Genomic DNA, 60,664 nt, shown 5'->3' on the forward strand with positions numbered 1-60,664 from the left:
CTCACGGGTAAATTTTGTAAATATGAATCTAGTCAATCTGTCTCACATATATAAATCTGTTAGGTCATTTCACATTGAATTTAATCTAAAAAAATTGGGTATTATCTTAAATGGTGAAAATAAATAATATAAGAAACATAAAATTATATTTAATATTTTATTTTTCTATGTGTCACCATGGAGATGGGAGATCTTTATGGAGAGTAATTAAATAAAATTGGAAAAGCGTCGTTTGTTGCGTGGACTATTTGTCATTTCGGTATGATTATTAATTTTAATCCTAAGAAAACTTTTTCAACAATCAAATTATGTTGTATTAACCATGTAGTTTTGTTTATGTTTTAATTTATAGTTCTTTTCACAAGATGTTCTGTCGGATGTAATAATAGTTTTTTTTTTCGATAAATGTAAATTTCATAAATATAGACAACAGAATACTTTGCGCATACTCGAGCTATACAGCCAAAATATACAAAATATAAACAAAAACATAGCCTAGTCCAAAATAGATCGATCGGCTCACCCGAGTAGTACAAGCGAAGACATGTGTGAACAAAGACTTTAACCCTAGAGAATATCTCATCGATGTTGGGACACCGTACTCTATTCTGCTAAGATGATACACAATTAACTAACTAATAGTCCGCCAAATGCTATATTATAGGAGTTGGTCTCTTGTGAGACGGTCTCATGAATCTTTATCTGTGAGACGGGTGACGGGTCAACCCTACCGATATGCACAATAAAAAATAATATTCTTAGCATAAAAAGTAATACTTTTTTCATGGATGACCCAAATAAGAGATCCGTCTCACAAAATACGACCCATGAGACCGTCTCACACAAGTTTTTGCCACATTATAGACACATTGGGAAGGTAGGTGAACGTCAGTCATCTCAGTGGTTCTCACATAAGTGCACACAACGTCCGTATGATCAATTATGTGATAAATATGAGCAGTTTTGACATGTCTCACGATAAAAATCCGTGTCCGTGAAACCGTCTTACAAGAGACCTACTAATATATATATATAAATCTATTTAGTAGGTAGCGGAGGTTGGTTGTCGATGTAGACATCTCATGCAGCGACATCCTTTTGTCTTTGTGCTACGGCTTTCATAAGATTAATAAAAAGCCATTAATAAAGTTGCAAACAAAATATTAATTATAACTAATAATGGAGTGTTACTAGTCTACATTTTGGTAGATTCCAATATTTGTCCACTCTAATATGGTTTCTTTTCAAGCTTTCTATAATATATGATTATTATTATAAAATGATGATTCCTTTCATTGTTGAGCTTTGGTGGTGTTATCATAAGTAGAGTGCCAACTTATGATAAGAATATTGACATATTGACTCTTTGTTTAAAATGGGATATCTTGTAAGAATTTGGTTAAAGTTATGATCATTATTTAAAGGGTATATATTCTTTGATGGAATAGTTTTAACTATAATTTCAAGTAGAATCATTTGAAATAACTTGTGGATGTATCATGCATCTTTATTGTAGTGAAATTTTTCAAAAAAAGAAAAATCGACATTAATATTCATGACCTTTCGAGTTCTCTCAATCACATGTCACAAAATGATAATTAATCGTCTTTGCATGAAAAAATTATTTTGAATGTGGTACAATATGCTAGATTAATGGCGTCTCGTTATTATTGGATGTAACTTTTGGCAAAACGACGTACGTTCTCTCCTATAATTGATATTGGAACAACAAACATTACTTTTTGATTTTCACCACTTGCAAGGTAATGAAGTTAACTTGAAGGGGATTATTGGGAGCAAAACCTACTCCGGGTCGGAGAATAATCTAAACGTGTTAAAATATCTGAATTACAATATTACCGCAACTATATATTCTGGTAAAGTAGCAAGAACTCAACCTTATAGCTTAACATGATATGCATCTCTTGTGATATAGTATTGCATTATTTATGATTGCTTTAATCAATGACATCTAAAAACAGTTGTATTTTATCAAGGAAAAACCACATTCTTCTTCTTTACTTCACCAATTCATTCATAAAATATGGATCCAAATTCCAAACAAAGCTCTAAATGGTGGAGCATGACAAATTACAAGTACATCCGTATATCTAGATATATATGGAGGGCAAAGGCAAACAAAAAAAATTGTGGTGGAAATATTGAAAAAAAGACAATACATGAAATAAAATAAGATTGATAATCAAGAAGGCCACATGTGGATGATAAAGATTCATACCATTTTAGGTGGTCGCTAGCTGTAAAAGCTTGAATATGACATGTAGTTGAGTCCCAAAGGACATTGGATAAGGACTTCATTCAATGTGACATGTATTCTCAAGTGTTTGTAATAAATGGAACCACTTTGTGTCGTCACATAGCGTGGTATCTAATAATTTTTGGGTCTGAGTCGAACAACAAAACTGGACCACCGAACAATAACTTGTGTACATTTTCTTAACGAAAGATATGAGTGTGAGGAATGTGATACTCTTGTCCCACATCTTAAAAATTAAATATTTAAAATGAGTTTATAATGGGCTTACAATGGACTTCTATAGCAACCTGGGTTAATCATTTTCGTAAAGCGATGACGAATACGAAGTAGTTGCTATAGACGCCCATTGTGCAGTCACGCATGCGCGGACCTGGGCTCGGGGCGTGAAAAGGAAGGTCGGACCTGAGAATTTCCGACACTGGTCGAATGAACAAACCGGACCTTGAAAACAATAAGTGGAGTTTTTTTTTTTTTAATGAATGTTTTCAAAAAGAAAATTGTTATTTAATTTGCATTTCATCATTGTTGTTTACATTCTACTATTTCAACAAGTTTTACATATAAAACATAGTGTATGCGACATAAAGTGAAGTGTAAATAATTACCTAACTCTTATTTAAAATTTCGTAGATAATTAGAATTAAGAGAAGAAAATTCTGGTGAATCTCAGTTTCTTAGAATTTTATTCAAGCTTAAAAGGATTTTATATATTTTTTTAAAATAAAATTTCTTGATTAACTGAGATGGTTAAACTAAATTTAGAAGATTTTATTTTCTCTTTTATTTGTATGTTTTTTTAAATTTTATTTTTATAGCAATTACTGGTTTGAAAATATTTTCTGGGCTCCTTTTCAAGATTGGGTCTGACTCAACGGCTCCGGAAATGTTTTAATATATAATTCAACTATATATGATACAAAGTCGCATTAATTTTTATTTTTTTTATTACAACTCACGTAGGGAGGGGGATCGAACCTGGGAAACTGGCTAATCCGTCAGGAGGTGAGACCATTGAACTACAAGCACGGTCTCCAAAGTCACATTAATTTAACTCGAAATGTTTTAAAATATAGTTCAAAACAAGTATCATGTTTTGTTTGCTTATCAAATCATCTCGATTATTTTCTTCACTATTTCCATAACCCTAACTTTAAATCGAAGAAAACGGAAAATCTATACCTTTAGACGAGAATCGATGCTTGTGAGAGGTAAATTTCTTTTTCTTTTTTTTTTCTATTTTGATTCTCGCTTTTTTCCTGATGTTTATAAGTTTATGTACGAAAATGAATACAAAATACATAAGAAAAATTGCTCGATTTAATTGATTATGTTATGCGTAATTGGTAAGATGACATGAGTTAAGATTAAAACTTTGATAAAGAAATCAAAGTTAGTGGAATTTCTTGTAGAAGTTTGATGGATGTATATAAGTTCAGCTACCCATTTTTTCTCCAAAAAAAATTAGATTGGAGGATTTTAAAATTGTGAGACTCTTCCCAAAAAAAAAAAAAAAGGAATTACAATTAGATTGCTTATGAAATTTGCTGTACTTTTCTAGAGATAAAGGTTGTATCGTGTTTTCCACGTGGAATGCAAATGTATATTAAAAGTAAATATTTTTTGATGATTTTCTTGAAAACGGACGTTCTAAGGCCTAAGTCCTAACGGAAACATAAAATTTTGACTTAATCTAATTTTGGTATTTATCTTACATAATTTTTTTCGTATTTATCCCTAAGATAAATTATCTTATATTTGAATAGAATTTTATTCTTATTAAATTCTTCTTTTCATGTTTGTAGGATTGGTTTTATGCGAAGATAATTTGGTCAATATATGGAGAATTATATATATGAAATATTGAGAGAAGAGTTGAGCAAAGCTAGTGCAGTCTTTCTGAGCATACACATAAATCAGAGGTGAAGATTATCGTGTGAAGAATTTGATTGATTGATTCACATATTTACCATGTTGCTGATTAGTGTTGACGACACTCGAAGAACAACCTTGTACACTGCGTGAAGTGTTGGATGAATAGTGGTTTCGTTTGGTTTTAAGTAATACGTTTTTTTTTTTTTGTTTTATGCATCTGGTATTTGGTTTGAGTTTTTGATGCATTGTAATTCCTTGGAGTGTCAAGGAATTTATTTTTGTTAATCTAACTAGTATTTTTTTTAAAACGATTTACATATTTTTCTAGTGAATTTTTACTATAAAATATTGTACAAGTATTCGCATTTGTGCATGATTTAATCTGTCTTATTCTGGTTATTAAAGTTTATGTGTGTAAACTTTTAATTTTCGATGCATGTTGTGTGATGGTGTTGACAACACCCGAGCATAAAACTAACTTCTGATACACATATTTTAATTTATTTCTCGTTAGTTTATGATCAACAACACTATTTCACTAATATACAAAAACGTGTAGCTTCCAGATGAAAAAGCTAGTCTCGTACACTAACCAACCTCTTCTGTGATATTTTTTAATAGACTACTTTCTGTGATATTTTTTAATAGACTACTTTTACGACGGTTACCAAATCTCACTAATTTTTTGTGTGTTTAGTGATTGTTGGTTATTTAAAATGTGTGGATTAATCCAAAATTACTAATATATTTATTAGTATTTAAATTATATTTTATATTTATTTTGTTAGATTTGAATTGTGAATTATGATGGGTAAAAGAAAATTTGAATCTAGAAGTTCAAAGAGGAAAAAGAAAGAAAGAAAGACTGTGGGGATCCGGACGCTAATCATCTTCTTAATCGTCATTGGGACTAATTTAATCAATTAGAATAAACAGGGTCTAAATTTTTTTTTAAAATGCGGAAGGTAATGGAATCATTCTATTATAAAAACCAGTATAATAATACAAATCATGTACAACATGCATCTAGTTCGACACTAAGGTTCAACTACTACAATCAAGTAATGAAACCTATCTATATCCAAGTCCGGAATCACCACTCTAATCTCGATCTTTCTTCACCTCTGTGACCCTGAAACTGTCCCACCTGTTGCCATGCACACATACAAACACGACAACAGCCGGATAACTCCGGTGAGAATAAAATCCCAGTATAAACAATGTATCAATGCAATCATATAAAACATATATAAGAGCATAAACAAACATTAAAACATGTATCTGATCTGACCACATGACTCAATACAAATCTGTACCTAAATCAAGGACTCATTTCTAATCTAGGGATCCCGATCTAATTTAGACTTTGGCATGCTGCATCGAATGTCTACAATAGACGTCGATCTACATCTAAGCTCATCGATACACCGTAAGGCTAGAGTCTTAGCGGTTCTGTCAAAGACTCGGCGGTTCTGCCCTAGCCAGGCTGATCTGCCCTAGACTCGAACTTTTGTTCTGCTATAATTCAATAGACTAAACATATCAATCTGATAATTTGCAAATATCAATGCAATGAAATAAAGTATGTGATTTAGGAAAACTCAAGTCAAACCTAACTTGAGTTGTGCAATCCCGAATCAAACATTTATTTATACCTTTCTTTTTGTCGCTCTGATACAATCGAAGTCTCGACTCAAAGTCTGTCAATGTTCAATCTGGCAATGACAATATCAATATACTGTATCAATATTCTATTCAAATCAAGACATCTCTGTCTTATTAAATATGACGGTACAACAGTATAATTCTGCGATACCGGTGATACCACACCAGTATATACTAATTCCAATAACTTATAATCAACCACCGTACAAATCTGACATCACATCTCAGTCAATTTAACTCTGAAATTCATAACAATTCCATAATCAATCTGTTTCTTAATCTGACTTCGATTCTATGATGTCTACTATGTCAAGAACACTATATATGAATCGTATCTGATTCTGGACATATAATAATTTCAAATCTTAACAAAAAGTAACAAAAACTTACGTCCTGTAGTAGCTGTCGTTTCTAGGAACACGGTGTCCTACTCGCGCATATGCGCGGCATTACTAGCGCATATGCGCGAGACCTACTGGTCTCGGCCTTGGTAGCTCGCGCATATGCGCGAGGTCCTCTGGACTTCGCTTGCATAGGCTCGCGCATATGCGCGACATCTTCCACGCATATGCGCGAGGTCTTCTGCCTGTTTGGCGCATGTGCGTGCATCCGGTCGCGCATGTGCGCCGATGCTACTGTCCTCGCATATAAATTTTCACGCGCGATCTCATTTTGTGTCTCGGTTAGCCCTTTCATAATCGTCTCGATTAAAAATCAATAATCATAATTTAACACGATATAAAATCTCGGGCATTACATTTCTCCCCCCCTAAGATACGATTTTGTCCTCGAAATCACAAGCAATCAATCGTATCAATAAGGAGTATATATAAAAAATTGTATAAGAAATTGACATTATCGAAATAACTCTGGGAAATCTTGTCGCATATCTGATTCAGTCTCCCAGGTGGCTTCTTCAATGCCATGACGAGTCCATTGAACTTTCACAAGTGGAATGGTCTTTGTTCTGAGCTATTTTTCTTTTCGATCGATAATCTGAATCGGTTTTTCAACATAGCTCAACGTCTCATCCAGTTCGGCCTCGTCTGGCTGAATAGCATGTGAAGCATCAGGAAGATATTTCATGTATCCCGGATAATGAAGGCGGTAAAGCGAGTCGATAGGCACAATCTCCTATCTTCTCGAGAATCTCATAAGGCCCAATGTATCGTGGAGACAGTTTCCCTTTCTTGTCAAATCTGATAACTCCTCTGAAAGCTGAAATTTTTAAAAATACTCGGTCTCCTGCCTCAAATACCAACGGTCTGCGTCGAACATTGGCATATTTGGCGTATCTGTCTTGCGCTGCCTTCATTTTCTTTCGAATTAGCTTCACTTTTTCTGTCATATCTCTGATCATGTCAGGTCCAATCTCAGGAACTTCAGAGATATCATCCCAATAGAGAGGGGATCGACACTTCTTTCCGTACAACGCTTCAAATGGTGCCATTTCAATACTCGTCTGATAGCTGTTGTTGTACGAAAACTCACAAAGTGGCAATACATCTTGCCAATTACTGCTAAAATCAAGCACCACTGCTCTCAGCATATCCTCCAGTGTCTGGATAGTCCGCTCTGACTGTCCGTCGGTCTGTGGATGATATGCGGTACTCAGATGTAACTTTGTACCGAGAGCCTGCTGCAAACTCTGCCAGAAGTGCGAAGTAAATCGAGGATCACGGTCTGATACAATTGACTTTGGCACTCCATGCAATCTGACCACTTCTCTGACATAGATCTCTGCCATCTGGTCAAATCTGTACGTCATCTTGTACGGAATAAAACATGCGGATTTGGTCAATCTATCAATCACGACCCAAATCGCATCACAACCTCTGGAGGAACGCGGCAATTGTGTCACAAAATCCATGGAAATGTGATCCCATTTCCATTCAGGAATGGACAAACTCTGTAATAATCCTCCTGGTTTCTTTCTTTCTGCTTTCACCTAGTTGGCAATTTAGACATTTGGAAACAAATTCTGCAATATCAGTCTTCATCTGTTTCCACCAAAACTGTCTTTTTAGATCGTTGTACATTTTTCTGCCGCCAGGATGAATACTAAATCGACTGTTGTGCGCTTCTGACAATATCTGTCGTTTCAAATCTGAAACATTCGGCACAACCAGACGATTATTCACATACAAGACGTTATCACGTACCTGATACTCCGATCGATGCCCTGTTCTGACCATCACTATTGATCTCTGTACATTCTGATCAACTTTCTGAGCCGCTTTAATCCTCATAATCAGCTCTGGTTCTACTTGCACCGTATAAAGTCTCAACGGTCTATAATCTGTTTCAAATGCTAATCCAGACAAACAGCAGTCTTCTATCAAATTTGAAACACCGATCGTCGACAAGGATAAGGAACATATCTTTCGACTTAGTGCATCAGCTGCCTAATTAGACTTTCCCGGATAGTATTTGATTTCACAATCAAAATTCTTAAGCAAATCAAGCCATCTTCGTTGCCTCATATTCAATTCAGATTGTGAAAACAGATATTTCAAACTTTTATGATCAGAATATATCTCGAACTTCTCACCGTAAAGATAATGTCGCCATATCTTTAATGCAAAGACAATGGCTGCCAATTCCAGGTCATGAATTGGATAACGGGTCTCATGTGGTTTAAGCTCTCTTGAGGCATAAGCAATAACATGCCCTCGCTGCATCAGAACACATCCCAACCCTCTGTGAGAAGCGTCGCAATAAACCACAAAATCACCAGTACCGGACGGATAGTCAACACCGGGGCACTGGTCAACCTCTTCTTTAACTCCAGAAAACTGGTCTCGCATTCTTCAGACCAAACAAATGGAGCATTTTTCTGAGTCAGCTGAGTAATTGGTTTAGCAATACTTGAGAAATCTTTAATAAAACGACGGTAATATCCCGCTAAACCCATGAAACTGCGAATTTCAGGCACAGACGTCGGTCTCGGCCAAGAAATCACGGCCTCAACCTTGCTGGGATCAACTGATATCCCATCTCCGGATATAATATGTCCCAGAAATACTACCTGTCTTAACCAAAACTCGCATTTCGACAGTTTAGCATATAATTTCTCAGCCCTTAAAATTCGCAACACAGTTCTTAAATGCTCAGCATGCTCACTCATATTCTTTGAATAAATCAAAATATCATCGATGAAAATAATCACAAAATCATCGAGATATTTCTGGAAGACACGGTTCATTAATCCCATAAATACAGCTGGAGCATTAGTCAGACCAAACGGCATGACAATAAATTCATAGTGTCCATACCTGGTTCTGAATGCTGTCTTTGAGATATCAGAATCTCTGACTCTCAGCTGATGATATTCAGATCTCAAATCGATCTTGGAATATATAGAAGAACCCTGCAACTGGTCAAACAAATCATCAATACGAGGCAGATGATATTTATTCTTTATCGTTGCCTTGTTCAGTTGCCGATAGTCGATGCAGAGTCTCATCGAACCGTCCTTCTTTCTTACAAACAGTACTGGAGCACCCCAAGGAGAAACACTCGGTCTGATGTATCCCTTAGCCAGTAAGTCTTCCAGCTGATCCTTTAATTCTTTCAACTCAATTGGTGCCATTCTGTACGGGGCTCTAGAAATCGGAACTGTACCTGGCATCAATTCAATGCTGAAGTCTATCTCTCTAACTGGAGGTAATCCCGGGATCTCATCTGGGAAGACGTCAACAAACTCACGTACCACTGGCAGGTCTGCCAATGATGGACTCGACTTCAGTACATCTACTGAATAGACAAGGAATCCCTCTGCTCCTTTCTGTAATAATCGAGTCATAGATAATACGGATATTAAAGGAATTCTCGATCTAGAACCCTTACCGTAGAATTTCCACTCTTCAGCCATGTCAGGCCTGAATCTCACTATCTTGTGGAAACAATCAACTGTAGCTCTGTACTTGGTCAGCATATCAATACCGATAATACAGTCAAAATCAGACAACCCCAGTACAATACACTCTAACTCAATCTCATGCCCGTCATACTGTAGTATACAATGTTTTACAGAATTTACTGATATCAAACATGTCCCTAAAGGAGAAGAGACAGACACTACAGTAGCCAAAGACTCTACAGGCAATGCATGACTTAATGCAAATCGTTCAGAAATAAATGTATGTGAAGCACCGGTATCAATTAATACATAAGCAGGGTAACCACATAAAGAACAGTTACCTGCCACAACGTCATCTGGTGCTTCCTGGGCCTGCTCCTCTGTCAAAGCGAATACTCTGGCCTGCTGTTTAGAAGGCTGGATAACAGTCTGGCTACCTCCTGGCCTCTGCTGTGACTGAGCGGGCGCTGGTTGGAATGTGTGAACAGCAGCTGATCGTCTCTCAGTCTGTGCTGCTGATCCCGATGACTCGGCTCCCTGAGATCTTTGAGAACCTCTCTGTGGACACACTTTAGCAAAGTGTCCCGGCTGTTTACAGATGTTGCAACTACCAGTCACTCCCTGGCATTGCTCAGTAGCATGTCTTCCTCCGCAAGTCTTACAATAAACTCCAGTGTAACTCTGGCTTTGTCAAGAACCACCGGAGCTAGAAGAACTGCTGCCAGATTTCTTAAATTGCTTTCCTCTGGCTTTCAAAAATTCATTCTTCCCTCCACTGCTGCTGCCACCCTCAAATCTGGGAGGTGGTTGCTGTGGTTTCGGTGCCGGAGGTACAAATGAAGCCCCTTTCTGTCTCATCAGACCGGCTTCTGCTCCCTTAGCTCTGTTCAGAGCGTCAGTAAAGTTATTCGGTCGCCCTGTGTTCACCAATGTAAAAATCTCTGGGTTCAAGCCATTGATGAACTGATCAGCGGTAGCTTCCTCGGTGTCAGCAACATGTGGAGCAAATTTCAACAAGGTGGAGAACTTGGACACATACTCTTCTATGTTCATCTGTCCCTGCCTTAGATTGACAAACTCCGCCCCCTTGTCCTTTCTGTATGACACTGGAAAGAATCGTTGATAAAATTCACTTCTAAAAATATTCCAGGTGATAGTCGTACCTCTATGCTCCAAAGCCCTCTTTATTGTAATCCACTAGTTCTTTGCAACATCGTGTAACTGGTGTCCAATTAATCGAACTCGTCGCTCATCTGTATACTCCAATGAGTCAAACAGCATTTCAATATCATCAAGCCAACTCTCGCACTCCACAGCATTCTCTGTTCCCTTCAAAGTTGGCGGGTGAAATGACTGAAATCTTTTCAGTAACGTTTCCATTGGAGTCGGGGTTACATCCATTGGAGGATTTGATGTACTACCCTGTTCTGGGATTCGTCTGGGAGGCATATCTGGTTATCAACATGATTAGCAACTCAAATACAACAACCAACTCCAGCCCTCATCTGATCATCTTACTGCTGATCTAGAATCGGTGCTGATCCATTCTCAGTAAAACATATTACTATATCAAATTAGATAAGGAAGTAACATGTATTAAAGTAGTAAGACATGCTAGCATTCAAAAGCAGGAAAGAAAACCTCAATCTACCCCGCTCACTAGCCTCTTCTGTCTCAATCTAAAGAATCTATCGCTCTGATACCACCTGTTGTGGAGACCCGGACGCTAAGCATCTTCTTAATCGTCATTGGGACTAATTTAATCAATTAGAATAAACAGGGTCTAAATTTTTTTTTAAAATGCGGAAGGTAATGGAATCATTCTATTATACAAACCAGTATAATAATACAATCCTGTACAACATGCATCTAGTTCGACACTAAGGTTCAACTACTACAATCAAGTAATGAAACCTATCTATATCCAAGTCCGGAATCACCACTCTAATCTCGATCTCTCTTCACCTCTGTGACCCTGAACCTGTCCCACCTGTTGCCATGCACACATACAAACACGACAACAGCCGGATAACTCCGGTGAGAATAAAATCCCAGTATAAACAATGTATCAATGCAATCATATAAAACATATATAAGAGCATAAAAAAACATTAAAACATGTATCTGATCTGACCACATGACTCAATACAAATCTGTACCTAAATCAAGGACTCATTTCTAATCTAGGGATCCCGATCTAATTTAGACTTTGGCATGCTGTACCGAATGTCTACAATAGACATCGATCTACATCTAAGCTCATCGATACACCGTAAGGCTAGTGTCTTAGCGGTTCTGTCAAAGACTCGGCGGTTCTGCCTTAGCCAGGCTGATCTGCCCTAGACTCGAATTTTTGTTCTGCTATAATTCAATAGACTAAACATATCAATCTGATAATTTGCAAATATCAATGCAATGAAATAAAGTACGTGATTTAGGAAAACTCAAGTCAAACCTAACTTGAGTTGTGCAATCCCGAATCAAACATTTATTTATACCTTTCTTTTTGTCGCTCTGATGCAATCGAAGTCTCGACTCAAAGTCTGTCAATGTTCAATCTGGCAATGACAATATCAATATACTGTATCAATATTCTATTCAAATCAAGACATCTCTGTCTTATTAAATTCTGACGGTACAACAGTATAATTCTGCGATACCGGTGATACCACACCAGTATATACTAATTCCAATAACTTATAATCAACCACCGTACAAATCTGACATCACATCTCAGTCAATTTAACTCTGAAATTCATAACAATTTCATAATCAATCTGTTTCTTAATCTGACTTCGATTCTATGATGTCTAATATGTCAAGAACACTATATATGAATCGTATCTGATTCTGGACATAGCATAATTTCAAATCTTAACAAAACGTAACAAAACTTACGTCCTGTAGTAGCTGTCGTTGCTAGGAACACGGTGTCCTACTCAGATTCAAATTTGGACGGCCGGATTGATCGTAAATCAAATTCTGAAATCAACGAGCAATTCCCCCTCAACTTTCGTTTTTCCTTTCTTCTGAGGAAAGAGTTGCATGTATATATATATATATATATATATATATATATATATATATATATATATATACCAACGTTGCATAATACACCACATGTCGATTTTTCCTTTTGCATGACTCACGCATATGCGCGGAGACCTACTGGTCTCGGCCTTGGCAGCTCGCGCATATGCGCGACTTATTTCCGCGCATATGCGCGAGGTCCTCTGGACTTCGCTTGCATAGGCTCGCGCATATGCGCGACTATTTCCACGCATATGCGCGAGGTCTTCTGCCTGTTTGGCGCATGTGCATGCATCTGGTCGCGCATGTGCGCCGATGCTACTGTCCTCGCACATAAATTTTCACACGCTATCTCATTTTGTGTCTCGGTTAGCCCTTTCATAATCGTCTCGATTAAAAATCAATAATCGTAATTTAACACGATATAAAATCTCGGGCATTACAAAGACATTAACAGATTAGATTGCCAAATTACTTGAAATCTTGGAGTATGTCAAAAATTTGCATCATGGGTTTCCAAATGCTTGGATAGTTTATCTATACTACTTTATTAAGTTTAAGACACTTTGAATAACTAACTTTGGTGTCATGGTCTGTTTTAGTAATTATATATATTAATAAAATGTTAAAATTTTAACTGCAAGTTATATGTGGTTTAGTGGATAGAATCATTATTTCTTTGGGTTTAAGTTATAGGTTCAATTCTCATTGAGGTCATGTTTTTATTCTTTTATTTTTCATTTTATTTTTTAATTTATATATCAAAATTACAATGTAGTCCCTTACTGTTTGTTATAATTATATTTTGATCCTCATTTAAATATAAATCAAATGAATTATAAAAATTATTATACAAACAAGCAACGCGTGCGTCGGTGCACTAGTAGAATATTATTACTCATACCGGTTATGATAGTTTATATTATTACTCATATCGATTATGGTAGTTTATGCTGAAAGAAGTTTATCAAAATTAAAGTTGATGAAAAATTATCTTCGATCAATTATGTCACATGATAAATTGAATTGTTTGACCAAACTGTCTGTTGAAAAAAAAAGTAGCTAAACTTGATTACGATGATTTAGTCGACAATTTTGCCCAACAAAAGACGCGAAAAATATGAACACTTTGTTATTGTCACGAATGACAAGTGTGCAAGGACTATATAGTATATAGGGAGCAACTTGACATAATTAAAGCAGTATTTATATAAGAATAAATATTGGTCCATTGGACATATATAATTTAGTTATGGATTAAAGCGCTAATTACAATTAGCTTATCCTAAAGTCTTATCTAACTTTTTGGTAAACCTTAGTGACTAGGAGACACAGCAGCCAGCCTAGCTCAGTACTATGAAACAATATAAAATTCTTTTTTAAAATGCAAAAAATAAAATAAAAAATTATTTTCAATTATTTTATTATAAAATCAATTATATTATTTTCATGTTGGGCAACGTTGTTATGGCTTTTTTTTTTTTTTTTTTTTGTATTTCTTGTTAATATTTATATAAGAATAGGTTTCTTGTGAGACGGTCTCACGAATCTTTATCTGTGAGACGAGTCAACCCTACCGATATTCACAATAAAAAGTAATACTCTTAACATAAAAAATAATATTTTTTCATGGATGACCCAAATAAGATATATGTCTCACAAAATACGACCTGTGAGACCGTATCACACAAATTTTGCCTTTATATATTTACATGTGCTTTAGTTGAAATGTATGAGTAAAATTGGTTTGATGTCATATTAACAGACCAGATCAATTAATATATATGACTCGAGTTTAATATATATTTATAGATAAATATGTGAAAAAAACAAAATTGATTTTGTTACTTCTATTTACTTTTGAACATCTAATTGGTTAAAATTAGACATCAATGCAATAACGTAGTTTTTTTCATTTTTAGATATCTTTCGTCAGAATATCGACATGATGTTATGTTGGTATTATGACCAATTATATATATCTGATTTTGATTTTATTTTTACTTTTTATATATCCCCATTTGACAATAATATAAATAAATATATATTTTAATTTTGATTTTGATTTTTTTACTTTTTTATACATCCCCATTTGACAATTATATATATATATATATATATATATATATAATTATGATTTTGATTTTATTTTTTACTTTTATCTCCATTTTGACAATAATATAAATATATAAAGTTTGCATGACAGCCGAGCAAATAGTTGACATCAGGTTCATAATTTTGTAATAAAATAAAAATGTGGCTGGTTTAGGTATGTGACAATTTATTTATTTATCCTAATATTTTCGTAATTTTTATTAATCTTACTTTTCTTTTTTGATTATTTATTAATCTTACTTTACCCACATTCTAGGGCAAGTGGCACATTTAATTAGATAGATTAGAATAGAAATTAATATATCATTATCAAGAAACTCAACACCATTTTCGTTTTGCCCACCTTGAAATTATGTCTTGATTTATTAGCCATGTGTTAAATTATGTCTTGATTTATTAGCCATGCATGTGTTTTGAATATACGGTTTTACGGATTTATATATCTGAAAAGGGTTGATCCGATCCATATTTAGAATGAAAAGTAATATTTTTGATATTAAAAGTAATAATTTTTCAAGGATCGAATATGATAGAAGATCTGTCTCACAAAAATGATTCATGAGACGGTCTAATAAGAGTTTTTGTGATTTTATATTGAGACAAGTTAATTAGAAGTTTAATGTGAATAAATATGTTATCTTCTCCACCTCAAATTTAATATGCGATTTTTTAATGAATTTTTCAATACGTACACAACATTAAATTCTCATTTAGTGTTTATCTGCTTTTGCAATTTCTACCCTTTGGCTTCTGAAAAAGATTATTTTACTTTAGAAACTTCGGGAAACATAATGTCAATAAGAGTTTGTAGGATATTGTACTTCATAACTCTATCTGAATCAGTTTTGACTTCGATGTATTCATCTAAAGTTTCTCATGTTTGACCGATTGCAGTACGGCCGGAGTTTAACGGTTATACTCATGCATTTTAAGACTAGGACCGGTTTAGATGATCTCTTGCAGCTATACTTCTGATATAAAGTTGAGCGGTCCGACATGATCCAGTGGTTGAAAAACCTATAAATACATAAGAAAAACAGCTGAATCTTGAAACACCTTGATATTATTTATTTATCAATGATCAAAAGTTAGGATAAAAAAATATTATAACATAAAAAAATTAAGATAATGCTTATTAGAATAAACTAACGATTTTGAAAAGAAAAAAAAAACTATTATATCAATCTATAAAAGAAAGTGAAATTATAGTTTGTAAACGAACTTATCTTTTTGGATATAATTAGCATATCACTATCAACTTCGTATATTTTTAGTTTTAAGTAATAGTCTTGAATTAATTTTGACTCGTATTATTTGTTTGTTTCATTTTATTGATTTTGTTAATTGTATGAAAGTTAATTAATTTTGCATTTGCAGATATTTACAAATAAAAAAATAGAGAAAAAAATGATAGAACAATAAACCAAGTTATAAGCAATTAATTTGTATTGAAAATGTTCGGAGTAGGTCTCTTGTGAGACGGTCTAACGAATTTTTATCTGTAAGACGGGTCAACCATACTGATATTCACAATAAAAAGTAATATTTTTAGCATAAAAAGTAATACTTTTTCATGGATGACCTAAATAAGAGATCTGTCTCACAAAATACGACCCGTGAGACCGTCTCACGCAAGTTTTTGCCAAATGTTCGGAATAAAAATATGAACGAGTACCGATGCCATATACCATAAATCTTTGTCATTGTCTAGGTTTGCTCCTTCGTTTAACACTCTAGCTCTATATATGTTCCGCTCCAAACAAAAGAATAGTTTAATCTATTACTGTCAATGAAGTTTTGTTTAACTTCAACCAAATAAAAAACGTTGTGTGTATCAGATATCAATGTTGTCTCAGACGTCGTAACACTCAGTGACAACACGCAGCAGAATAATAACTAACTTAATAAAATAACTCAGAGATAAATATGCACATGTGAAATACTTGTGCAATGCCTTAAGACAAAACAATCATTAAAAAACAACTTGAATTTACAAAACCAATACTAGTGATTCTATGTAAACTAATTTCCTCAATACGTTGAAAAAACTAATTGCACCATAAAACAAATAATCAAAATTAAAGCGAAACAAAGGATTTCAAAACAATGTGCCGAAAACTGGAGTAACTGAACAAAATTTTCAATCAACACTTTCACAAGTGTTGTCTTTAGATGTCTTCAACACTCAACAACAACATGTTAAAACATCGACGATCTTCAAACAATGAAACTCTGTGAATTGATTATTCTCTCTATGTTTCTGTGTCTCTCTTTCTTTTTATCTCGTCATCAAAAGTCCTTTTGCAGCAATTGTTTTCTTCTTTTTATAGACTTTTTTTTGCCTTAGAGTTTATTCCAAAAACGAAACTTACAAAATATGGAAACAATAGTTTTTTTTGGAAATAAACTCCTCTTATAATATTTGTTCAAGATCTAAAAAGACAAAATTTTATAATTTAATAAACACAATATTGTCAAAAAAAAAGTTCAAATAAGAAACAATTATATTTCTTTCAGTTTTTATAACCGCATCGTGATTGGACCGATCTATTTTAAAATAATGGTTCAACTGGTTGGACCTTAACACTGATTTAATATATAAAATAATAATATAATAATATATTTTAAATTCTAAATGCGTATATAATAAAAAAGATATATACCAAAATTTAAAATCTAAACAACAACACAAATATAATCAAAATATCAAATAAAATATTATATATATGTTTAATAATAAATTAAATAAACTCCAATGCTACTAAATAATATTTTTAACAAAGTTCAAAATCAAAATAATTACATATATGTCTGACAAAAAATAAAATAAAAATTGCAAATACGAGAAATAATTAAATTTTATTTTTTTAAAAGAATGAACCAGTCTGATCGATTTATAACTGATTCGCTAGTCACGTCTTGTCTGATCGGTTCTCGATCAATTTGACCTGCAAAACGGTTTTTGAGTGTGGTCCGGATCGAATATGTGATTGGTTCCTGGTCGAACCAGACAGTCTAGTCCAATTTTGAAAAAAAAATGTAATACATTAAGTGGAGTGTATTCAATTCAGAGTTTTGATGACTTTTTCAAATGATAGACTTTTATGGATTTGATAAATTTTTATTGACTTTTACAGAATTTCACATATTTATAAACAGATTTATGTGGATTCATGTAGATTTTTTTGCAAGATTTTTATAGACTTTTGTGAATTTTTTTTATATTTTTTTTATAGAATTTTATAAAAATTTACTTAATTATAACATATTATTTTTTATTAATTTCTTTGAACCAATAATTAATTAACATATATAACATATTCAGTTTGAAATAGTTTTTCAATATTTATATTAATAAATGAATTTACTTATTTAAAAGTTAAATCATTTAATCCTTACATGTGTATATACTTGGGTTTGTATGCACGGTTATAAATTTTTTAAAATACATCAATTGATTAATCTGTAACTTTGTTTTTAAATTGATAATATACATGTGAAAAGAATATTTGTGTGGATATAATTTTGTATAAAAATATCATAGCTTATGTGTTAATTGAAATTGAAAATGCTAAAAAGAATTTAAAAATCATGGTTGTTGCGAGGCTATTCAATTATTAAGAATTAAACGATAATTTTTTGGATCATATTTTATTATTATTGCATATTATATTAATTTGCATAAATCATAAATTAAAAATCACAAAATCAATTATGGAATTCAAAATTTCCTATGATTATTAAAATAAAAAATTATTAAATGAACAATCAATCAAAAAATGAAAAATTAAAAAAAGGAAAGATCAAAATATATATAGAGATACACTTTCCAAAATTTGAGAGAGTGATAGAGATAGATAAGAGGAGAGAAAATAAGAAAAGAGATGATGTGAAGCGTCAGAGAGATAAATAAATAGCTTGTGTATGAGTTAGAAGTTTTAAAAATCCATCTAATTTTTTGGGTTGAACCAAATACAATTTTTGACAATTTATAGTTGTACCTTATGCTTTAATATTTGTATGTTGATGAATTTCATGAAGATATTAAAAGTCTATTTAAAATTTGAATACCTATAGACTTTTATAGAGTTTTTAAAAGTCAATGTTGAATACCACTGGACTTCTATAGAGTATGTAAAAGTCTAAATTGAATACATATAAACTTTTAAAATCAACAAAAGTCATTAAAAGTCATTAAATATCATACATTGAATACACTCCCCTAAGTATTAGCTTAATAGAGACAAATTTAGTAGGTTACTAGTTACTCTGCACACGCGATGCGTGTGTACAATCTTTTTTATCATTATCGATGGACTAAACTGAAATTTGACAAATTATGGAGGGACTAAATTGATATTTGAATTGTTGAAATAAAAAATAAAAATAAAAGTGCGTGTTGAAATTGAAAAAAAAAAACAAAAGCGTAATATTATTATCATATAAGGGTAAAATTGGAAGAAAAAGTTGGTGTCCTCTCTAGGTAGTTATTATCATGTCCTTACACTTAATAATATAGTATAGATAATATAGAAGTATAGATGTATAACTTTCGCAATCACCAAATTAGCATGGAGGCCCTTGATTATGATTGAAAGCCCTCACTATTTATGTTATTTTTGTGATTAAATATCCCTCCTCAAAGGTGTGATAATATATAATTTTTGAATAGTGATAATGGTAAATTAATATAATATTTAAATTTTTATTATATTTTTTTATAAATTAATTTCATATATTTTTATTATTTTCATGAATGACCCAAATAAAATATTCATATCACAAAATACCACCCGTGAGACCGTCTCACACAAGTTTTTACGTTAATGCAATATTGGGAATGTGAGTTAGCAGATAGTAGGTTGTAGCTGTCATAATACGCGTTGAGAGAGTTCTATTTCTCCCCTCATTTCATTTCATCATCAGTTCGTTTATCTCATCTCATAGCATTTTAATGTTTAGTTCTATAATATTCACAATATATGTTCTCCAATATCAAGATAGTGTGTGTTCTTTTTGAAAACACAACGAGTGGTTGGTTGTATACCATAGAATATTATATTACAGTGAAAGTCTTTTCATCTTGTCTGTGATTTTGATCATAATAATTTTTAAAAAAATTTAATGTAAAACCTCGATATTAAATTTTATTCTTTATTTTCATATTTATATTTCAAATTACCGTCAATTAACAACTATATCTCGTCACATCTGCTCCTCTACCGTACGACAAACTCTCGTACTTTTATTTTTCATCATCCATTTCCCTTCGCACATTACAATTTTTTATTCAATTATTTTATATAAAGTCTTTCTTGATGAAAAGAAGCAAAAGGTCCTATCACAGCTTCCAGCACTTATCAATCAAACAGATAAATAAATAAATAATAATAAATCCACAAAAAAAAAATAATCCGATAAATAACTAAATAATTGTCATACGAAATTACCATAATACCCCTCAACGTGTCACTATAAATTCCCGCTGCCCATTGTGATTCTCCCACTGTTTCCCTTTCTCCCTTGTGTAGGAGGTTACACTGTACACCGTGGGTATAGATTGATCCCGCAGGAGCCCTAGCTCTCCGTCCTCCATTCCCGAGGCCTATACGTACAGGAATCTGTATCTATTCTCGTCGGCGGCGGTTCTGGTGGCGCGGAGAAGAGCTCGCGTGATTTGCTGTATGTCAGTAGATTGCGACTCGCATTACGGTGGATCCGAGCTTGCGAACCAGTTACAATGGCCACAACTCAGAAAAAGGCGACGCTTGCTCCTTCGAAGGAGCCTTCTTGTTGTTCTACACCCGCGGTGGCGGCCGCAGAGGGATCAGCCGGCATTCTCGTCCGACGTGAGGCGGCATCTGTACCGTCAGCCGCTGATTGGGGCGTTTCTAATGCCGCGGGAGATGAGGAGAGGAAGAAAATAGCGTCCTTGATCAGAGCTGAGCCGTCTACTAAGGCCAGTAATAAAGGTTCTTTTCTTCATTTTCTTCATTCTTCCAAATGCAATCGATAGGTCGGTGTTTGGACTCCGTGATTTTTTCGTTTTAAAACGTGAATATGTGTAGGTCATTTATTATGGAGGATACGTGCATTTTATTTGTTATGGTATGGGCAGGCAGAAATGGCTGCACGAGTTATGCATTAGTTTAAGACCTTAAACCCATATCTTGGTCATGTAAAAATCCCATATCGTTCAAGTCTCTATCGTCCTTCAATTTAAGTACTTTGCGAGTGTTTCTGGGCTGTCCTTAGCAAACATTGCTATTTTACTACGCCTGTTTTTTCCCTCTTCTCGATGTTACATATGATCAATTCTTTTGTTTGCAGTTATCTGGCAGGCATAATAAATAATTCTGTTGGATTTATCTTAGTGATAATTAGTTTTTCTTTCAATTTTCGTCTTCGTTTTGAAACTGATCGTTCTTTCATATGTTTTGTGGAATCGGGGAAAAAGAAGAAGTATAGAGAGAGCTCTCAGTAGTTTTTTAAATTTTTTTAAATTACGCAATATAGATTTATAGTAGCAGTGATGTTTAGCTTTTTAATGGAATATGATGTATTGGGAGGTAATCGTTTGATTGGCATTAGATCCCTATGTTATTATGGTTAATTGAAGTATGTGTGGCCACTCTTGTGCAAATTTTCTAGTCTTTCTTCTCTGTCGATACACAGTTATTTGTGTTTGTAGACAGTACATCACAAAGTACTGACATCTTATTGGTGTGTCATTTTAATTGTCTAACTTCATCATATTATGCGGATGCTTGCTTTTCTAAGCGTTTAAGTTTTGATCATCGGTGAACTGAAAATTCTGTACACAACATGCATATCGTAAGACAGACTTGTAGTTTTCTATTATTATGATGTCAAAGGAGTTCAAAGATCTGTCATTTATTCCGTTCTTCTGCTTATCATTTAATTTAAATTATTGCCATCCATATCAATCAGGCAAAATAGTTCTGTCTGTGTTGCAATTCATGTGAAATTTAGTTCATAGTAGCCGATTAATTTACCTGGTGGTAGAACAACCGGTGTTCCATACTTTAGCTACCATATTTGAGTCATAAGGGTGCATGTATGGGTAAATGTTTCAGAAAGTTTTGTAAGCTCGTACATTCTATGATTTAGTGGAGGGGGGAAATTGTTTTTTAGCTTCAAATATACGCTTGGTGGAATTATTCAGTCATCACCATTATTTTGTATATATTTTTTCTGTGTGGAGTTGGAGGAGCTACCCTAGGTACCTTATTCCTTGTTAGGGACTGATTGTTCATGAAGCTGAAGGCAAAGATTATCTCTTGTGGAGGTCCATAGACCGGTAACTTCTCATTGCGGTAATAGTCTTCCAATGGACATCCTGCATCCAAGATTTTCAATAGCAAATTGAAACGGTCATTAGTTATTCATTCACTAATTGGATTTTTATGTAATGTTCAGTATGTTAAATTTTTATTTTCTCAAGTACCAAAATGAAACTCATGTTATTTTAAATCAATAGTTTTGTCATAATTTTTCAACCAATCAGTGTTAACATCGTATGAGGTTAATATATCCACGGAGAATGCTTCAGTAAGTTTCAAGTGACACCTTTTGTTGTATTGACTGACTTAAAGAATTGATCGATGTTCTCTCTCTCTCTCTGAAATTACTTGTCAAAATTAAATTTGCAAAGAAGATTAAGTTGTTGATTGATTCCTTTTTGTGATTGGTGAATGGCCATTCAGGGATTCAGATCATGACAAAGGCTCAAACCAAACATCCATTGGATCCTTTATCTGCTGCTGAAATATCTGTGGCAGTGGCAACTGTCCGAGCAGCTGGAGCAACCCCCGAGGTTTAAATTCGTCATTTTATTTCTACGATCAATGTTATAATGCGATGCTATTAGTGCAATAAGTAGATATAATGGTTGGAATTGATTTCCCTTATTATTGGGTTTATCTATCTCTTCAGGTCAGAGATGGCATGAGATTTGTTGAAGTGGTTCTGGTGGAACCTGATAAATATGTAGTGGCACTTGCAGATGCTTACTTTTTCCCCCCTTTCCAACCTTCATTGTTGCCTAGATCCAAAGGAGGACCAGCAATTCATGTTAAGCTCCCTCCAAGACGAGCCAGATTAATTGTGTACAACAAAAAGTCTAATGAGACTAGTGTATGGATTGTTGAGATGACTGAAGTACATGCAACAACTCGAGGTGGACATCATAGGGGAAAAGTTGTTTCGTCTACAGTTGTCCCTGATGTTCAGCCTCCTATGGTATGTCACCCAGATTTAAAAATTTTGCTAGTTTGTTTTGTTTTGTTGGACTTGGCCTTGAGTGCATCCCATATTTATGAATACGTACTAGAATTGATGGGAAAATTTGATTAATCTATCACAATCATCTTGGTTCAAATCGACAGAAACATATTATTCAATTGTTTGATGAAGTGTCATATGAAATGCAGTATGAGTAATCAACTACATTTACCATTTTCTTTGATGCATAACTGTTTATTGCCCAAAATCATTCCTATCTTTTTGCAAAACATATATCCTTAATTTTTTATGTTTCTCTTACTCATCACAATAGTGACTTCTCAAGTCATCTTCAATTCCTCTATTCCATGCCAATGGCATTTAAAAATCCAACTCGGATCAGAGCACATGCATGTGTGCACAAATTTCCTTTGTTTGGGTTTGGGAAACTTTTTTGTTATCGGTCTATCTTGCATATTGCTATTGACTTGTTAATTTTAGTAACAGGCCGGTTCATACGTTATATTAATTGGCATTTGAAAGTTTATCTACTCAAAAGATAGTAATCGTTAAGAGTTGCATTGCTCATATGAAAATAAGTGCTTTATGCCAGTTATTCTTCAGTGTGCTAGTTTTCTGGATCATGAAGTTATCTCAGTGAATTGTAAATATGATGGGAAACTGTGCTTACAGTTGCTGACTTACACGCTCTCCAAATATGCTTTTTATTTGAAGTTATAAACCAATGCATTGGCTCATTTATTGTATTGACGTGTCCTTCCTTTCATTTTATGAAAATTGGGTTGATACATGAATCTAGCATGATTTTTTACAACATTTCTTGTTTTTAGTAACTTCTGGTACATGATCTACAGACTAACGCATACAACACCTACTCTCTCTCCCCCCTCCCAATTGTAGGATGCCACAGAGTATGCTGAATGTGAAGCCTGTCGTCAAAGATTACCCTCCATTTATAGAGGCAATGAAGAAAAGGGGTATCGATGATATGGATCTAGTCATGGTTGATCCGTGGTTAGTAAACTGTAAACAAAAATATACTATGGAGTTATCTACCTCAAGAGTATCTATGATTACAATCTTTATGTCCAAATATGGCTACAGGTGTGTTGGTTACCACAGTGATGCTGATGCTCCTAGTCGTAGACTTGCAAAACCACTTATATTTTGTCGTACAGAGAGTGACTGCCCGCTGGAAAATGGTTATGCTCGACCAGTTGAAGGAATTCACGTTCTCGTTGATATGCAAAATATGGTTGTGATAGAATTTGAAGATCGTAAACTTGTTCCCTTACCTCCTGCTGATCCACTTAGGAACTACACTGCTGGCGAAACAAGAGGGGGAGTGGACAGAAGTGATGTCAAACCCCTTCAAATTGTTCAGCCTGAAGGTCCAAGCTTTCGAATCAATGGACATTACGTAGAGTGGCAGAAGGTTTTCACGTACTTCTTTTTTTACTAGTTCACTCTTTTCATTCTCATAGTTTTGATGTATTCATCATTTAAATGCTTGTTGCAGTGGAACTTTCGGATTGGTTTCACACCAAGGGAGGGCTTAGTTATCCATTCTTTGGCCTATGTTGATGGTAGTCGGGGCAGGAGACTTATAGCCCAGCGGCTTAGTTTTGTGGAGATGGTTGTGCCCTATGGGGATCCCAATGATCCTCATTACAGAAAGAATGCATTTGATGCTGGGGAAGATGGACTTGGAAAGAATGCCCATTCCCTCAAGAAGGTATCCCTTTTTTGTCCAATATTGTTTACTCTTTTTTAAGTTTACTGGTCATTTAACTCTCCATATGAAATGCTACCATTTCAGGGGTGTGATTGTTTGGGATATATAAAATATTTTGATGCCCATTTCACAAATTTTACTGGAGGAGTTGAAACAATTGAAAACTGTGTATGTTTACATGAAGAAGATTCATGGAATCCTATGGAAGCATCAGGATTGGAGAACTGGGCTTGCTGAGGTTCGAAGATCAAGGCGTCTTACAGTTTCTTTTATCTGCACTGTGGCTAATTATGAATATGGTTTCTACTGGCATTTTTATCAGGCAAGTGGTCACATTTCTCCGTGATGTTGCTTGTATTACAAAAGAGGGAAGTGAAATGTGTTGATTTTAAATTTATGAGATGATGTTTCTCATGAGCATAGTTGTCAAGGTTGCTAAAAATGTCAAGAGCGTTGAAAGGTTGTCTTAATGTGGTATCACACACACCAAGGGAATGGGCCGTTGTTTAAGTCTCAAGTGTCGCCCATTTATGAAATGATTTTCATGTGTCATACTTCATAAATATTGGATGGTGTGTTAGAGACCATAATATCCATTATTTCAATATAGTAAATGAGGAGGCCATTTAAAATACTTTGACACGAGAAATGGGCTTTTATTTTATTACCTTCCCGTTCAAGATATGTGTTGTATTATTTGAGTGCAGGATGGGAAAATTGAAGCAGAGGTTAAACTTACTGGAATTCTCAGTTTAGGAGCATTGCAACCTGGAGAGTCTAGAAAATATGGCACATCAATTGCGCCAGGATTGTATGCCCCAGTTCATCAACACTTTTTTGTTGCTCGAATGGATATGGCAGTCGATTGTAAGCCTGGAGAAATGCAGAATCAGGTATGTTGCAATCGTTTTATTGTTGTTATACATTTGAGAGGAAAATCTCGAATATTATTTCATCAGGCTAATCTCATGTTATATAGATTACAATAATTTAACTATCTCCAAAAAATCAGAAAAAATATCATCCTACCTAATTTACAAAGTTTAAACAAAACAAATATTTATCTACACTCTCCGTCAAGCTTGATAGTATATGTTAATGAGGCCGAGCTTTTTGACGAGAAACTCACTGTTGTGTTCGGACAATCCCTTTTAAAGTAGATCAACAAGTTGATTGGATGTGGATACGTATTCAATCTCTTCATCTAACTTGTTCTCGGATCTACTTCCACGTGTTTGTCTGTCATGATGAACTGGGTTATGAGCTTTACTGATAGTTGAATTGTTGTCACAATAAAAATGCATATGATCCTTGCATTTAGGTTCCTTTAGTAATTTCTTAATCTAGACAAGCTCACAGACTCCATGTGTCATGGCTCTATATTCGGCTTCTGCACTGATCCTAGCAACAACTGACTATTTTTTGCTCCGCCATGTCACTAGATTTCCCATACCACTGTACAATATCTTGATGTTGACTTCCTATCAGAAACAGAACTAGCCCAATAAGCATCTGTAAACGTAATCACTCTTCGATCATCATCCTTTGCGAAGAACAAACCTCTGCCTGGAGTTTGTTTCAAGTATCTGAAAATTCTATAGATAGCGCATCCTGATGACCTTGACACAATGAGTGCATTATTTGTTTACTAGACTTACTGCAAGTGCAATGTTGGGTCGAGTATGTGAGAGCTTGATAAGTTTCCCAACGAGGCGCTGATATTTCCCTACATCCACCGATTTACCTTCAAACATTTTTTGTTTGTTTGACAACTCGCTTGGTGTCTTACTTGGCTTACACCCCAACATGCTTGTCTCTTCTAATAGGTCCAATGTGTATTTTCTTTGGGAAACTTAAATGCTCTTTCTACTCCTTGCAATCTGTAGCAATCTCTATTCCCAAGAAATATCTCAAACTTCCAAGGTGTTTAACTTCAAACTCTCTTGCCATCATACTCTTAACTTCTATCATCTCTTGACTATCATCTCCAGTTAAAATGATGTGATCGACATATACAATTATAACAGTGATATTTCTTTTCTTAGAATGTTTGACGAACAATGTATGGTCATCTTGTCCCTTACTATATCCAAACTTCTTGATGACTTTAGAAAATCTATCAAACCATGCACGTGGAGGCAGTTTCAGTCCACAAAGTGATTTGTTGAGTTTGCATGCCGTCTGCTTTCCAAATTTGTCTTCTAAACCAGGTGGTTGGCTCATGTTAACTTCTTCCTTGATATCACCATTAAGAAATGCATTTTTCATGTCCGGTTGTTGTAAAGGTCAATCAAGTTTAGCAGCTAGTGACAAAAGAATTATCACAACATGGAGCTTAGCAACCAGTGCAAAAGTTTCAGTATAGTCAGTACCATGAGGCCGAGTGAAGCCTCTGGCAACCAAACGTGCTTTATGTTGTTCGATTGAGCCATCTGCCCTATATTTTACAGTGAATAACAGGTGTTGTTCTGTTTCAAAGCACGCATTTCCTCTAGCACTGCAACTTTCCACTCAGTAATTTCTAGAGCTTCACGATCTGACTTGGGAATAATTTCACATTTTTGAGATCTGACTTGGGAATAATTTCACATTTTTGAAGTAAAAGTTCGCATTGAATGAGAAAGATTTGAATATGAGACATCGCAAATGAGATGTGTGCAAGTTCTAGCACCTTTCCCAATGGGGAACATCAAGATCAAGAATAGTACCTAACTGAGGATTTACTATCGGTTTGTCTTGTTGGTTGTGATTAGGAATCACAATATCTTTAATAACTCGAGGTCTTCGTCTCGAGTAGACAAATTCTGGTTGAGGTTTTGAGTCTCCCCCTGCTTCAGATACTGGAGAAGTGGATTCTGATACTGGAGAGGTAGGTTCATTTGTTTGAGGAATGATAGGAGTGGGACAGAGAGAGGATGTGGTGTCTGGGCTGAGGACGAGAATAGGTGTTGTATTCCAATAAGCTTCTCTTTCCAAGTACTCCCCCTGAAGCTTAGATGGAGCAAAAATAGATATTATTCTAAAAGAAGGTAACATCACGAGAGACAAATGATTTTTTTGTATGAGGACAACTAGCAATAATACCTCTTCTGAGTAGGAGAGTACCCCAAAAAACTGTCTTAACCTCCCTAGGATCTAGTTTACTTCGGAGATGGTCATGAATATGTATGAGAGCGGAAAAGGTCATAAGCAGAAGATTTGTGGAAGCACAAATGTGAGGAAAGAGGGAAGTTAACATGGAAATGGGTATGCAGAAATTTAATGGACGACTAGGCGGGCGATTGATTAAATAGGCAGCTGTAAGAACCGCATCCCCCCATAGGAATTCACTATGATTGAGTGAAAATGGGGCAGATGTTGCGTATGGCTTTGGGGAAAAGGAAACACGAGCATGCTTGGCAAGTTCACAAAATTCACATTGAAACAAACTTAAATCTTTATTATTCTGAATAACAACCGTGGAAAATAAGAAAAATGGGGTGACTTAATCTAAAGCGATGTAACATTATTTATCGAAAGTTTGGAACATGACAAGACTTAGAACTTGAAACCAGAGACTGTCGATGTGTAGACGAAGAATACTCAAGGAGATAAAGGCCATCGTAAAGCTTAGCACATCCAATCATCTTCCCCGATGGTGGGTCCTGGAATTGACAGAAAACATACAAAAATTTATCAACACACTTATTGTCATGAGTGAGTTTACTAACAGAGATTAGGTTACAATGCAGGGAAGGAATATGAAAAACATTTTTAAGATAATTCCCTCTGAAACTTTAATATTGCCATATCTAGCAACACGAGTGAGGGGGCCATCAGCAATGTTGGCAGTAACCTGTTTAGTACATGGAGTGTAGGAGTAGAAAAGTCTAGAATCGCTAGTCATATGATCAGAAGCGCCAGAATCAATAATCCAAAATGGTGTAATGCAAGATTTAAAGACGGAGTGGAATATACCAGACTATGTCAAGGAACATGAACCGATGGGAGGGCTGGGTGAGATATTGAGAGATGTTTCACGCAGAAGCTTGCGGTAATTCTCAGTCTGCTCTATCTGGTCCTTAGCGAAGGGTGCCAAAGTGTTAGAGGTGGTGGGCTGCTCTTGAACAGATTGAACCTGGAAACTTCAACCATCTTGCTTCTTCCTCAGCTGCCAATTAGCTGGTTAAACAACAATTTCCCAGCATTTGTCTTTCTTATGGCCTGGACGATGTCAAAGATCACACCCAGGCCTTTTACCTTGCCGTTGTCCCTGACTGGAATGATTTCCCGAAGCCAAGGCAGATGCTTTAGGAACCGAGACAGCCAAAGGAAGATCATGCTGTAGCATCATCTTGCGCTTCATTTCTTCGGGATGGACCTCTGCAAGTGCATCATCCGGGGATGGGAAGGATTCCGGGCAACAATTCTCCCACGAACATCATCAAGTTCGCGGTTGAGTCCAGCAAGGAAATCGTACACCCTTTCCTTCGCGAAGTGCTGTTGGAGTTTGACACTAGAAGCAGTACAAGGGGCAGTGTCTTCGAAGAATAAGTCCAGATCTTGCCATAAATCTTGGAGGTTGGTGAAGTGTTGTGTGACAGAGCGAGAGCCTTGTTTCATGCCTTTCAAGCTTAGACCTAATATCGAACATCTAAGAGCATTCCCAAGATTAGAATCCATCTTTCGAGCAGCATCCCAAACTTCTTTTGCCGTTGTCAATTTCAAGTAACGACGACTGATGGCAGGTCCATCGAGTTCACCAGCCACTCTAGAACAATGGAGTTTTCGGTCAGCCAAGAATTGTAAGACGGGCCAGTCTTGGCTGGGCAGATAATTCACCAGTGATGAGCCTTAGTTTACCCCGGGTGCAAATCACAATCTTAAAGGATTGTGCCCAGTGGAGGTAATTGTGACCATTGAGACAATGAGTAGTGATCTGTAGTGAAGAGATGTGACCCCCAGACAGAGAGGTGACAGGCTGGAGTTTTGGTGGCGGGTCACCGGACAGAGAAGAATCGGTGGACATGGCTGTAGAAGGACGCGGCGCTGCTGCCGCAGAGAGAGCGAGGAAAAAATTTACGGTGGAAAGGAACCCTTGTGGCTTTGATACCATGTAAATTTGAGAGGAAAATCTCGAATATTATTTCATCAGACTAATCCCATGTTATATAGATTACAACAATTTAACTACCTCCAAAAAATCAGAAAAAAAACATCATCCTACTTAATCCACAAAATTTAAACACAACAAATATTATCCCATATTTATCTACAGTTGTCTTGGTGCTAAGTTGAATCTTGACACATTCTTGGTATATGAATTTTTTTTTTGACGGTACCATGATAAATATTTTGATCGACACTTTCTCTTGACAAAATCAAATGATTGATCTTTATATTTCTTTCTTCTGCAATCTTTCCCATTTCTTTTAGGTTGTTGAAGTGAATGTTAGAGTTGAAGAACCTGGAAAGGATAATGTTCACAATAATGCATTCTATGCTGAGGAAACTTTACTTAGATCTGAATTAGAAGCTATGCGCGACTGTGATCCACTGTGTGCCCGTCATTGGATTGTAAGCATTCTCATCATGCTCTTTTTACCAAATTCATCTAAAAGTTTTATAGTGGGACATATTTTAGGGAAAGTAAATCGCCTGATTTTTTACTGTTCTCTCAATCTAAAATGCATTGGCCGGAGCTTTCTGTTCAAATCTTTTACTTGTTCTTATCTTCCAGATTGGAAGGATCTTCTTTTTCTTCCTTATGTTTCTTGATTGCTAGGTGGATGCTTTTGCCTATCGTATTAAATTTTTCCTTTTTATGATTACAAATTGAAATGGCCTGCAAACTGTTTAACCTGCCAGGTGAGGAACACAAGAGTTGTCAATCGGAATGGACAACTGACAGGCTACAAATTGGTACCTGGTTCAAATTGTTTGCCTTTGGCTGGCCCTGAGGCGAAGTTTTTGAGAAGAGCTGCATTTCTGAAGCATAACTTGTGGGTTACACCATATGCACGTGGGGAGGATTTTCCTGGCGGGGAGTTTCCTAACCAGAATCCACGTGTTGGGGAGGGTCTGGCTTCTTGGGTGAAGCAAAATCGGCCTCTGGAAGAAGCTGATATTGTTCTGTGGTTAGTTTTCATTTTACATTATAAAGCATAACCTTTTTGCTTCTTTGTAAGAATGTCCCCTAACAAAATGCAATATGTTCGCTTTCATTTTTCGATTCTTCTCTTCTCATAGTGCAAGCTAAGCATGTGTGTGTATATTAAAGCTAGGACTTCGCTTAGGCCTAACCTGTTTCAATTTATCATTAAACCGTCGTAGACACAATAAATTTTGGCTTTATAGGTAATAGTCATTGATTTTTAACCTAATGCTAAAATCTATTAAATCGAAAACACTAGATATTTCCTCCTTTTCATTTTATTTTGTTGATGCAGGTATATTTTTGGAATTACGCATGTTCCTCGATTAGAAGACTGGCCTGTTATGCCAGTGGAACGCATTGGTTTCGTGCTTCAGGTGTGTTATCCAATTGAATGTTTGACTTGGTCGCCATGCATGGACTTTTTATAGTTTTACTACTCAGACCCTACCTTGTAGCACAAGAGAAATTCATCAATCCAATCTTCAGAGGAATCCACAATGTTTTACCGACCTATTTTCTAATAATTTGTTCAAAAAGATCGTTCTCTTTATTCATTCCTCACCAAACTTTTCCTGAATGAGCTTCATTTTAAGTTTTCCATTGAAGCTTTGTATATAAGTAATAATTGTGAGCTTGAGAGAGAGCACACAGTTACATTCGATATATGCGTGCGTGTGCGTGCACCAAATTCGTGCTGGATGAAAATGTGCTCGCTTTTGGCTTACCTAATCAATACCAGACAGAGAAGAGAAGGTCCCAAATTGTAAATTTGCCCTTATCCTCAGCTACATAATGCAAAGAGTGTCGTCTCCTAAATTATAGGTGGCTTTCATATTATTGAGACATCTTGATAAGAACAAATCCAGAAAATGTTGAGAAAACACGTAGGCGGCTTAGACATGTTGGAGCGAAAACCAAATTACTCATGAATTTGAGCATCTTTCCATTTGTGGGGATGGATGCATTTGTTCTCCCCTAGATCTTGTTCAGTGGTCGATACTCCGAGTTCTGCAATTAAACCAGCGCTGATTTGTCTATGATTCATCCATTCCCGCAATTTCTTTAATATCGAGCTTAATAATATTATTGCTTCTTGATGCACAGCCACATGGATTCTTCAACTGCTCGCCTGCAGTTGATGTCCCGCCGAGTGCTTACGAGATGGATGGGAAAGAGAGCGACGCAAAAGACAACAGTGTAGCCAAGTCAATTCCGTCCAGCCTGATGGCAAAGCTCTGAGCTTGTATAAAAATTCTGTTCTTTTCTCTCTTTGTGATTTAATAATGAATCTTTGTGGATTGAACTTCTTTAGTTGAAGTATGTGTTGTGAAAACTCGGAGTAGTTTGTTTGACTAAATCGTAAATACTACTTTGTGGCCGTTTCTTTTGTTTGAAACTACATTTTAATATTTTTTGTCAATTATTATACATAGAAATTAAGAATATATAAATATTTCAGGTTGATCCTGTGAGTGATTTTAGGCCAAGTAATTTGACTAGTTCAAATTTCAAACATGATGCAATTAGTTAATTTAATCAAAATATCAAGAATAGGAGATAGAGTAGGTCTTTTATGGCTCATGGAATTATATACTCGAGAGACGTGTTGGTTTGGTCCATATATATACTGCAAAGTAAATTTTTTAATATAAAAATAATCTCACTAGAATTTTTGTGTAATATTAAATAGAGTATGTCTATTGTGAAATGGTCTCACAATTTTTTATCTATGAGATGAGTCAATTTTACCGATATTCACAATAAAAAATAAGAATCTTAGTATAAAAAGTAATATTTTTTCATGAATGATCTAAATAAGAGATCTGTCTTATAAAATACGACCCGTGAGACTGTCTTACATAAGTTTTTGTCTATTCATTAAGTGTTTCTAACGTAAAAAAGAAGAAGGTATTTCTTATTTTATTTATTTATTAATATTAATTGAATTGAATAAAGAACTATGTATTTGCGTAAAATTTATATATTTTCGCACTTAAAAACATAAAAAATCTTAGATAGGATGAAATATACGAACTTATAAAGTAAATGTGTCATTTGCATATTTGCAAAAACTCCACGTTCCGTGTAAACAAATCAAAATGAAAATTAAAAATATTATTTCCCCTCGCAATTTCAATATATAGGGCACTTTCCCAATCTTTTCAAGGTTTTATGCCTTACTGTGGCTGTTAAATAATTATCAGATTATAATATATGTATATTTGCAGAATATTTGTATTTTATTTATCACTAAATTCTTACAATTGAGACGAAGTCTTGAGTTTGAGATCCAATTATAATAAAATACATACAACTAAAAAATGTATATTTATAATATAAATAAATATAATTATATTAATATTAATGACTCAAGTAATGAAATATATAAATATCAGGTCGATGAAATTTACACATACCACTCCGAAATGTCAAGTGAAAGGGAACTTTAATATCGATTTTGGACGATCAAATATATAAAAAAAATTTGTTGTAATTTGTGTTATATTTGGATGGATGGATTTGAAATCCATGGATTTTGATTATAATTTTATTGTTAACGATGATGAAATATCATATCACATTTTAAATTTATATCTATTTACACATTATATACACAAAGTATAATGAATTTCAAAATTTTCTATTATTAGGGTGAATTTAAAATTTATCTTAATTAACATGAAACGTTATATAAATATATATGGAAATGATTTGAAATTTGTTGTCATACTTCTCTAAAAAAATTAATTTGAATATATCTGAAATCAATCGATCTAAATGCATTCAATCTTAATTAAAAAAGGATGATTGATTAGTGAGGGGTCATTATATTAATCATTTTGATTTTAACAGCACGATTTTAATTTTTGTTCTTAAAATTTTTTATATTAAAAATTCATTATTCATCAATGAATAAAATACTTTTATTTTTCCGATTTTTTTTAAATATAAATATTGAATCAAATCAGGGGAATAAACTATTGGAATACCTCAAATATCCGTTTCTTATTAAGAAACAAGTGTAATTTCCTAAATTCAACATTTAATTTCCACTTGTATAAAATTTTGTGATTTTTTTTTTCTAAATCCAAAATTAAATTTTTTTTACACATTTACTATATTTTAATGTTTTTAAATTTGAATAATTTTTTTAAAAAGATTTATTAAAAAAATTAAAAAAATTTTGATTACATATAAATAAAATCAGTTGTAATTTAATAAGACCTCAACTAGTCTTCCACACGATTTTCCCACTCATGAATTATTTTAAACTGATCTTCATTCAAAGTCTTATCATAGAAAGTAGGACTCGCAGATATTCTTTCCTTTTCCTCTCACTTCCCACCCAACTTCCAACTTAACATGAAACATATTCCTAAAATAATTTTAAATGCTACATGGAAGACTAGTTGAGGTCTTATTATATTAAAGCTATTTTTGCGAGAGTATTGATGTGACATGACATATATCAACGGTACATTGGTTTTATTTCAGTCTTATGTAGTAAAAATTGCTAAATTTTTTTAAAAAACGAAGATATCGGAGTAAAGCTGAAATTATATAACATAGATGACAAGTTGCAAAAAAAAAAAAAAAATGCTAAACCAAAAAACAAATTTTCCTTCTTTTGTTATCAACCATTTACTAACTCTATTTTTTTCCATCCATATATGCAAAAAAATATTCCATGGTTACTTATATTTATAAATTTTAATTTGCATTAAATGTGAAAAAAGTTTAACATTTCCAAATTTCCCCGTGTTTAATTATATTATGCATACATGTTTATTAGTGAAACAAGATATTTGACCAAATTTGTGTGTGTAATAATAAATATTAAATGTATGTTCAGTCTTTATTCGATCGATTCTTTTTCTATAGATACTAACAAAAAAAATGTTTCTACATTCTCTGGGCTGACATGTGTTTTTTCGGATAAAATTCGGTACAAAACATTGAAAATTTGGAACAAATACATGGTATTTCAGAACTAAATATTTTAGATCTGACACTTATATATGATTTTTAGTATGAAAACATGTATAACAAAGTTTGATATTAATGACATGTCTTTTTTAGATGAAAACTCGATACAAATCTTTGAAAAATTGTTGTTAATATATGATATTTGAGTGCTAAATGTTTCAGATCTGACACTAAATATGATTTTTGAGTACCCAGATATATATAACAAATTTTGGTATTAATGACATGTTTTTTTCGGATGAAAATTCGGTACTAAATTTCAAAAATCTGATATTGATATATGATATTTGAGTATTAAATATTTCGAATATTACACCAATATATGATTTTTGAGTACTTATTCATGTATGTTAATGACACATTTTTATGATTTTCAATATAAAATACTAATATGTGATATTTAATCATAAAACAAGTGTAGAAAGTGCTGATATTAATGTAGTTGTTCTAATTTTATACTCAAAACTTTATTTCTTGTACCAAATTTAAAACAATTTGTTCTGCACAAAGACTTTTGTGAGATAGTCTCCTGAGTCAATTTGTGAGACGATTCTCCTATTTGAATCACTTATGAAAAGTATTACATCTTATGTCAAAATTAATACTTATTATTATTACAAATATGAATAAATTTGATATGTCTCACATATATAAATTCGTAAAATCATCTTAAGAAATATGTATTATTTGTTTTACAATATTATATGAATGTTATAGATTTTTAATGATTTGTATCTAATTTCATTAAAAAAAAAAAAAAGAAAGAAGAATTGACTGAGAGAATGCAGAAACATGAAGTTTTGATATTACAGTAACTGAACATATTCTATTGGGGATTGAAAAAGAATGTCATCCTGAACAAAGTCAAACGTTGTGTTCTTTGAATTATCACACATTTGAATCTTTGATTGCTATGTGAATGCGGTTCTAACTCATAAACAAGGATCAAATTCACACAAATTTTTTCTGTCACACAAGCAATTCATGAATTCTATCCCAAGTTCAGATTTTTTAGGCGAATAATTATCTGCTCTGAGCCATTTCTTCTCCAAACTACACGTTCTTTGCTTCTCTTTAATGAGAGTTGCAGTTCTGGGATTTCGAGAAAATCTTGAAAATCCAATGGCAATGGCAGCTGAAACTGAAAAACCAATCCAAGACGAGCTCTCGCTTCGGATCTTTCTGGCAGAACGAGTCATCAAATCAGCTCAGGAGGCCGAGTCATTCAAGCTCGAAAGCTCGGAACTTGCCAGCCAAGTGGTCGAGCTCTCTCATCTTCTCCGCTCCGCCGCGCGCCTCACCTCCAACCCCGCCGGCGCATACGATCGCCCCATCCGCCGTGTAATGGATGATCTGAACAAAACCCTCGAACGCGCCTTGACCCTGACCCGCAAATGCCGCCACAAGAAAACCAACGTCATTCGCCACGTTTTCTCCATCACCACCGCCACGGATTTTAGAAAGGTTTCGGGTTTACTTGATTCTTCTCTTGCTGATATTAAATGGGCTCTCTCTATTTTTAGTCAAGATTCGGATAGCGGGACTATTGATTTAACTTTGCCTCCTATTGCTACCAATGATCCTATTTTAGCTATGGTATGGCCCTATATCGCTGCTGTGCATATAGGTCGAACCGAGGGTGCGAAGGAGCTAGCTAGTTTGACACGGGATAATGATAGGAATAAAAAGATTGTAGTAGACGAAAAGGGGATACCTCCTCTTTTGAAGTTGCTGAAAGAAAGTAAGAATCTCGATGCACAAAAAGCAGCGGCACGTGCTTTGTGTAATCTGGCCGACGATGTGGAACGTGTAAGATTGATTTCCAGTGCCCTTGGGGTTCAGGTCGTTGCCAAAGCACTCTCAGAGGCGCCAATGAGTGTCCAAGTCGAATTGGTGGAATTGGTGTCGAGGATGTCGGAAACGGATGTTGAAGCACAGGAGGAGTTTGGGAAGGAGAATGTGACGAGGCCCCTGGTTGCCCTTTTAGGTATGGATGTGAGTATAGAAGAGTTCAAGGATACAAATTCGCAGAAGACTGCTAATAGCATCCATTCTCTTGTGCTGATCAATAAAGAGATGGAGAAAAAATGGGTTGGTGGAAAGGGCAGTGGTAGCAGTTTTGATGGGAGCAGGCATCTTGATCAAAATAAGAAGGAGAAGGAAAGGTATGTGGAGTTGCCGGAGGTTAGATCGAGCCTTAAAGTGAGTTGTGCAACTGCATTGTGGAAATTGGCTAGAGGGAGTTTGTCGAATAGTACCAGGATTACCGAGACCAAGGCTTTACTTGTTTTGGCCAAGATTATCGAGAAAGAGCGAGGGGACTTGCAGATTAATAGTTTGTTGGTTGTGATGGAGTTGGCATCCGTGGCTGAAAATAACTCCGATCTTAAGCGTGCTGCTTTTAAGCCAACTTCACCGGCAGCAAAGGCCGTTTTAGACCAACTTTTAATGGTGATAAACGAAGGAACTGGTGTGCCCTTGTTGATACCGGCTATTAAGGCTATTGGGTGTTTGGCAAAAATGTTTCCTGCGAAGGAGACACGAATAATTACCCCTTTGGTCACTCAGCTTAGTCATAGGAATCCTGATGTCTCTGCCGAAGCAGCTACAGCCTTGAGCAAGTTCATATGCGAGGACAATTTCAACCGCGTTGAGAATTCTAAGGTAATCATAGAGTCCAATGGTGTGCCAATGCTGATGAATTTGCTTAGAAACCATGATAGGGGTAATTTACATTTGCCTGAGCTTGTTCTACTTTGTAACCTCGCTATAAACGTTGGTAACAATAAAATTCTCGAACAAGCTCGAGCTCTAAGCGTCCTCGAGGGAATGGCTCGACAAGCTGCTGCTCATAATCCCGATTTAAGAGACCTCTTTGCCAAGGCCATACACCAGCTCATGCTCTATCAGCCTGCAGCTCATCATATACATAGACATCCCTAGGTAATTGAGAATTCTACGCCTCTCACGAACACACATTCTTGGAATTATACTTCAGTTGTCTAGATTTTTCACCTGTGAAATAAATTAAGTCAGATGACAATGAAAATGGAGTTCATGATCTGAATGATTTAGTTTGTGAATGGATTACTTGATATATTCGTCGTAGTCGAGTATACATATGCCTCTGCCGATAATTTTGGTTGCTATTATCTGTTGTTTCTCCTGGATTTTTGTGTGCAACATACACAAACAAGAAATGTCTGCTATAGTGGTATTCATATATTTCTGCAAGTGATTGAATGCAACAAAGGATCCAGAATATGACCAACTCTTCGGCCAATGCTTGCAAGGGCGGTTGTCTCAACTGACAAACGAACTGGTTTCTAATTATCAGTCCCTATTATATATATATATATATATATAAGGCAAAAACTTGTGTGAGATGGTCTCACGGGTCGTATTTTGTGAGATTGATCTCTTATTTGAGTCATCCATAAAAAAATTATTGTTTTTTATGCTAAGAGTATTACTTTTTATTGTGAATATCGGTAGGGTTGACCCGTCTTACAGATAAAGATTCGTGAAACCGTCTCACAAAAGACCTACTCTACATATACACACACAGATATATATATATATATATATATAAATGTAATTATGTTGGTATTTTTTAAAATTTTGAGTTTGATTTGATTTGATTTTATTTTTGAGTTAATAAAACAATCGCTTTAGTTAACCATTATTAGTGAATCTATACTATAATATTAAGTTTGAGACACTTATACTAAGTAATTTTGTGTCATGGTCTATTTTTTGATAAACAAAAAATAACATATTTTTCAAATTACAAAACATTCTATTTTTGTTTAATAAAAATGTCATCAAATTGATTTTAGTAAATTGACGTCTTATCTATATACCATATCTTAATAAAAATCTTTATCGATATTTTGAACAATATTTTTTTTTTTTTTAAATGTAAACATGCATCGCTTGCGAAGGGACATTCAAAATAAGAACCATACGACCATGAATGCTTTACATATTTGAGATATAGCATAGACATGGCAAATTGCAAAAATCATCTTGTAAATTATAATGTTTTGGCTTTTAGTTATGTAAGTCATCAAAATATGATTTTAGTGCGGTAAGTTAGTAATTTTTTACGACAATGGACACATAAGTAATGTCTACTACCAGTGGACATCACATTAACAATATATACATCCCGTCCATATTCCGTCGAAAAATGACAAATTTTTTTTAAAAAATAACTATTTTGTTGTACTAATACCAAATTAACTTCGACAATTTACGAGGTTAAAAATCAAAATAGGGCAATGCCTATAGGAAGAGTTTGCTAATTTCACCTCATATACAATATGTGCCAAATTTATGGGAACATCTTGTGGAACTTCACTTCAGATTTAAATTATTGCCAGATTTTCGGGCGAACATCTCACTTGCGCTCACCCCCGAAAATCTCGCGAATGATTTTGCCCTTTTCCCGAGATTTTCAGAATTTTCTTCATACATGATATTGTTGAAGTCCTTGTTTGATTGTTGATGAAATTTGGGTTCATTTGGTGCTGAATGATGTCCTTTTCATGTTGCAATTGACTTGTTGATGACCTATGGCTAGTCACAATAAGCCTAATTAGTGCCTCCATAACTGCTGGAAAGACTTGAGAGCGACAATAGATCATAATTATGAACTTGGGCCACAAATTTATATATATATATATATATATATATATATATATAATAATTTATGTAATATTAACTGTATTGATTACTATTGAGCATGCAAGCTCGTATCACTAGCTTTTGATCAAGCTCGAGCTCAAACAATTCTGAACTAATTCAAACTCGAATTTAGTCAGTTCGACTAATCTTATATATCCATGAGGGCGATCATATATTTTTGTACTGTAACTTATAAATTTTTCTATATATTATCTTATAGAAGTGGCACTTTCATAACTCGTGGAGACTACAAATATTGGTAGGTTGCCCAAAGGTTTTATTGTTGCTTCCTCGTTATCATTATTACTCAATTCTTAGCTCTAAAATACTTGGTCACTATGTATTAATTTTTCTTCTCGATTGTACGTACAATGTGCGAAATTAGTTTTTCTTATGCATAAAAAATACGTAAGTTCGCAAAAAAGATTTAAGAGATAAATATTATTATCCGCCCGTACGTATTCCTACATATCAATGATTTTTTTTATCAAATTAGACTGAAATCGATTCAATCACTTGCACAATAATTCGAATTTGACCTCCCGTGATGATGAAAACCTACAATAGAGTAATTCATATACATACATAAACCTAGGGAAATTTTTTATGTATTTGTGGGCAAGACAAATTAGTTCTTTGGCTCATTCGTAAGTTTCATCATCAACAATGTAATGAAATAAGTTTTGTCTTTCACATTCTAAATTAGAAGTTTCGAGTTATAAAATGAATCAATAAAAAAAGTGGTTGAAATAGTATAATCGATACGATTAATCTCAAATCAGATAGTATAGGTTAAATTCAGAAAAACAGCAAAATGAAAACGACCCCACCATTGGTTGCATCTCCCAATGAATGGCTACTTCAGAGAATAAGGATTTCAAAGTTGTATTGAATTTAACTTTTGTGCCATATTGCCAACCCAAAACTTAAGCATGAAACTCCTAAATGGTGGATGGATAAAAATAGTAACACAAAACCTAAAGAGAATCTTTCAAGTCTCTTGTAGCATATGATTCATTCAATCACAAAGAAATTTTAATTACAAGTTATCTTTTCTATTGATGCACAAATTTTTCAATCCAAATTCTTTTTCTAGTGAATGGATTTTGAGTTGGTTCTCTAATGAGGTTGATATATAGAAGCAAAAATGGACAAGAAGGTAGGCATTGGGAATTTCCTAAAATGGACTAGGTAATTCTATCTATTCAAAGATGGTGGCATACAAAATTAGAAGGGGCAATGACACTTGTCTCTTTTTACCCAAATATTGCATAACATGACACTAATAGTTTTGAGTTAGTCTGAGTCTATGCTACATCGCAAGATCTATTATCGATTTTTGTTTTGCATAAGATCATCACATATTTTTCGTTTAAAATGAGATGATCGGCTGATCGTCTTATACATACAAACACGTCGGGAATAGAACTCCCGGTATATCATAGACTCAGACTCAAGTTTTGAGGAGTTAATATATGCTATTATTGGACACCAATTTGTAAACAAGAAATTTGGTTTTTGGGAAGGATTAATTCAAGAATACGGGGGGGGGGGAGGGGGGGGGGGACATTCGATTGAATTTCGCGAGGAAGATTTTAGATTTCGCGATTTCAGGCTTGAGAGTTGTTTCATATTTAGGAGCATCGATGCTATTAGATCAAGAGGTCCGTCGCCTCATAAAGTTATCTACCAAACCAATTATTTTGATATATTATATTAAACCATAAATCGTCATTTAGTGCTAATAACAAGATAATAATTTATTACATTTTTTTTTTGTTTCATAAACATTTGACTCAAGTTTACGAATTATCAGAAGCATATGAATTTATCGTCTATATATTATGGCAAAAACTTGTGTAAGACGGTCTCACGAGTCGTATTTTATCTTATTTGGATCTCCATGAAAAAGTATTACTTTTTTATTGTGAATATCGGTAGGGTTGACCCGTCTCACAGATAAAGATTCGTGACACCATCTCACAAGATACCTTTATATATATATATATATTTTTGTTTTGTTTTTTTTCAGGCGGTCTACATGACTAAGAGGTAGATGAGTGGCACGTTGAAATTATGAAGATTCTATCTCGAGCAATAATGAGTGCATAATTTTTAGATATTTTTTTTAACTTTTTTTTTTTGTTGATTTAGGAATTTATTTTTTTGAAGGAGATTGAGAAGTTGATTTATAGGCTTACCAGTTATCTAACACTGTCATAGACTTACAACTATGTGTTTAGTATTCTAACGAAAAATCAATACTCGGATTTGAACCTATGACTTACGTCTTACCACGACGACGTCACTCAGTCACCTAATTAAAAAACTATAAATTATCGAAAAAATAGACCATTACAGATTTGTTCCACACAAAAATCAATTCACAAACATTATATACCAACCCTCAAACCAATACAATGAATTGAATAAATTTACGATAATATTTGATTAAAAAAGAAAAAGAAGAAGAAAAACAAAGTAAAACACTAATAAAATATTTCCACCTCAAATCTTTTCCTACAATTATCGACATCCGTGTGTGTGTGTGTCTATATATATATATATATATATTATTTATTTATTTATTACAAACTGTGAAAAAAAAAAAAGTTTAACAATTTCAGATTTCATGGAACATATTAAGATTTCCCCCAATCAATTCTTGAGACAAGGATCCCATTTGATACCCAACAAAGTCACGGGAACTCTGATTCTGAATCAAACCAGGTTTTGCATCTTCAATCTGAATCCCACTGAACTGGAACTGAAACATCGATTCGAGTTTATTTTCAGCTTCCCAACAAAATGTGCTTCCATTTTCAACCATGCTGTTGTTTCTTGAAGCTGAACACTCGGAGAAATCTGTATTGTTTAGCCGATCGAAAGTCGTCAAATTCGGCATCGAGTAGAATCCGTAACTGTTAGGATTCATGATGGGATTTTCTTGAATCAAATTCTGAGAAAGAAAACTAGGACAGTATCCATTCGAATCGATGCTCGTTTGGAATTCGGTCAAGAACAGAGGATCATACATTTGTTTAGTCACAAGATTGCTGCCATTCAAAGAATGTATTGGGATTTGCATTAGATGATAGTCTTGATGATCAATTTGGACCGGATTCGACAAATATGGAAGCCCTTTAGTCTGTAGAATCTGTGGTGAAACAGAGTCTGCGTAATCTTTCTCCTTTTTCACTTCGATTTCGGGTACCGGCATGTGTGTGTTAGGATCAATGCCTTGTTTGATGAGCTTTTTCTTGAGGCAAGAATTCCAAAAGTTCTTGATCTCATTATCTGTTCTTCCTGGTAACTGTGTAGCAATCTGTGCCCACCTGCAATTTTGGTTTCCAAATTATGAAAACAAGTCAAAAGAGATTGTAAACTTTGCAAACCAATCAAGATTTTGTCAATCTTTTCTTCGGGAAAAAAGAAAAAACCAACTTGAATCATAATTTCATACCTATTTCCAAGAGCTTTATGCAAAGTAATGATCAAATCCTCCTCTTCTTGAGAGAACATTCCCCTCTTAAGGTCAGGCCTCAAGTAATTAATCCACCTCAATCTGCAACTCTTCCCGCATCTCTGTAAGCCTGCATTAATCCCACAAATCCACTCAGAAAAAAAAAATTAAATCTTTCCACTCAAAAACTCACAAGAAAACCAATCCAACACACAAAAAAACAGCAAAACGGAAGTGGGATTTCAAGAAAAAGCTAAATGGAGTCAAATATAAACCAGCTAATTTAGGTACAGAACTCCAGCAACCGACACCGAATCTTGTAATAAAAGTGTGCAATTTCTCATCTTCTTCGGGTGACCACAGCCCCTTCCTCAGCTTCTGCTTCACGCTGCAAGAATGACGCCCCATTTCTATGTTTTTCTATTCTTTTCTGTTATGTATTGTAGGGGAAAACGAAGTTTTGTTCCGATGACAACCTTAAAAACGACAGCAACTTTTTATGGAATAAATGTGTTGGTTAACACAGTGTGATTAGTGCTTTGGAACCCCGAAAAACTGTGATTAAAAAGACCTGTGATCAACCCTTTTGAGTGAAAATCTTGAAAGATAAATCTCCAAAAATTTATTGGGTTTTTAACAGAGAAAGAATTAATCATACTTAGAATTTAAGGGAAAAACAAGAGAGTGAGAATGGGGGATGGTGGGGTAGCAATCAAGTAGTTTCTAAGTAAATTTTGGTGCTGCCTTTTGCATTGGATTTGATTGGATTTTAAGATATGTCTTTTTAAGTAAATAATATTTGTAGATGACAATAATTGTGTGACAGCAGCAACTATATATATTTAAGTGTAATTATGCATGAAAATTGACAATTTGTATATTTAATGTGAATTAAATCAATGTTGTTGGAAATTTTATTGTATTAATTTGATCTGGTTTATTCGTGTTGGAGATGGTTAGCTAGGTTTATTATTGGATTAAAAATCAAGATTTGAGGTATCAAAATGCAAATTGATCAATGATTCTTGCATTTGGAATTGTTCATATTTTTTAGAAAATTATTATAATGATATGATGCTTTGAGTGTTTTTTTTGAAATAATGAATCTGAAATAACACTTATGATTGTTAAGTTAACTATGTATAACCGGTAGTAATGATGCAATTATATCAATTACAATTCAAAAAACTTGATAATATAGTTGGTATCAGATCATAATCAATGTCACGTGTTTGATTCTGATTTATTAGTAGGTCTCTTGTGAGACGATCTCACGAATCTTTATCTGTGAGATGGGTCAACCCTACCGATATTCACAATAAAAAGTAATTCTTTTAGCATAAAAATTAATATTTTTTTCATTGATGACCCAAATAAGAGATCTGTCTCATAAAATACGACATGTGAGACCGTCTCATACAAGTTTTTGACCTTCTTTATTGCAATGAGTTCAATTATTAGAAGGATGATTGTTCAAAATAAATAATTGCCACTAGTAAGAGAGAGATCAAAAGGTGATGTTTGACTGCTGTATGATTTAAAAGATTTGTCTTGTATTGTTACTATCAGTTATAACTTTTGATATAACTACAAACACCACGATTCGATCGCTCTTTAGCAATACAATTATTGAGCGCGAGTGCGCGCGCACACACATATATATTAAAAAACTTGATATTTTAATAAATTTTATATAATAGAAGAGCCCCTATTGGCTAATTCCATGCAAGGATGTCTAATCATATGGCATCAAATTATGTTGGGGGAATTAAATACCACTTAACGCTCCTCACATGCTTTGATTAAATATCATGAAAATTAACCTTTAAATTAAACACGTTGGAAGTTTTATATACATTATTGGACAGTTTCCACTTGTTTACGTGTTATTTTCTATTAAATATTAAAAAGTTTAATCCATAATATAATAATAACAATAATAATAAATAATAAGATTGTACCCTCCCATTTTTTAAATTAATATATAAATACCAATCAATAATATTCATATAATTGACAATTAATATTTTCCCTTATTAAATCATATTTAATAAATTGTAATTGGACCATATAATTAATTAGTTGTTAGCAAAAAAATTAGAAAAAAACAAAAATGTCATAATCTTTTTTTTTAAAAAATATTATTTTATAAATTTATGTTGAATGCCAAATTCTACCGACACAAAAAAGTGTAGGGACCATATAGAAATTGATTTTGAAGGAAACTATAATTAGTAATAATTAAAAAATTGATTAATTAATATTTAGGCCTTTTAAGACGATGTTGAGTGTGTGTGTGTGTGTGTGTGTGGACAATTTTTCTTGGTAGGGAAAAGTGAAACCGAAAGCTACGTACGATAAAAAATTAGTTAGAAATGTTTATTAGGAATTAATTAAGAAATTTGATTGACGTACGTACATGCAATTGGAGAAGTATCCAAATCAAGTCTAGATTATTAGATAGGTGAGACAATTATATATTATTTAAATTGCTATTTATTTTATTTTATAATTTTTTTTAAAAAAATTTAAATGTATTTGATTTGATTAGATAACATGTATTTGGGTAATATTTCTATTATTAGATACCTCAAAAGAAATTTTGTGAAAAGAAAACTCTATTTTTGCTACTGTGGTTTTGTCACTTTCTGATTTTAGTCTTTGAGCAGGCCTCTTGTGAGACGGTCTCACGAATCTTTATCTGTGAGATGGGTCAACCCTACTAATATTCACAATAAAAAGTAATACTCTTAGCATAAAAAATAATATTTTTTTATTGGTGACCCAAATAAGAGATCTGTCTCACAAAATACGACCCGTGAGACCGTCTCACACAAGTTTTTGTCTTAGTCTTTTATGTTATCGATTTCAGTTTTAGTCATATAACTTTCGATTTTTGGTAATTGTAGTTTTTTTTTCATCTTGCATTAGTTCAACATTGATGATGTTACGTCGAAAAAATTGTTAAAATTGCCACACAAAAGTAATATTTAACAATATAGATTACCAACATCATAAAGAAGACAAATATATATTTGACAAGAAATTTAATTTTTTTGAATAATTGACATAAATCTAAATATTTTTCGTCTGTATTTTTTCTGTTTTATTTCACTATTTTTTTTAGCATCTAACTAAAGACTATAAATTTTCTTTTTTTAAAAAAAAAATAAAATAAACTATTATCATTTAGTGTGTGTGTGTGTGTATAATGTGCATACATTTTAAAAGAATGAGATAATTGTAAAAATTAATAATTGATTTATTAACAAAAACAAATATATTAAATACATTTATTCAATAATAAACTCTCACCAATCCAAAACAAGCTAAAAAAATAGAAATTATTTTTCTTCAAATCAATCAACTATTAAAAATATAATTTCCTTCCCATTATATTCCTTCAACGTTTTTCCTCCCCACATAAAATTAAATATTTCCTTCACAACTTGAAGTTTTAAAATAAACATACATATGTTAAAAATATGATTTTTTAAAAACACGAAAAATTCGAGAATTTTTACGCTAATATAAAGTTTTAGATTACTATGCGTTGCATGTAACCTTCATTATACATATTAAATTATCGATCTCTAGTTCTATTCTTCCTTCTAAAATATGTAAAATATTTTTTTTACCTGAAATTAATTTTGAAAAATATTTTTAAAATCTCACATGTGTAATTTATAAATTTTCTCATTTAATATATAAAAAATATTATAAGGTGCCTAGCTATATGAGCTCCACAATATTTTATTATATATTTTCTCCCAAAGAAAGTAAAAACAAAGTCCATTTGTTATATTTTATTTTCTTGGAATTGAATGCCTTCTATATATTACTATTTTTAATAACGGGAGAACTAGATATAAATCACTAATCATAAAGTCAATTTCATATGCAGTCCTTATGTTATAAAATTGTATTTTTTTTTTTACTTCTTGACGCACAAAAATTTTTAATCCACTCCCTATTTTATAATTTATCTCATTTTCTCCTTTAATTCAATTTTATTTCCGTTTTTAATTTTATTTCCTCAATTACATCACTTTTCTTCTCTTCCTCGATAATTTCTCACGTAAATCCCTGACTCATCTCCATCGATTTTCATGATATAGTTACAGTTATTTGATAGAATAATGACATTAATTAAATCTAAGTTGGTATATAGTCTGCACGAATTTGTGGAACTAGATCTTCGATAGTATGGTATACTTTGACACCAAATGTGATACTTTATAAGCTAGATTGTGGTACAATTAACACGAGCATGTGGTACATCTTAACACATACAACAATATAATCTCATGTATATAATTTGTCACAAACGTACGATATCATAACACTTATATTAAAAAAAGTTCAAACTAATCTGGACACAACTTCTATTGTTCTCCTTGGCAAAAAAAAAATTGATGATAAAAATATTTGAATTGTAACAACAAGACATCAAAAGGTGATAAATTACCGATTGTTTGGTAATTTACGATAAGTGGTCAAACTAAAACTTAGTTTTATATCTTATTTCATATCATTGCATTAAATTTTCATATAATATATGATATAGTTATTGTTATTTGATAGAATAATTGTATCAATTAAATCTAAGTTGGTATATAGTCTGCATGAATTTATGGTACTAGATCTTTGATGGTATGATACACTTTGAGACAAAATGTGGTACTTTATAAGTTAGATTTTGGGTTTAGATTTTTTTTCCTTTTAAAATAAAAAATATTATTTACTTAAGGATGTGAAAATATGATATTATTTCACTGAGGAGTGCAAAATTAAAATATAATTATTAGGTATTGAACTCAAAAAAGTTTTAACTTTGGGTATTTTCCCCCAATTTACCGTTTAACATACACAAAAAACACTTTTATGTAATCTTCTTGTAGGTAATCAACCAATATTACAAATAGTAGATATTTTGTGAGACGGTTTTACGGATCTTTATTCGCGAGACGGATCAACCTTGCTCATATGTACAATAAAAAGTAATAATTTTTCATATAACCTAAATATAATATCAATCTCACAAATTTAACTTGTGAGAACGTCTCAGATTAATTTTTGTGTATCAAGAATATAGCTTTATGAGAGCGTCTCAAGATTTACTCTTTAATATATATAAAAACAACAATTGTCGGAGGAATCATTTCCATGTGCATGTCGATTTCTTCGTCAGCATTCTAAAATTTTCAGAATATTAAATATGGAAAAGGTGGGAAAAACGATAAAATAGACGATATTCGATTTCTATTTCGCCCGTTATTTTATTTTCTTGAATCTATTTTTTATTTTCGGACTTCCAATTTCGTTAATAATTAATGATTTTGGTCATAGAAGAAATCATCATAAAATTGGCCACTTTTTGTTATGCAAAAGAAAAAAGAGTCCAATCTACTCGAATGAAAAAAAATTAAAAAATCTTCCTATAAATTGGCCTAAATAAGATCAATTTTAACTCAATAAATTAGTTTTTCCTCCAGATTAAATCCGATTTTTCATTAACGTTGTCATGATGATACATATTACTAACTGTAGGACCGAGTGCTTACCGCTTTACCAAAAGCTATAGCTAGTGGTAATGGTGCAACTCAAATCTTTTAAACCGCACAACAGCTCAAGCACTACCAAGTATGGACAATTATTGCACCCCACTAACATAACATTAAATATTGTTGATATATATGATGTCATGTTAAAGTTGTGATAAAAATCGAATTGAATATGCAAACAAGATAAATTTTTTTTTTTAAACATGGATATATAATATTAAATCAAATTTGGTTCAATTACATACGATAGCAAGAGTGAGGCAGTTTGATTCGCTGATCTAAAAACAAAAACAAACTCATACAAAATTCCCTAACCAAGAATCTACAATCTTCTACAATTAAGGCTAGACAAAACAATTTATTATACAAAGACAAAATTTTCACCGGTTATAGACCAAAATCTACATAGACCAATAAATATAGGATTTTCCCAATCGAAAAATTGATACACATATTTATAGAAATTTCAAATTCAAAACATGAGCACTTTATTTTTTTAGACTTTTAGATTTATATGTATATAAAAAAAATAAAAATACCACTAATTAAAAAAAAATATTATATTATTTTGTAGATTTATAGAAAACTGTTAATATTACAAGTTCAATAATTTTATGTTATTTAGGTGGTGGAAATTTATTAATTTAATCTTAAATTTATAGTAATTATATTGTTTTATTTATTGTCTGACTTAAAATAATTAAAAATGTAAAAAAAAAAAATTCCAAATTCCTATTTACGCTTAAGTTCGTATTAATCTCGTTTAAACTTGATCTTCGCGATTTGATGCATATCGCGGGGCGGTTTAGAACTTGGCTAAAAGTGTTTAAAAATATTAGAAAATGTTTGTTCGTGTTTTTGTAGACAAATATCACCCTCAGTATTATTCTAAATAAAGTTGGACCAAGCCAACGCTATTATTCAATACTAAAATTTGATGACAAAAAGTGTGCTACGTGACTTTTCAATTTTTCCTTAATGATATGGACTATGGACCATATATATTTATATGATCTCATACCTGTGAGAACCGAAATTCTTCAACCTTTTTTTTTTTTTATCTTTTATTAATCATGTGTAAGGAAATTTAATGGCTTAGGATCTTGAATTATTAAGTGGGAAATATATTGGAAATCTTAAATCTTAATTATCAAGTCAATCAAGTTAGGACCAAGACATGCAAATTTCGAAAAAGGGGATTTTCAAGATTTAGATATCCTACAAAATCTAGAAGATTGAAGCATCATATTGCAAGCAATTTTCGAAAAATCCTACAGGATTATATGCCTAATGATTGTGATGCATGGACAAGGAAGCTTTCATGTTAATTGGGAGCAAATCATCAAAGGTTGCTCAAAATCCTTCCCATCTAGCAACCATATTTTCGAGCCAAATCAAGAGCAATGGATTAGGAAATAAAACCTCACAACCTAGGTAACTCAATTTTCGAAAAAGAGCAAGGAGATTTGGAGTCAATATTGTAAGACTGAGGCAATTTTTAGCATGATTTAGATACCATATTTAGTCCCCTACTCCTCTCCTATAAATAGTGCATCAACCCTAGCCATGCTCACACCACAATTTCGAAATCCAAGAGCTGAAAAACTCGAAAATTCCAGCAGCTTGTCCTAGCCGAAACCCTGCACAAAATCGTCTAAGAAAGCCAAGCCGAAGTGCCGCCGAGTGAAGAGCAAAGAACGATCCACTTCGAGAAGCCAAGCACCTACGTTTTTAGCATCAATAATTATTGTAAGTGGGCTGTTTTAAATGCTTAAAATTTCAGTTTTATGTATATGAAATTTTCACTTTTTGCATGTTCCGTTTTTAAAAGTTCGATTGAGCACCGTCTCCCGTCTATACGATTTTATGAAATTTTGGTACGTTATGTTTAGCACTGTGAGGACTCCCTGAAAATGGGTGGAATTCCAACATATGACCCTCAACGGTGGGATGGAACCGTTTTATGGCATCGTCCCCTTAGAGGATTAAAACTTAGGGACTGACGTTAGTAAACCGTTAAAGGTGAAAAATCGCAGTGTTGTTATGTTACGGATACGATGTTACAATTATGAAAAACATGTTGTACTTATATGTATGTTTCGAAAATGTTATAAAATTGTTATGTTATGTTCAATATCCCCATTTACTGAGTATTCCCAAAATACTCATCCCCCTTACTCTCCCCTCCCAGATAAGTCCGAAGAACAGGTTAAGATGAAGAGTCTGAACAGTTTTGGGGTTGGTGATTCGCGAGATCAGTAGTAGTTATATTTCGAATTTATTGCTTATTACTTTGTAAGACGTTTCCGCATTAACTCTGTCGTTTTTTTTGAAATTTCGGTATTGTAAGACAATTGTTATTTCGTTGAGATTATGATTTATAAACTGGTTTCGGTTTACACTATACTACAAAGGCTTGTTTTTTCGATTGTGTGATTGTTAAACAACGCCGGTGTCAATCCCGAGTCTCGGGGCGAGACAATACCCTTTAGGCATTTACCATTACGACTCAAAATTAGAGAGGTAAACGAACCAAATAAAGTCGAATATGACAAAATTTGAAAGCTCGAATTTTGCGAGAACTAGTTATATTCGAGTTTGATTTTGAGCTCAATTCGAAGTTCGAAAGTTTTAAAATTTTGGCTCGAATTCGGTTTGAATTAAAGGTCGAGTTAGAGTTTGGCTCGAAAAATTCAAACATATTCGCGTACTATTCGAATTATTACTCGAATAAGTAATTGGAGACACCGAGAGGCGCACACCACATTCCCCTGTGGTCCAAGGCTAGACTTCTACGCCACCATTATTATGAAAGTAAATTTCGTGTCACAATTATGAAATTTATGTGCTTCCAACGTGCATACTGTTGTGAAAAAGTAAAAATTTATGGTAAAAAGTAAAAGTCTCAAACTCTCAAAATTTACCAAACTACACACTTTATAATATTTTTCTCTCAACTCAATTGTGAATTTCTTCACAAATGGTGAGGCTATTTATAGAGTTTCTTAACAAATAATCCAAAAATAAAATACATCGTTACCTACATCATCACACACTAATTTTCAATATTTACAACTCTTATTTTCAACATTCAAATATTCAATACACACATTTTAAATATTATTTTTCAACACTCCCCCTTGTGATGATCATAATGATTGTATTCATTATGTGTTTTTATACTGCCTCGTTAAAAACCTTATTAGGAAAAATCCATTGGGATAAAAACCATAGTAAGGGAAAAAGAGTGCAGTCACGTAAACTCCCCCTCATGTTGACATGAACAATTCTTCACAAATTTCGTAGATTGCGCATCCCAATATTATATATGTGCTTTCTGAATATTGTCGTAGGAAGTGCCTTTGTGAAGAGATCTGATGAGTTTTCACTTGATTGAATGTGACGAATATCAATACATTTATTCTTCTCAAGCTCCTTGGTGAATGCAAAGAACTTAGGAGGAATATGTTTAGTTCCGTCGCTTTTTATGTATCTTTCTTTCATTTGAGCAACACATGCAGCATTATCTTCATATAGTATCACAGGCTTCTCGTCGAATGATAATCCACATGAGATTTGGATATGTTGGGTCATTGATTTTAACCACACACATTCACGACTTGCTTCATGTAGTGCAATAATCTCGGCATGATTTGATGAAGTTGTTACGAGCGTTTGTTTCTGTGAACGCCAAGAAATTGCAATGCCTCCACGAGTAAATACATATCCAGTTTGGGAATGTGCTTTGTGTGGATCAGATAAGTATCCAGCATCGGCATAACCAATTATACTTGGATTAGCATCTTTTGAATACAAAAGTCTCAAGTCTGTCGTTTCTCGTAGATAACGGAATATATGTTTAATTCCGTTCCAATGTCTCTTTGTAGGATATGTGCTAAATCTTACCAACAAATTTACGGCAAAAGATATATCAGGCCTTGTACAATTTGTAAGATACATAAGGGCACCGATAGCACTTAGATATGGTACTTCTGGACCAAGAATATCTTCATCATCTTCACATGGACGGAATGGATCCTTTTCTATGTTTAATGATCTAACAACCATTGGAGTACTTAAAGGATTTGATTTATCCATATTAAAACGTTTAAGGATCTTTTCTGTATAATTTGTCTGGTGAACAAACATTTCACATTCTTTTTGTTCAATTTGTAAACACAGACAATACTTGGTTTTTTCAAGATCTTTCACTTCAAATTCTTCCTTCAAGTATGACACAACTTCTTGAATTTCCTTATTCGTTCCAATGATGTTTAAATCATCAACATATACAGCAATAATTACGCATTCCGGATGTTGTTTTCTTAATGAAAACACAAGGACATATTGAATTATTTACATTCCCTTTTTCATCAAGTGATCACTTAGTCGATTATACTACATTCGACCGGATTGTTTTAACCTATATAATGATCTTTGTAATTTCACAGAATAACATTCTCTGGGTTTTGAACTTTGTGCTTCAGGCATCTTAAATCTTTCAGGGATTTTCATATATATATTACTATCAAGTGATCCATATAGGTAAGCTGTAACAACATCCATAAAACGCATTTCTAAATTTTCAGATACCGCCAAGCTAATCAAATACCGAAACGTAATTGCATCCATCACGGGAGAATACGTTTCTTCATAATCAATTCCAGGTCTTTGAGAAAAACCTTGTGCAACAAGTCGAGCTTTATTTCTTACAATTTCATTTTTCTCATTTCTCTTTCGAATAAAAACTCATTTGTATCAAACAGGTTTTACACCTTCAGGTGTAAGGACTATAGGTCCAAAAATATTACGTTTATTTAGCGAATCCAATTCAACCTGGATGACATCTTTCCATTTTATCCAATTCTGCCGATTTTTACATGCACCAAAAGATTTTGGGTCATGATCTTCATTATCATTTATGATGTCGATTGCCACATTATAAGAAAATATATCATCAATTTCTTCTATATCTTTTCGGTTCCATATTTTTCCAGTATTAATATAATTGATAGAGATTTCACAATCCTCGTCAGTTTGTGGTTCTGACAGAACATTTTCATCATCATGTGTTTCTTCAGGAACATCATTCTCTATTTTATGATCATCATGTGTTTTTTCAGGAATACCATTCTCTATTTTGTGATCATCGTATTTCTCAATGAATTTTCTTTTTCGAGGATTTTTATCATTGGAACCGACTGGCCTTCCACGCTTCAGGCGTTTTATGACATCATGAGTATCTTCAGTTTGTTTCTTCGGAATTTCATTCGAGCATGGGCATTTGCAGCATGTATATATGATTTAGTCACCCCTTTTGTGTCTGCAAATGCATCTGGTATTTGATTTCCTATTCTTTGCAAGTGCACAATTTGCTGTACATCTTTTTCACATTGTTTTGTTCTTGGATCCAGATGTAACAATGATGATACATACCATGTAATTTCCTTTTCGGTATGTTTCTGTTCTCCCCCTAACATTGGGAAGATTTCCTCATTAAAATGACAATCAGCAAAATGTGTTGTGAACACGTTGCCTGTCTGAGGTTTAAGATATCGAATGATTGATGGACTATCATAACCGATATAAATTCTAGTCTTTCTTTGAGGTCTCATTTTCTTTCGTCACGGTGGTGCAATAGGCACATACACCATACATCCAAAATTCTCAGATGAGAAATGTCTGGTTCTTTACCAAATGCAAGCTGCAATGGGGAGTATTTATGATATGCACTTGGTCTGATGCGAATTAATGAAGCAGCATGTAAAATTGCATGTCCCCATATAGAAATAGGAAGCTTTGTTTTCATAATCATTGTTCTAGTAATCATTTGCAGACGTTTAACAATGATTCAGCCAATCCATTTTGTGTATGTACATGAGCAACATGATGCTCAACAATGATTCTCATAGACATACAATAATCATTGAAAGTCTGGGAAGTAAATTCATCAGCATTATCAAGTCTAATTTTCTTGATTGTATAATCGGGAAATTGATTCTTCAATTTTATTATTTGAGCAAGTAATCTTGCAAATGCAACATTTCGAGTTGACAATAAACATACATGTGACCATCTACTGGAGGCATCAATCAATACCATAAAGTATTTGAATGGTCCACATGGTGGATGAATTGGTCCACAAATATCACCCTGAATACGTTCAAGAAATATTGGTGATTCAGTTTGGATTTTGACTGGTGATGGTCTTATAATAAGTTTTCCAAGAGAACATGCTTTACATTGAAACTTATTATTCTGAAAGATCTTCTGGTCTTTCAATGGATGACCATGTGTATTTTCTATGATCCTTCGCATCATTGTTGAACCAGGATGTCCCAATCGGTCATGCCAATTTGTTAATATTGAAGAATTATCAACTACCATGTTTGATTCAATGAGACTTATATGTGTATAATGTAATCCAGTAGGGAGCATTGATAGTTTTTCAATCACATATTTCTTTCCTGATTTATATGTGGTAAGACACATATATTTCTCATTCCCTTCATTCATTGTTTGAGTATCATACCCATGAGAATATATATCATTAAAACTCAACAAATTTCTTTTCAATTGTGGTGAATATAAAGCATCATTGATCAAAAATTTTGTACCATTAGGTAACAAAAAGTGTGCTTTACCACATCCTTTAATCAAGTCTACAGGACTTGATATTGTATTCACCATTGTTTTTGTTGGTTTTAGTTCCAAGAAATATCTTTTATATCGGAGGATAGTGTGCGTTGTACCACTATCGGGTATGCAAACTTCAGCTTTGTTCATAGCATTTTCCATGTTTGAATTTCAAAAAAATATGCAATGAAATATAATTACTGACAATAAAATACAATACAATACATATGTAAAAAAATATAGCACACGATAAAACATTATTATACGGGTACATAAAATATTTTATATATTTATTCCACCAGCAAATTGATCATTGTCTGATAAATCAATCAGAAAATCTCCAGCATCAAAATGAGTTGAATCACTCAAAGGTTCACTTTGTTCAGTGAAGTTGGTCTCCTTTTCTTTCCCCTTTATTGATTCTTTATAAAGTTTACAAAGGTGCTCAGGGGCTCGACAAATACGGGACCAATGTCCTGGAGTACCACATCTGAAACAAGAACTTTCAAATCTTTTTGAGTAGTTCTCATTAACACTCATATTTTCATGATGCCTTTTCTGTGGATGGTTTGGGACGTTCTTTTTGAGATGAGTTATAAAAGTAACTATTTCTATTATTTTCAAAACTACGGCCGCGTCCACGACCACGACCACTTCCACGTCCACGTCCACGACCACGACCTCGATTTCGTCTTCGACCAAAATCTTGTCTATAACTTTGATTTTGGTTTCCAGATTTAAATTCATTTTTGTTTACGACATTTACTTCAGGAAATGCCGTTGAACTAGTGGGTCGTGCCTAATGATTTCTCATTAGCAGCTCATTATTCTTTTCCGCCACCAGAAGACAGGCGATAAGTTCAGAATATCTCGAAAATCCACGCACTCTATATTGTTGTTGTAGAGTTATATTCGATGCGTGAAAAGTGAAAATGTTTTTTCAAGCATTTCCATTTCAGTAATCTCATGCCCACAGAATTTCAATTGCGATATTATTCTGTACATCGTCGAGTTATAACCACTGATTTTTTTAAAATCTTGGAATCTCAACGTATTATATTCATCCCGGGCGGTCGGAAGTATAACTTCCCTTATATGTTCGAATCTTTCTTTTAATCCCTTCCACAAAGCCATGGGATCTTTTTCAATTAGATATTTACATTTCAATCCCTCGTCGAGATGTCGACGCAAAAATATCATGGCTTTTGCCTTTTCTTGGGATGTCGATATATCATTTTCTTTTATGGTCTCATTTAGACCCAATGACTCAAGATGCATTTCTACATCGAGTAGTCCATGGCATATAATTTTTTTCCCGTGATATCAAGATCAATGAATTCGAGCTTTGCCAAGTTTGACATGGTTGTACTAAAAAGATTACGATGTATTTTATTAGTTAATGAATATTGCAATACAAAGTAATGGATAAACAACAAGTACAAGCATTTGTAAAAATAAAGAAAACATACAATGAGGATATTCTCCGATAAATACAAAACTCATGAGTATGATAACCAAAATAATTAAAAATAACCTTGAGAAAGTCATCTTCTTTTTTCTTCAAAAATTTGATGAAGAATAATTTTTAGAGAAGAAGTGAAAGTTGGAGTGATTGAATGTATTTGTGAGATCATATTTATAGGGCAAAAACTAGCCGTTTAGTTACCGTTTATGACCGTTGGTGTACAAAAAATAAGTGTATGTATTTGTACAATTTTATGGTAATAATATGATGTATATAATATTAGTCATGTTTAAATAATTATGTATAGCATATCACATTATTATAATGCGGTGTCACAAGTTATTTTGTTTAAAAATCTTATAGGCTTTTATACTTGTCATATCCCTTACCGGGAGTGTGGGATGTCAGTTTTAACATCCTCACAGGATTTAGAACAAGTTTTTGAAAAATTTATTTTTGTTATTTCTGAATAACATTATATTATATATTAAATAGATACACCATAAATAAATAAACAGTAAAATAAATATTATTACTTTTGTTACCTTTTTCTTCTGTTTTGGAGCTTTGAAAAATATGGAGGACTTTTAGAGCTTCGTGCTGATAACGTGTTGTGAAAAAGTAAAATTTATGGTAAAAAGTAAAAATCTCAAACTCTCAAAATTTACCAAACTACACACTTTATAATATTTTTCTTTCAACTCAATTGTGAATTTTTTCACAAATGGTGAGTCTATTTATAGAATTTCTTTACAAATAATCCAAAAATAAAATACATCATTACCTACATCATCACACACTAATTTTCAATATTTACAACTCTTATTTTCAACATTCAAATATTCAACATTCAAATATTCAATACAGACATTTTAAATATTATTTTTCTAACACATACAATATTTTGTTCCGTAAATTATAAGTTTTTTTTTGTTTTTTTAATCTTATTATAGATTAATTAAAACCTTTTTATCTTGTTTTAAATCATTTTACATAACATCCAAAAATTATAACGTATCACCAAGAAACGATGACATGTAATCGAAAATTGCTGATATATCGTCGGACATTATCGATGTGTCCGATTACATGTCAATATTATCGTGAAAATAACTAATCTTGCTATTTAATTAAAAAATTATATCCTTTAAAAATTGATTTTTAATTAATTTGGTGAAGCGCATATATAATATTATTAAAATAATATATTTTTAAAAATTACAATAACACTCATTATTTTTTTATAAGAAAAATAAAATGGATTCTTTTAAGTAATTTCACACTTATTTTTAAAATATTATTTTTTTAAAATCTTCAATCTTATTTTTTATTTATATTTTAAGTTTAATTGTATCGTTATCTATATTTTAAAATTTTAGATAATCCATTATTCCTAATAAAAAATACAGGAAAACATTATTTTTTTAATACAACAAAAATTATCGTGTTTAAAAAATATTTTAAACACTCATCACGTGCTGCTAGTTTAATTAAATATGGGATCGGATTCAGAAAAATTACCATACCTAAATGAAATTGTAAATATTCAAAATTAATTTAGCGTTTGATTCTTTCAATTTACTCTTTTTCACATAAATCCATGGTGAAAGTTTAAAAAATGTTATTGATCATTTTTTTTATAGTTTCTTTTAATATTTTAATCTATGATATATTTTTTGTTAGTAACGAAAATAAAGTTAGAAGGAGTGAATAAATTTATCTTGAAAATATTCCAGTTAGGTTAGCAACACTAAAATTTTGTTCTTGTCAGTTGGGTTCTCAATAAGTCAATCAATATGAGCTGTGCGGAAGTAGGCTCTTTGAAACTGGTTGAACAAATTACTTCTCAAGAAAATCAGTAATGTGGGTAGACTGAAAAGTAAATAAGCACAAAATTGTTTCTGGATGTTCGGAGATTTCAAAACTCCTATGTCACTCATTCTTCTTTACGGAAAGTTTGCACTAAAATACTTTGGTAATTACAAGTAATTTGAAATCACCTTCTTCAGTAAAACTTGACAATACCTAACTGAAAATTTTAGTAAAACTTCAATCTAAATACTCTTAGCAGTAAAAATTCTTACTCTCAATTACACATATTTCACAGAGAAATTCTAAGCACAAATGATGTTCTAAATCAGATAATGATACATTAGCGTGTGCCGTCAATTTCAGTTTAACTCACGGAAAGATTTTACATAGAAGATCAGTTTGCCTTTATAATTCAAAGATAGATGATGTAACTGTCTAACTTATAATTTGTTCAACTAATCTATTTATAGCTTTAATCTACAACATAATCTTTTCAAAATATATTCGTTTTCAAATGTAAATGTCACTATTGTCATATCATCATCCTTTTTACATGTTATGGTTTTTGGATTAGCAACCTTATTCAATAATTAAAATTTGAACTTTTTTACACCGATAAAAATAAAAGTATAATACCGTTTATAGGATAATTATTAAAATTATAAATATATGGTTCAATGCATAAAATAGTGTTTATATTGAATGAGGAGTTCATATTTAAACTTGAAATTTATAAAAGAATATATAGAAAAATCTCCCTAAATTTAAATTTCTAATAAAATCAGTGGGTAGAGGAGTAGAGTCGGATAATCAATCTTGTTTAATCCTACTATTAAATTCCTAGTCACAATCAGATTGACTGACTATTTTATTCGTGGACAAAATATAATCAGAACTGGTCAAACTCAAAAAATATATACATCAAGGTGTTAACACTGCTATGTGATTTGGTTGATTGTGGAGAGACCGCAACGACAATACGAAAAGATGAAAGACTATTGTATTGTGTGATCTACGAAAATATTAGCAACGAGACACGTTTCTCCCCGAACTTATGGATCTAATTGTCACACATTGGCATCCAAGTAGATGGAATTTGTCACGCCACGAGCCCAGGCCAGCGGCTGCGTGACTGCACAATGGACTCGTATAGTAACTACTTCGTATTCGTTCTCAATTTACGAAAATGATTAACCTAAGTTGCTATAGAAGTCCATTGTAAGTCCATTATAAACTCATTTTAAATCTTTAATTTTTAAGACGTGGGAGAATGGTATAAAAGAATTGCTAATATCCACCAATAGCTCGATAAGAGACACATATACCAGATATTACAGTTTTTGTTTCAGTAATAAAATTGACCATCCTTCCTTCTTTACCTCTCGAACAAAAGTTTTAGTCTTGCCACTGTCGATAAAGTGCGATAATAAATTCAAAATCCGTGCAAAAATTGAGACAAAACCGTTGAAAAAAGTAGCTACAAAAGCATTGGACTACCACCTTTGTCGGCATTACCCTATTATTGTGACCACTCATATTTATTTTTAAAATTATAATATTTTTTCATTAATATAAAGACTATCGTGAAATCAACTAACGGATTAATTTTACGAGACGAATCTCTTACTCAATCCAACCCAACTCATAAAAATATCGCTTTTTTATGCCAAAAGTATAATTGTTTATTATAATTATGGATCTGATCAATTTGTATCATGGATATATCTGATATGAGAGACTTACTCTTTCATTTATTGTAGTGTGTCTTGTTAAAAATATTTTTGTGTTTATGTGAAATTCATCCACAAGCACAAAATATCATATATAGTGCAAAATAAACTTTATTTCAGACAAAAAATTTGAATGATAATGTATTGAGGGGCCAATGGAATCTTGAAAGTATGAAGCCTAACATGAAGCTGTTTAAACAAGATAATAACCCTAACTTGAAGTTAAGTAATAATTCTAATTATTTGACAAGACAAATCTAACCAACCTATTAGAAGCAACCATCATTATATGATGCAAATGCATATTAATTACAACTCATAATATTGGTTATTATAACAATTAGTTAGTTTTCATACAAT

General features: G+C 33.1%; 3 protein-coding genes across 3 annotated transcripts; 2 read left to right on the forward strand and 1 right to left on the reverse strand.

The window, feature by feature from the left end:
* The first annotated feature begins 20,327 nt into the window (after nucleotides 1-20,327).
* LOC142520136 (diamine oxidase [copper-containing] 1, peroxisomal-like) lies at nucleotides 20,328-32,291 on the forward strand. The gene is given in 14 exon segments (XM_075623135.1): nucleotides 20,328-20,794; nucleotides 22,550-22,659; nucleotides 22,779-23,084; nucleotides 23,988-24,017; nucleotides 24,019-24,101; nucleotides 24,192-24,522; nucleotides 24,607-24,822; nucleotides 24,907-25,011; nucleotides 25,013-25,144; nucleotides 25,530-25,715; nucleotides 30,238-30,378; nucleotides 30,670-30,938; nucleotides 31,251-31,332; nucleotides 32,063-32,291. Coding segments are annotated over 14 exon segments (2,358 nt in total). The 5' UTR covers nucleotides 20,328-20,562; the 3' UTR covers nucleotides 32,198-32,291.
* Nucleotides 32,292-36,022: 3,731 nt separating this feature from the next.
* Nucleotides 36,023-37,888, forward strand: LOC142520384 (uncharacterized). Its single transcript, XM_075623375.1, has one exon. It carries the CDS (start codon nucleotides 36,023-36,025, stop codon nucleotides 37,886-37,888), a length of 1,866 nt encoding a protein of 621 aa, XP_075479490.1.
* Nucleotides 37,889-42,116: 4,228 nt separating this feature from the next.
* On the reverse strand, nucleotides 42,117-43,823 carry LOC142520690 (transcription factor MYB53-like). The gene is made up of 3 exons (XM_075623782.1): nucleotides 43,373-43,823; nucleotides 43,098-43,227; nucleotides 42,117-42,969 (listed from the first exon to the last, which is right to left on the reverse strand). Exons 1-3 carry the CDS (start codon nucleotides 43,503-43,505, stop codon nucleotides 42,258-42,260), a joined length of 975 nt encoding a protein of 324 aa, XP_075479897.1. The 5' UTR covers nucleotides 43,506-43,823; the 3' UTR covers nucleotides 42,117-42,257.
* Nucleotides 43,824-60,664: the final 16,841 nt, after the last annotated feature.

Source organism: Primulina tabacum, chromosome 12 (genome assembly GCF_025594145.1).
Source record: "Primulina tabacum isolate GXHZ01 chromosome 12, ASM2559414v2, whole genome shotgun sequence".
Lineage (NCBI taxonomy): Eukaryota > Viridiplantae > Streptophyta > Magnoliopsida > Lamiales > Gesneriaceae > Primulina > Primulina tabacum.

Bases quoted from the DNA above. Each gene is read 5' to 3' on its own strand.
- LOC142520384 (XM_075623375.1), top strand. From the start codon at position 36,023: ATGAGAGTTGCAGTTCTGGGATTTCGAGAAAATCTTGAAAATCCAATG.
- LOC142520690 (XM_075623782.1), bottom strand. From the start codon at position 43,505: ATGGGGCGTCATTCTTGCAGCGTGAAGCAGAAGCTGAGGAAGGGGCTG. The intron at 43,228-43,372 runs GTTTATATTTGA...GGATTAATGCAG, and splicing joins TTCTGTACCTAAATTAGCTG to GCTTACAGAGATGCGGGAAG. The intron at 42,970-43,097 runs GTATGAAATTAT...CCAAAATTGCAG, and splicing joins CATAAAGCTCTTGGAAATAG to GTGGGCACAGATTGCTACAC.